We start from the raw sequence: 72089 nt of genomic DNA on the forward strand, positions 1-72089 counted from the left end.
AATACTGCCCCCTATGTTCAGGAATATAACTACTATAATACTGCCTCCTATGTACAAGAATATAACTACTATAATACTGCCCCCTATGTACAGGAATATAACTACTATAATACTGCCCCCTATGTACAGGAATATAACTACTATAATACTGCCCCCTATGTACAGGAATATAACTACTATAATACTGCCCCCCTATGTACAAGAATATAACTACTATAATACTGCCCCCTATGTACAGGAATATAACTACTATAATACTGCCCCCTATGTACAGGAATATAACTACTATAATACTGCCCCCTATGTACAGGAATATAACTACTATAATACTGCCCCCTATGTACAGGAATATAACTACTATAATACTGCCTCCTATGTACAGGAATATAACTACTATAATACTGCCCCCTATGTACAGGAATATAACTACTATAATACTGCCTCCTATGTACAAGAATATAACTACTATAATACTGCCCCCTATGTACAGGAATATAACTACTATAATACTGCCCCTATGTACAGGAATATAACTACTATAATACTGCCCCCTATGTACAGGGATATAACTACTATAATACTGCCCCTATGTACAGGAATATAACTACTATAATACTGCCCCTATGTACAAGAATATAACTACTATAATACTGCCCCCTATGTACAAGAATATAACTACTATAATACTGCCCCCTATGTACAAGTATATAACTACTATAATACTGCCCCCTATGTACAAGAATATAACTACTATAATACTGCCCCCTATGTACAGGAATATAACTACTATAATACTGCCCCCTATGTACAGGAATATAACTACTATAATACTGCCCCCTATGTACAGGAATATAACTACTATAATACTGCCCCCTATGTACAGGAATATAACTACTATAATACTGCCTCCTATGTACAGGAATATAACTACTATAATACTGCCCCCTATGTACAGGAATATAACTACTATAATACTGCTCCCTATGTACAGGAATATAACTACTATAATACTGCCCCCCTATGTACAGGAATATAACTACTATAATACTGCCCCTATGTACAGGAATATAACTACTATAATACTGCCTCCTATGTACAGGAATATAACTACTATAATACTGCCCCCTATGTACAGGAATATAACTACTATAATACTGCCCTCTATGTACAGGAATATAACTACTATAATACTGCCCCCTATGTACAGGAATATAACTACTATAATACTGCCCCATATGTACAGGAATATAACTACTATAATATTGCCCCCTATGTACAGGAATATAATTACTATAATACTGCCCCATATGTACAGGAATATAACTACTATAATACTGCCCCCTATGTACAGGAATATAACTACTATAATACAGCCTCCTATGTACAAGAATATAACTACTATAATACTGCCCCCTATGTACAAGAATATAACTACTATAATACTGCTCCCTATGTACAGGAATATAATTACTATAATACTGCCCCCTATGTACAAGAATATAACTACTATAATACTGCCCTCTATGTACAGGAATATAATTACTATAATACTGCCCCCTATGTACAGGAATATAACTACTATAATACTGCCCCCTATGTACAGGGATATAACTACTATAATACTGCCCCCTATGTACAGGGATATAACTACTATAATACTGTCCCCTATGTACAGGGATATAACTACTATAATACTGTCCCCTATGTACAGGGATATAACTACTATAATACTGTCCCCTATGTACAGGGATATAACTACTATAATACTGCCCCCTATGTACAAGAATATAACTACTATAATACTGCCCCCTATGTACAGAAATATAGCTACTATAATACTGCCCTCTATGTACAAGAATATAACTACTATAATACTGCCCCCTATGTACAGGAATATAACTACTATAATACTGCCCCCTATGTACAGGAATATAACTACTATAATACTGCCCCCTATGTACAAGAATATAACTACTATAATACTGCCCCCTATGTACAGAAATATAGCTACTATAATACTGCCCTCTATGTACAAGAATATAACTACTATAATACTGCCCCCTATGTACAGGAATATAACTACTATAATACTGCCCCCTATGTACAGGAATATAACTACTATAATACTGCCCCCTATGTACAGGAATATAACTACTATAATACTGTCCCCTATGTACAAGAATATAACTACTATAATACTGCCCCCTATGTACAGGAATATAACTACTATAATACTGCCCCCTATGTACAGGAATATAACTACTATAATACTGTCCCCTATGTACAGGTATATAACTACTATAATACTGCCCCCTATGTACAGGTATATATCTACTATAATACTGCCCCCTATGTACAGGAATATAACTACTATAATACTGCCCCCTATGTACAGGAATATAACTACTATAATACTGTCCCCTATGTACAGGGATATAACTACTATAATACTGCCCCCTATGTACAGGAATATAACTACTATAATACTGTCCCCTATATACAAGAATATAACTACTATAATACTGCACCCTATGTACAAGAATATAACTACTATAATACTGCACCCTATGTACAGGAATATAACTACTATAATACTGCCTCCTATGTACAGGAATATAACTACTATAATACTGCCCCCTATGTACAGGAATATAACTACTATAATACTGCCCCCTATGTACAGGGATATAACTACTATAATACTGCCCCTATATACAATACTGCCCTTATGAACAGGAATATAACTACTATAATACTGCCCCCTATGTACAGGAATATAACTACTATAATACTGCCCCCTATGTACAAGAATATAACTACTATAATACTGCCCCCTATGTACAAGAATATAACTACTATAATACTGCCCCCTATGTACAAGAATAACTACTATAATACTGCCCCCTATGTACAAGAATATAACTACTATAATACTGCCCCCTATGTACAGGAATATAACTACTATAATACTGCCCCCTATGTACAGGAATATAACTACTATAATACTGCCCCCCTATGTACAGGAATATAACTACTATAATACTGCCTCCTATGTACAGGAATATAACTACTATAATACTGCCCCCTATGTACAGTAATATAACTACTATAATACTGCCCCCTATGTACAGGAATATAACTACTATAATACTGCCCCCTATGTACAGGAATATAATTACTATAATACTGCCCCCTATGTACAAGAATATAACTACTATAATACTGCCCCCTATGTACAAGAATATAACTACTATAATACTGCCCCCTATGTACAGGAATATAACTACTATAATACTGCCCCCTATGTACAGGAATATACTACTATAATACTGCCCCCTATGTACAGGAATATACTACTATAATACTGCCCCCTATGTACAGGAATATAACTACTATAATACTGCCTCCTATGTACAGGAATATAACTACTATAATACTGCCCCCTATGTACAAGAATATAACTACTATAATACTGCCCCCTATGTACAGGAATATAACTACTATAATACTGCCCCCTATGTACAGGAATATAACTACTATAATACTGCCTCCTATGTACAGGAATATAACTACTATAAAACTACCCCCTATGTACAGGAATATAAATACTATAATACTGCCCCCTATGTACAGGAATATAACTACTATAATACTGCCCCCTATGTACAGGGATATAACTACTATAACACTGCCCCCTATGTACAGGAATATAACTACTATAATACTGCCCCCTATGTACAGGAATATAACTACTATAATACTGCCCCCTATGTACAGGAATATAACTACTATAATACTGCCTCCTATGTACAGGAATATGACTACTATACTACTGCCTCCTATGTACAGGAATATGACTACTATAATACTGCCCCCTATGTACAGGAATATAACTACTATAATACTGCTCCCTATGTACAGGAATATGACTACTATAATACTGCCTCCTATGTACAAGAATATAACTACTATAATACTGCCTCCTATGTACAAGAATATAACTACTATAATACTGCCCCCTATGTACAGGAATATAACTACTATAATACTGCCCCCTATGTACAGGAATATAACTACTATAATACTGCCTCCTATGTACAGGAATATGACTACTATACTACTGCCTCCTATGTACAGGAATATGACTACTATAATACTGCCCCCTATGTACAGGAATATAACTACTATAATACTGCCCCCTATGTACAGGAATATAACTACTATAATACTGCTCCCTATGTACAGGAATATGACTACTGGCTTCCTCTCAGACATCTCTGCTTCTTCCTTTCCCTCTTCCCTCTGTGTAGCAGTAGCTTTTCTTCTTCCTGATGTCACCTTTTGCCCTTTTGTTCCTGCTTTCAGTCATTATGCTGCAGTATGCGCTGCTCTGTGTCACATGCAGTGTTTGTTATTACAGCGCCGTGTTCTCATCTCTCCCTGATTCTGACACTTACCAGGATCTCCCCATGAAGATTAATAACATCCAGAAAATAGGAGACAGTACCTAGACCAAAGTGTTATGCAGCATAAGTAATGTCATGTATGTACAGTGACTGCCCCAGCAGCAGAATAGTGAGTGCAGCTCTGGAGTATAATACAGGATGTAACTCAGGATCAGTACAGGATAAGTAATGTCATGTATGTACACAGTGACTGCACCAGCAGCAGAATAGTGAGTGCAGCTCTAGGGTACAACACAGGATGTGACTCAGGATCAGTACAGGATAAGTAATGTCATGTATGTACACAGTGACTGCACCAGCAGCAGAATAGTGAGTGCAGCTCTGGAGCATAATACAGGATGTAACTCAGGATCAGTACAGGATAAGTAATGTCATGTATGTATACAGTGACTGCACCAGCAGCAGAATAGTGAGTGCAGCTCTGGGGTATAATACAGGATGTAACTCAGGATCAGTACAGGATAAGTAATGTCATGTATGTACACAGTGACTGCCCCAGCAGCAGAATAGTGAGTGCAGCTCTGGGGTATAATGCAGGATGTAACTCAGGATCAGTACAGGATAAGTAATGTCATGTATGTACACAGTGACTGCACCAGCAGCAGAATAGTGAGTGCAGCTCTGGTGTATAATACAGGAGGTAACTCAGGATCAGTACAGGATAAGTAATGTCATGTATGTACACAGTGACTGCACCAGCAGCAGAATAGTGAGTGCAGCTCTGGGGTATAATACAGGATGTAACTCAGGATCAGTACAGGATAAGTAATGTCATGTATGTACACAGTGACTGCACCAGCAGCAGAATAGTGAGTGCAGCTCTGGGGTATAATACAGGATGTAACTCAGGATCAGTACAGGATAAGTAATGTCATGTATGTACACAGTGACTGCACCAGCAGCAGAATAGTGAGTGCAGCTCTGGTGTATAATACAGGATGTAACTCAGGATCAGTACAGGATAAGTAATGTCATGTATGTACACAGTGACTGCACCAGCAGCAGAATAGTGAGTGCAGCTCTGGGGTATAATACAGGATGTAACTCAGGATCAGTACAGGATAAGTAATGTCATGTATGTACACAGTGACTGCACCAGCAGCAGAATAGTGAGTGCAGCTCTGGAGTATAATACAGGATGTAACTCAGGATCAGTACAGGATAAGTAATGTCATGTATGTACACAGTGACTGCACCAGCAGCAGAATAGTGAGTGCAGCTCTGGGGTATAATACAGGATGTAACTCAGGATCAGTACAGGATAAGTAATGTCATGTATGTACAGTGACTGCCCCAGCAGCAGAATAGTGAGTGCAGCTCTGGAGTATAATACAGGATGTAACTCAGGATCAGTACAGGATAAGTAATGTCATGTATGTACACAGTGACTGCACCAGCAGCAGAATAGTGAGTGCAGCTCTGGAGGCGGTTACCTCGTTAGAGGAGGGTGTGTCTGTGTGTGGAGCTGCTCTGTGCTTGTGCTCCTGAGCTCCTGGAGGATCCATCTACCTACCCAGGGCCTGCTCTCTCCTCTCCCAGGGAGGGAGTTAGGTTCCTGGGGATGAGCGAGGGAGCCGACTCCCAGGCTCCTGCTTCCCGGGCCAGGCCGGCGGGGGGCAGGAGAGGCCAGCTACCGGCCAGCGCTATGGAGGACTCAGGGGTGAGACGTTCCACCAGGAGTCGTAGTAATACTGCTCCTACTCCCCCTGAGTCCAATGTGAAGCAACACCGTAAGAAGCCGGACGTCCATGATGGTGCGGGTGAGAGCGGTCCTTCCGGGGCTGGAGCCATGAAGCGGAGTGCTCACAGAGGTAAGGCTGACCATGCGGGGGGAGGCTGGGCGGTGTGGGGGCCCCGGGAGTCTTTGTCCACCTATGCCTCCCGGGTCCAGAGCCACCTCTGTGAGTACGAAGAGGCGACTAAGACCATCAGGAGGCTCCGGGAGGAGCTGCGTTGTGCCCGCGCCAGGGCGAACACGGCGCCTAAGAAGAGAAAAACTGAGATATGTTGTGAAATTAACAAACTTAAAGCGGATATTGATAAACTGCTGAAAAGAAAGAACTTTATTTGTAATAACAGCGGTCCATTTAAAGAAAAACTTTTAAATGATGACCGATTTGCTCAGATGGCTGATAACAGAGAGCAAAGGCTGATGGGGTTGCAGCCTGCGAGCCAGGTGGAGGAGGAGGAGGATGATGATGATAACGAGCAGCAGTTCCCACCTGGCGGCCTGCAGGAAGATCAGCAGGCCTCGTGCAGTGGGCCCCCTGCAGGACAGCCAGCAGTAACACCTCGCTCGGGGGAGGACAGTGACACCGGCAGCCAGGGAGGGGCGCTCATGGCGGAGATCCGGCTGCTTGAGTCCCCAGTGCGCATGCAGAACTTTTCGTTTGGTGATGAACTCCCAGAGGAAGCCGCTGGGGGGAGCAGCCGGAGGAAGGCGAAGAAGACCAGGCCCAAGCAGCAAGAAGAGGTACGTTTCATCTTTACCCCCCTCCCTGTACACCCCCCCGGGCAAAGCGCAGGGTCAGCTCACTGTGCAAGCCCTGCTACCCAAACCCCCCCGAGTTCTGCAGTGGACCCGGTGCAAAGGTGCAGGGAGATTACAGGTGTGACATCTGATGTGGCGATGGGCTCCGTCTCTGTTTGTGGTAACAGTGGGGGAGCAGAGGAGGCATCGGCCGCAAGGCCGGACAGTCAGGGCGGCTTGGCAGTGGCGATAACATCAAAATCCAGTGCTGCGGTGCGTCCCCTGGTGGGAGGGGGGGATAGCCCAGCACTGGTGGCAGCTTCCGGTGCCTCGGTGCCTCTTCGTGCCTCGGCGCCTCTTCATGCTGTCGCTGCTGATCACTTGGTTATGGGGCGGCGTCAGTGTGGAGGGGTCGCTGAGGCTGAGAGCTCCGGACCTCCCAGACAGAAGGTACTGTTTTGTGTCGGTGTTGGGGATAATGACAATTCTGTGCAGACCGGAGATCAGCGGCGCCTCACACCGGCTAAAGAGCAGCGGCGATTGTTACCAAGTCCCAGGAAAAGCAAAATAACATCTGCTACCGATGATGCGGAGGGCACAAGTGCGACAAGAGTTGGGCTCCCCTTTGGGCGATGCTCTGCGAGGGGACCCCCGTCCCTTGTGCCCGAAGATGCGGAGGTGGTCATGTCCCCTGATGTTGTTGCTGGTCCAGCCAGTGTGAGTGGTGTCAGTAATGTTGTGGTGGCTAGTAAAAATGGTGTCAGTAATGTTGTGGTGGATAATGTGAGTGGAGTGAGTGATGCAGAACCGTTACCAGTTATGGGAGTGAGTGATGGAGGGACTGGTGGTGCGGGTGGCATGGAGGTGGGTAGTGTTAATGTGGTGGGTGCAGGGGTTGGTCCGGTTGCTCCCCCAGTGGCGGCCCCCGTTAAGAGCTATGCCAGTGTCGCTGCTGGGGGAAGTAGGGGTCCATCATCCTCGTCTCTGGGCTCTGGGGACGGCTTTTTGCAACGGCGCCTCCTGCAGGCCTTACAGAAGGGAGAAAGGACGATCAATGTAGCGGGGCAGGAGGTTGATTTGTCGTTTTGGATAGAGAGGCACGGCCTGTCTGCCTTCCGAGAGCAAAGAGGTAGGGAGACATCATGGTCGCTCCCGACAACCGGGCCGGGTGCTAACCGTAGGAATGTGGTCCGTCTTCGGTGGCGTGGCAGTGATGTGTGTCCCCCTCGGGCACGGGTAGTTGAGCTGCTGCTGAAGATGGACTTCAAGGCGGCTGACATCTTTGCCTTGATCCATCCCTATGGTACATCTGAGTTTGATATCAGCTTTGTTCGGCCGGAGGGGCTTGAGCTCTTCTGGTCCAACTATGAGCTGAGATACAACGAGCCCGAGTGGCGGGACTTTGCTGTGCAAGCAGTGTCCCGCCAGAGCGAAGTCAAGAAAGTGACCGTTCTTACCCGTAACGAATCACTATCTTGCTTTGACATCATGACCTGGATAAATCGTTATGGAGAGGTACTGGGATTACCAGAGAAAAATCGAGACGAGTTTGGTATCTGGTCAGGGGCCTGGACCTTCATGGTGAAGTTGAGGCGTTCAGGTAACTCAGTCGCCCACATCCCTTCATCAGCCTTCCTGGGGAGGGATCGGATCCTGATCTTCTACCGGGGGCAGCCTAAGCTGTGTCACAGGTGCGGTGACCCCACACATTTCAGCGCAAACTGCACCGTGCAGAAGTGTGCGTTGTGTGGGGGTGTCGGCCATCTCGCTGCATCCTGTACAGGGCAGATTAGGTGTAACCTGTGTGGTGATCTCGGTCACCCATACAGTCGTTGTCCTCTTTCCTTCGCTAATGCGGGCTCAGCCTCAGCGGATGAAAGCCATGAGGCTGAATCTGCTGGGGAGGGGACTAGCAGAGGCGGAGGAATGGAGGGGCCAAGGAAGAAAGACAGGAAAAAGACGCCTGCCCAGCTAAGGCGTCTAGAAAAGCGTCAACAGGAGAGAGAGCGGGGGGAGTCTCGGGCTGCTGGGACGACCTCTGGCGCTGTCCTGGAGACCACACCTGTCGCTGAGGCCCCAGGGGATGATGTACTGGATGAGGAGGTCAGGAGGATCGAGAGAGAGGAAGGTGCCACGTCCTCAGACTCCTCCCATTATGAGAGTATGGACGAGGATAATAGGGCGTGGCTAGAGGAAAAGCGTAAGCGTGGCGCCAAAAAGAAGAAAAAGGGTAAAAAGAAGGGAGGTGTAAGATCTCCTCCCACCCTGACTAAGGTACCCAAGGAAGGTGCAACCAACCCCCCGCTGGTCGAACTTTCAAATCGATTCCTGGCCCTGGATGGAGCCTCTCCTGCCGATGGAGGGGCTGAGGGTGAAGGGCCAGAGGTGGCGGAGCCTGCAGGAGATGCCGAGTCTCCCCCCGGGGAGTCAGGGTCCTCAGGAGGGGAGACTGGCCCAGAGTCTGGAGACGAGGATGAGGGGGCAGGTCCTGGATCTGCCCCTGAAGCATCAGAGGTGCGGGAGATGGACACCACAATATGTCTAAAAAGGGGGTGTTCATTTCCCGAGGGTGGTGGTAAGATGGGTAAAAAGAAAGCCGTCTAACTCAATCACTCATGATGGCGGCACCCACTCCGTTGACGCTGGCGTCCATTAATGTCGCCAGCATTAAGTCTGATGCGGCTAGATTTGCGGCCTTTGATTTTCTCGGCCGCGTTGAAGCCGACATTTTATTTTTGCAGGAGACCAGGCTGCCAGATTTGGCGGCCGTGTTTAAAGCTAAGAGGGAATGGAGACACGGGCCTTCCTATTGGTCTCTTGCGGCCGAGCCGTATAGCGGAGTGGCGGTCCTTTTTACCGCACCGGTAGAATGCCGACGAGTTATTGAGTTAGAAATGGGGAGGTGCCTGATCCTGGATGTCCTCATGAAGGGACAAGAACTTCGCCTAATTAATATCTATGGTCCCCAGTCCAAGTGGGACAGGAAGTGTCTCTTTATGAGGATCTACCTTTTTACTAGTCGGCAGGTGGTCTTTGGAGGAGACTTCAATGCTGTCACGAGGTCCCAGGATAGGGGAGGTTCCAGAGACAAGCTGACTTATGATAGCGTCGCTCTTAATAGCATAGCTAGTGAGGCTCGCCTGGTGGATGTCCACATCCGGCACACCCCAGGCCACACGGGGTTCACCTATTATAGGGGTAGCTGCAGGTCTAGAATAGACAGGTTTTATTTAAAGGAGGAAGCCATTTCTTCAGCAGTGTCCGTTGTTGAGGTGGAGTTCTCCGACCACTGTCTAATTTTGTTTTCTCTGAATGTTACAGAGACCCCCCGGATGGGAAGAGGCTACTGGAAGCTCAATTCGTCTCTCCTGGAAGAAGCGGAGATCAGACAATCCTTTGAGGACTTTCTTCAGAGCCAGGTACCATTGCTGGGCCTTTGTAGCAGTAAGTCAGAGTGGTGGGAGATGCTCAAGAAAAGGGTGGCGAGATTCTTCCGCCAGCTCTCGAGCCTCAGGAGCCTGGACAGGTACCGCCTGTATCAGGGCCTGAGGAGGAAACTCGAGCATCTCGTCTCGACTGGAGGTAGTCGTGAGGACATCTCCAGAGTGAAATCCTTGCTGAAGAGGTGTCAGTACGATAGACACGCATCTTTGGTTTTTGAGAGGGATTACGGGAAATACCGCTCGCCCGACCCTTACAGAAACTGCAAGATGTCAGTGAATGGTAAAGTTGTCACAGGACTGGTTGACAGTACGGGATCCCTGAAAAGGTCCAGATCAGGGATTCTGGAGGTCGTCAGATCCTTCTACTCGCACCTCTTGGGCAGGAAGGATCTAGATCGGGATGTGATGTCGGCTTTCCTGGCTGAAACTGTCCCTGAGCCAGGAGTAGACCCCTCTCTTGATGTTTTGACAGAGATGATCAGGGAAGAGGAAGTCAGCCGGGCGATTGAAGGGCTCGCCCTCAAGAAATCGCCGGGTCCGGATGGCTTAACATCTGAGTTTTATAAGACCTTTAAGGACGCCTTGGTTCCCCTCTTGACTGAGGTATTCAATGAGTGTCTTTCCTCGGGCGCTCTGCCGAAGTCAATGAGGAGGTCTGCCCTGATCATTCTGTCAAAGGGTAAGGACCGATCTCGTATTGAGAACTGGCGTCCCATAGCGCTTCTCAATACGGACAGAAAGGTTTTGGCAAAGGTGCTGTTTAATCGGCTGGTGCAGTTTGCGCCCCGGCTCCTTTCGGGGACCCAGCACTGCTCTGTTCCAGGCCGCAGTACATTTAGTGCTGTGCTTTGTGTCCGGGAGGCAGTGGAGCAGGGCAGGGCTGGTAACTGGAAGGGGTACTTGCTGTCCTTGGATCAGGCAAAAGCGTTTGATCGGGTTGACCACGAGTACCTCTGGTCTGTCCTTCTGAGGTATGGCCTGCCGGGGGAGTTTGTCAATTGGCTGAAAGTTTTGTACGCAGGGGCAGAGAGTTTCCCGCTTGTGAACGGTTGGATTGGCCGCTCTTTTGAGGTCGGGTCTGGTGTTCGCCAGGGTTGTCCTCTGAGCCCACTTTTATACGTGTTCGCGATTGACCCATTCCTTAGGAGGGTTGATCGTGGGCCGTTGGTGGGAGTCGGGATGGATCGGGCAGCACCGGAAGCCACTCTTAGAGTGGTAGCGTATGCCGATGATGTCACTGTTTTCGTGTCCTCGGGAGGGGAGGCGCAATGGGTGATGTCAGAGGTTGACCGCTACTCAGAGGCTTCTGGGTCCAAGATCAACCGGGATAAGTGTGAGAGTCTCTGGCTGGGAGAGGGAGGTCCAGGCTTTGATCTCCCGGACACTCTTCCAGGGCCCCAGGACTCTGCCAAAGTTCTCGGCATCGAATTTGGCCAGGGGGATTACCCCATGCAAAACTGGGACGGCAGGCTTAAGATCGCCGCTCAGAAGGTGGACCAGTGGAAGGGTTGGTCTTTGACCCTCAGAGAAAGGGTTAACCTGATTAAAACTTACCTGCTCCCGTTGCTGATTTACCTGGGCAGTGTGTGCATGTTGCCGGAACCCCTCTGGACTCGGGTCTACAGTCTGTTCTTCCAGCTGTTATGGGGGAATAGGCTGAACCTAATCAAGAGGGAGGTTACTTACCGCACAAGGAGACAAGGAGGGTTGTGTATGGTCAACCCTGTGGTGTTCCTAGTGAATACCTTTCTTAAGATCAATGTAGCAAACCTCTGGAAAGAGAGGGCTCCTCCGTGGGTATACTCCTGCAGGGGATGGTTTTGGCCTTTCTTCCAGGAATGGGAGACAGGAGGGCGAGTGAAGGATCTCCGTACACCGCATGGGCATCTTCCGGCTTACGCTACCCCGGTTCTGAAGGTGATTCGCCGGTGGGGTCTGGGAATGTGGGAGATCAGGACCATGTCGAGGAAACTCCTTGACAAGAGGGTTCTGTTGACCCATTTCCAGAAGCCTCTGGCCCTCAGGGATTGCCCAAGTCGGGATCTGGGGGTGGGTTTGAGTTTATTGAATTCCATCAGGATCCCCTTGAAGTTTTGGGACTTGACTTGGCGCTGCTTCCATGGAAAGCTGTGTGTGAGGGACAATCTGAAGTGTAGGAGCTCTGAGGAAAGGGGTTGTCCCCGGGAGGAGTGCGGTGGCCTGCTGGAGTGCATGGACCACTTCCTACTTCAGTGCCCCTTTAACACAGAGGTGTACAACCGGGTGGGCGCTTCCATCCATTGGCCCAGGTTGGCCGGTCTCTCCTATGCGGAGTGGGCCTATGGAGCATTCAGAGGCCTGGGTGGCCGGGACCGATGCACGTTATTCCTAGTTAGTCTAGTGGTCAGGTACCACACGTGGAACGCACGGTGCTTAGTATCGACGCAGCGTAAAGTCCTCCCGGTGGATGAGGTGGTTAGGAACATTCTGGGTGACCTGGTGAAGGTGCGCTCTCTGGAGGATGAGAGGCTGGGCACGGGGAGGGCCTCTCTCCTTTGGAGGGGGTTCTCCTTTAGTGTCCCTTAGTCTGTCATCTCCGCTCCTGGTGTTGGGCTGATGCTGCACAGTAGATTTTTGTTTTGTATCTGAGCAAGAAGTGATGTTGGGCTTGCAGGCGCCGAACCTGGGCTTTATGTGGTTTGGATTTATGTTGTTCAGGTTTTATTTGTATTCTGTTTTCTTTATGTTATGTTATATATATTGTATATATTGTATATAGTGGGGTTTGGGACATAGTGTTAGGTTGGGAGGGGGGTGATGGTGGTGGGACTTATGAACGACCCTGGGCACTGGTCTGGACTACTTAACGCAAACTTTGGACGTTAGACCAGTGTCTGGGGGGAAGGGGAGGGTGCGGGCGAGGGATCTAGTTTAGTGTAGTGATGTGTGTATTATGTATTATTTATAAAAAAAAAAAAAAAAAAAAAAAAAACGGGTGTGGGGTGTGATCTGTGTGGGGTGGTTTGTTATTAGAGGGTGTGGGGTGGGTTTATGTATATTTATAGTCATTTATGTTTATTTGTGGGTGTGGCTTGTCTTATTGTTTATTGTTTATTGGTTTGGTTGAGGATGTGACAATCGGTTGGGTGGGGGTTGTAGTATTTGGTGTTATTCATTTCGGTGTATTGTAAGTTATTGTTTTGCTAGGAGTGAATGTGGCTGGACCAGCAGGTAAGAGATTGTATATATTGTATATTATGTTTGGTTTGTATTGTTATGTTTTTTTTACTTTTATATAAAATAAAAGATCTACAGGATGTAACTCAGGATCAGTACAGCATAAGTAATGTCATGTATGTACAGTGACTGCACCAGCAGCAGAATAGTGAATGTTTTTGTGTATCTTAGAAACATGAGTTGTTGTACGGAGGTCATACACAATACTGAGCCCCGTCAGGAGAATGCCGAGGTGTTGTAGGGAGGTCATACAGGCATGTGGAGGCCACACACAATACTGAGCCTCATCAGGAGCATGCCGAGGTGTTGTAGGGAGGTCATACAGGCACGTGGAGACCACACACAATACTGACCTCATCAGGAGCATGCCGAGGTGTTGTAGGGAGGTCATACAGGCACGTGGAGACCACACACAATACTGAGCCTCATCAGGAGCATGCCGAGGTGTTGTAGGGAGGTCATACAGGAACGTGGAGACCACACACAATACTGACCTCAGCAGGAGCATGCCGAGGTGTTGTAGGGAGGTCATACAGGCACGTGGAGGCCACACACAACACTTCGTGCATCAAGAGCATGCTCAGGTGTTGTAGGGAGGTCATACAGGCACGTGGAGGCCACACGCAATACTGTCCTCATCAGGAGCATGCCGAGGTGTTGTAGGGAGGTCATACAGGAACGTGGAGACCACACACAATACTGACCTCAGCAGGAGCATGCCGAGGTGTTGTAGGGAGGTCATACAGGCACGTGGAGGCCACACACAATACTGAGCCTCAACAGGAGCATGCCGAGGTGTTGTAGGGAGGTCATACAGGCACGTGGAGGCCACACACAATACTGAGCCTCAACAGGAGCATGCCGAGGTGTTGTAGGGAGGTCATACAGGCACGTGGAGGCCACACACAATACTGAGCCTCAACAGGAGCATGCCGAGGTGTTGTAGGGAGGTCATACAGGCACGTGGAGGCCACACACAACACTTCGTGCATCAAGAGCATGCTCAGGTGTTGTAGGGAGGTCATACAGGCACGTGGAGGCCACACGCAATACTGTCCTCATCAGGAGCATGCCGAGGTGTTGTAGGGAGGTCATACAGGCACGTGGAGGCCACACACAACACTTTGCGCATCAAAAACATGCTCAGATTTTGTAGGGAGGTCATACAGGCACGTGGAGGCCACACGCAATACTGTCCTCATCAGGAGCATGCCGAGGTGTTGTAGGGAGGTCATACAGGCACGTGGAGGCCACACGCAATACTGTCCTCATCAGGAGCATGCTCAGGTGTTGTAGAGAGGTCATACAGGCATGTGAAGGCCACACACAATACTGAGTCTCATCAGGAGCATGCCGAGGAGTTGTAGGGAGGTCATACAGGCACGTGGAGGCCACACACAATACTGAGCCTCAACAAGAGCATGCCGAGGTGTTGTAGGGAGGTCATACAGGCACGTGGAGGCCACACACAACACTTCGCGCATCAAGAGCATGCTCAGGTGTTGTAGGGAGGTCATACAGGCACGTGGAGGCCACACGCAATACTGTCCTTATCAGGAGCATGCCGAGGTGTTGTAGGGAGGTCATACAGGCACGTGGAGGCCACACACAATACTGACCTCATCAGGAGCATGCTCAGGTGTTGTAGAGAGGTCATACAGGCATGTGAAGGCCACACACAATACTGAGTCTCATCAGGAGCATGCCGAGGAGTTTTAGGGAGGTCATACCGGCACGTGGAGGCCACACACAACACTGCGCTCATGAAGAGCATGCTGAGGTGTTGTAGGGAGGTCATACAGGCACATGGAGGTCACACACAATACTGAGCCTCATCAGGAGCATGCCGAGGTGTTGTAGGGAGGTCATACAGGCGCGTGGAGGCCACACACAATACTGAGCCTCATCAGGAGCATGCCCAGGTGTTGTAGGGAGGTCATACAGGCACGTGGAGGCCACACACACAATACTGATCCTCATCAGGAGCATGCCGAGGTGTTGTAGGGAGGTCATGCAGGCACGTGGAGGCCACACACAATACTGAGCCTCATCAGGAGCATGCCGAGGAGTTGTAGTGAGGTCATACAGGCACATGGAGGTCACACACAATACTGAGCCTCATCAGGAGAATGCCGAGGAGTTGTAGTGAGGTCATACAGGCACATGGAGGTCACACACAATACTGAGCCTCATCTGGCTTCCCTGGAGCCCTAGGAGGAAAACCCAAGGTATTCGCATTTTATTGCTTTGGACACACATTGCTCCCCAATCACTGTGGAGCGCCGATAACACGGATTTTTTTGTTTGATGCGTCCGTATTGTACCGGGAGAGGGAGGTACAGGGAACCAGCAGAAACTATTTCACATTTTTAGTAGAGACCAGCGCCAGAGACTGTTTGATATTATATACAAGGGTAATAAATTTATTTTCCATGGATTACTTCTTTGTGATTTTTGCTGTCATCACATTCAACTTTGTACAGAACAAAGTAATCGCTGAGAATATTTCGTTCAGTCAGGTCTAGGATGTGTCATGTGAGTGTTCCCTTTATCTTTGTGAGCAGTGTATGTTCATTCCTCATCTAGGAGGCACGGAGGACGCTTAATACCTGTCTTTTGTTTTTTTTTAAATTAGTTTTAATGTTCATTTCTTTTTAGTTTGTGCATATATATAATATAATGTGTGTTTTGTCTTGTAACAATAAAGTTTTAGGAAACATTAAAAAAAAAATCGCCGATTGCTTCTGTCTGCGTGGGGGCGTGGCCTGCGCCGTCCAGACCTGAGCAGCAGAGCGCCGCAGCGCAGCATTATTCAGCAGCTCGGGGAGGCCGGGAGACATCATGGTAAGAGCCGCCCGGCAGCGGAGCTCACCCGGGGCCCGTGTATGGGAGGGGAGACCGGGAGGAGGCGGCACAGGACTGCCCCGGCCGCCAGCCATTGCTGGATATACATCTATATAATATATATATATACACTGACTGCTCCTGTATACAGGGGTTGTGTGTATATATATATATATATATATATATATATATATATATATATATATATATGGGGGGGGGGGTTACTTGTTATGTTGTTTCCCGCACTTGACCTCATGGTGTGATCTGCACAGATACATTGTAACGAATCCTCATCTGTGACAAGCAGCAGGTCAGGGCTTTCTGGGCCGAGTGATTTGCTGATATTGATGTCAGATAAAGAGTAAGAGCAGACACAGTGGTGTTGTCTGCAGGACGCTCCTGGGGGGCAGCCGCCAGCTTTCTATCACTTTCACTTTGACTCCAGATTTCGCAAAAACGGCCTAAACTTCTCAAATTTATAGTGAAACAAGTCTGTAGTCAGAGCCCCCTCCCACATACACAGTGATACAATGTATCCAGAGCCCCCCCCCACATACACAGCGATACAATGTATCCAGAGCCCCCCCCACATACACAGCGATACAATGTATCCAGAGCCCCCCCCCACATACACAGCGATACAATGTATCCAGAGCCCTCCCCCCCACATACACAGCGATACAATGTATCCAGAGCCCCCCCCACATACACAGCGATACAATGTATCCAGAGCCCCCCCCCACATACACAGCGATACAATGTATCCAGAGCCCCCCCCCACATACACAGCGATACAATGTATCCAGAGCCCCCCCACCACATACACAGCGATACAATGTATCCAGAGCCCCCCCACCACATACACAGCGATACAATGTATCCAGAGCCCCCCCCCACATACACAGCGATACAATGTATCCAGAGCCCCCCCCCCCACATACACAGCGATACAATGTATCCAGAGCCCTCCCCCCACATACACAGCGATACAATGTATCCAGAGCCCCCCCCCCCCACATACACAGCGATACAATGTATCCAGAGCCCCCCCCCCACATACACAGCGATACAATGTATCCAGAGCCCCCCCCCCACATACACAGCGATACAATGTATCCAGAGCCCCCCCCCCCCCACATGCACAGCGATACAATGTATCCAGAGCCCCCCCATACACAGCGATACAATGTATCCAGAGCCCCCCCATACACAGCGATACAATGTATCCAGAGCCCCCCTACATACACAGTGATACAATGTATCCAGAGGCCCCCCCCCACATACACAGTGATACAATGTATCCAGAGGCCCCCCCCACATACACAGCGATACAATGTATCCAGAGCCCCCCCCACATACACAGCGATACAATGTATCCAGAGCCCCCCCCCCACATACACAGCGATACAATGTATCCAGAGCCCCCCCCCCACATACACAACGATACAATGTATCCAGAGCCCCCCCCCCACATACACAGCGATACAATGTATCCAGAGCCCCCCCCCACATACACAGCGATACAATGTATCCAGAGCCCCCCCCCACATACACAACGATACAATGTATCCAGAGCCCCCCCCCACCACATACACAGCGATACAATGTATCCAGAGCCCCCCCCACATACACAGCGATACAATGTATCCAGAGCCCCCCCCCACATACACAACGATACAATGTATCCAGAGCCCCCCCCCACATACACAGCGATACAATGTATCCAGAGCCCCCCCACATACACAACGATACAATGTATCCAGAGCCCCCCACCACATACACAACGATACAATGTATCCAGAGCCCCCCCACCACATACACAGCGATACAATGTATCCAGAGCCCCCCCCCCCCACATACACAGCGATACAATGTATCCAGAGCCCCCCCCACATACACAGCGATACAATGTATCCAGAGCCCCCCACCACATACACAACGATACAATGTATCCAGAGCCCCCCCCACCACATACACAGCGATACAATGTATCCAGAGCCCCCCCCCCACATACACAGCGATACAATGTATCCAGAGCCCCCCCCCACATACACAACGATACACTGTATCCAGAGCCCCCCCACCACATACACAGCGATACAATGTATCCAGAGCCCCCCACCACATACACAGCAATACAATGTATCCAGAGCCCCCCCACCACATACACAGCGATACAATGTATCCAGAGCCCCCCCACCACATACACAGCGATACAATGTATCCAGAGCCCCCCCACCACATACACAGCGATACAATGTATCCAGAGCCCCCCCACCACATACACAACGATACACTGTATCCAGAGCCCCCCCCCACATACACAGCGATACAATGTATCCAGAGGCCCCCCCCCCCACATACACAGCGATACAATGTATCCAGAGCCCCCCCCCACATACACAGCGATACAATGTATCCAGAGCCCCCCCCCACATACACAGCGATACAATGTATCCAGAGCGTTCCCTCCCCCCCCCCCACATACACAGCGATACAATGTATCCAGAGCCCCCCCACCACATACACAGCGATACAATGTATCCAGAGCCCCCCCACCACATACACAGCAATACAATGTATCCAGAGCCCCCCCCCCACATACACAGCGATACAATGTATCCAGAGCGCCCCCCCATACACAGCGATACAATGTATCCAGAGGCCCCCCACCACATACACAGCGATACAATGTATCCAGAGCCCCCCCCACATACACAGCGATACAATGTATCCAGAGCCCCCCCCCACATACACAGCGATACAATGTATCCAGAGCCCCCCCCCCACATACACAGCGATACACTGTATCCAGAGCCCCCCCCCCCACATACACAACGATACACTGTATCGAGAGCCCCCCCCACATACACAGCGATACAATGTATCCAGAGCCCCCCCCACATACACAGCGATACAATGTATCCAGAGCCCCCCCACCACATACACAGCGATACAATGTATCCAGAGCCCCCCCCCCCCACATACACAGCGATACAATGTATCCAGAGCCCCCCCACCACATACACAGCGATACAATGTATCCAGAGCCCCCCCACCACATACACAGCGATACAATGTATCCAGAGCCCCCCACCACATACACAGCGATACAATGTATCCAGAGCCCCCCCACCACATACACAGCGATACAATGTATCCAGAGCACCCCCCACATACACAGCGATACAATGTATCCAGAGCCCCCCCCCCACATACACAGCGATACAATGTATCCAGAGCCCCCCCCCCACATACACAGCGATACAATTTATCCAGAGCCCCCCCACCACATACACAGCGATACAATGTATCCAGAGCCCCCCCACCACATACACAGCGATACAATGTATCCAGAGCCCCCCCCCCCACATGCACAGCGATACAATGTATCCAGAGCCCCCCCCCCCACATACACAGCGATACAATGTATCCAGAGCCCCCCCACCACATACACAGCGATACAATGTATCCAGAGCCCCCCCCCCCCACATACACAGCGATACAATGTATCCAGAGCCCCCCAGATTTGGGGTGCATTGTTTGCGTCTGATACTTTGTTTTGTCCTTTAATCATCACATCTATTAATCATGAGACTTGTCTTGGTTCCCGCAGTTCCGTAACCAGTATGACAACGATGTGACCGTGTGGAGCCCCCAGGTAAGTGCAGCCCCCGATCCTCCCTCCCCAATATATAGAAATCCCCCCACTACAAAGACGAGACGTCTTATGATCCCTGCAATATGAAAAGCATTGACTATTGTTCAGACGCCTCCTGGGGTCACCACGTGGGGGTCCCGGGGGGGATGGAGAAATGCAGTGTGATGACCCCTTGTTTCCTAGGGCCGGATCCATCAGATTGAGTATGCCATGGAGGCAGTGAAGCAGGGCTCCGCCACCGTGGGCCTCAAGTCCACCACTCACGCTGTGCTCGTGGCCTTAAAGGTACAGTCATTGCACGGGCAGGGTGGGTGGGGGGTGTCACTGGGGCCGGCTGTGGTGTCCTCCACCATAGTCACAGTCCTCAGGTGGGCACAGAGGGGGCTCATGTACTGATGATTAACTGTCTATCTGCCGCACAGAGGGCTCAGTCTGAACTGGCCGCACATCAGAAGAAGATCCTGAACGTGGACAACCATGTCGGCATCTCCATTGCTGGTCTGACGGCAGACGCCCGCCTCTTGTGGTGAGTTATGTCACGTGGTGACGCTCTATACTAGAGACGTAACGGCTGCTGTTGCACAGCTGGCACCTCGTCGCTCTGTGTTCTGAAGTCTCTGTCTCTTGCAGTAACTTCATGCGTCAGGAGTGTTTGGATTCGCGCTTCGTCTTTGATCGCCCTCTGCCAGTGTCACGCCTCGTCTCTCTGATCGGGAGCAGTATCCTTACAGCACGTGGTAGCGTCTCACACCTTGTCCTCATGGGACAATTCCAATGCACATCATAGGAATAACGTGGCGATCACCAATCAGGAGACCAGGGGCCCCATTCACCCTATTGGCCGGAGCAGCAGGTGGAGCCGGCACCTTCCTCCTCCATTCATTACCTGTGAGATCCGGAGATGGTGATGGGGCCCTGTACTCTCTCCCCTACTGTTATTCCTTATACTCTACCCCAAAACGACCCCTTGAGGACTATTGCAGATCCCTCTCCCGTAATGTATCATCTGTTCAATCTGCATTTTCCTAAACAATGTCCAGAAACCCAAATTCCGACCCAGCGCTACGGGCGGAGGCCTTATGGGGTGGGGCTCCTCATCGCAGGATATGACGTAAGTGTCACCGGGTGCAATGGCTGCTGCATGATGGGTAGTGATGGATATATAATATAGATGAGCGGCCTGATATCTCCTCTTGTTTTCCCGGCAGGACATGGGGCCGCACATATTCCAGACCTGCCCCTCCGCAAACTACTTTGACTGCAAAGCGATGTCTATCGGAGCGCGGTCACAGTCTGCGCGCACTTACCTGGAGAGACGCATGTCCGAGTTCAGTGAATGTGAGTATGAGCCATCGTGCCTCAGTGCATGATGGGGATGTGACTACGATGAGGGTCTGGTGTCATCTAGTGTGATGGGGGGGGGGTACATACCATGTGATGGGATATAGGGGGCCCCTGACTGATGTGGACGCTTCTCCCCCCACAGGTAATCTGAACGAGCTGGTGAAACACGGGCTCCGAGCCCTGAGAGAGACTCTCCCTGCAGAACAAGACCTGACCACCAAGGTAATGGGGGCAGTGCAGGCTCCTCTGGCTGCACTCACCCGGAATCTGACTTATACGAAGACATCGGGAGGGGGGACACTGAAGTTTGGGGAAGTTACTGCTTTCCTCTGTCCTGGATGTGAGGGTCTCCCTCTGGTTTTGTCTTCCCACAGGGGGCAGCTGTAAACTCTGACTGTTCGGGATGCTACACCACTGGGGCAGAGCATCCCACCTTTAATTTACTGCTCTCGTCCCTCTCCATGGCCTCCCTGTAGTCTCCTTCGTATAGGACCCCCTGTACTGTAGGGGGTGGGAGTCTCCGTGTAGTAATCATCCGGACCTCTGTACTGTAAGGGGGGTTTTGGGGGTCTCTGTGTAGTTATACTTAGGATCTTTGTACTGTAGGGGGGCTGTGGGGGTCCCCTTGTAGTCATCCTCATGACCCCTGTACTTTGGGGGTCTCCATGTATTAATCTCAGGACTTCTGTACTGTTAGGGGGGGCTTTGGGGGTCTCTGTGAAGTTATACTTAGGATCTCTGTACTGTCGGGGGGGGGGGGGGGGCTGTGGGGGTCCCCTTGTAGTCATCCTCATGACCCCTGTACTGTGGGGGTCTCCGTGTAGTAATCTCAGGACCTCTGTATTGTTAGGGGGGGCTTTGGGGGTCTCTGTGAAGTTATACTTAGGATCTCTGTACTGTATGGGACGGGGCTGTGGTGGTCTTAGGACCTGTGTACTGTAGGGGGGCTTTGGGGGTCTTTGTGTAGTTATACTTAGGATCTCTGTACTGTAGGGGGCTGAGGCTGTGGGGGTCTCGCTGTAGTCCCCAGGACCCCTGTACTGTAGGAGGAGGGGCTCTGGGGGCATCATGTAAGACCCCTCCCTGTTGTATGTCTGCAGAACGTTTCCATCGGCATTGTGGGTAAAGACCTGGAGTTCACCATCTATGATGACGATGAGGTGGCCCCGTTCCTGGAAGGATTAGAGGAGCGGCCGCAGCGGAAGGTGGGTGGTCTCCCGTGTCCGGCACCCGCTGTCACCTGCAGTTACTCTTAATAAGAGGCTGATTTTCCTGTTTCTAGGTGGCGCCCCCTGCAGAGGACCCGGTGGAGAAGCCTGAGGAGCCCATGGAGCACTAGATTTGGATTATTTTTTGTACGTCCGGCATCTCTCAGCCCCGGGGTCTGGGGGGGGCGGGGGGGCGACTCTTATTCCACGTTGTCATTAATGAAAGTCAAACCAATAAAGGATTTTTTTTTCTTGAATTTATTGAGTGAAAATTCCTCTAGAGGTGAGTGCTTGGCTGTGTCCTGTATAATTACAGCCCCGCCCCATTGACTCCCTGGGTGTCATCGCTGCATAGAAGAGCCTCGTACCGATAGTTACACTTTGTATAAGATCTCTGCTTGCTGTGAGGCTGATCTGGTCCCTCATTGAAATTTATAGAAGTGAGAGGCGGACCAGACATAAACTCTGTGTGATGAGGGATCAGCCTCACAGCAAGCAGAGTCTTGTCTGTCTTTCGCTTCTGTAAGATCACTGCTTGCTGCATCCCTGTATGTAGTGGTCCTGCAGGACAGATGCTTGATGTCTTCTGATGAGCCTGTGACAGTGTAAAGGTACTGGATACAGGTGTGTGGGGTCACGGCCGTTCTTAAAGGGATAATCCAGAGAGTTGATGTTCTGTCCGATTCGCTACTACAGGTAATTACTGCAGTGATGAGCCTGACGTGTGGTGGTCCCGTGCCTCCGGGGGGAGGACCCTTGAGCATTGGAATGAGGTCTAGTACCTGCACCCTCAGCCAAGCTCATAGTTCTGAGACCTTGAGGTCCGGCAGCAGGTCACTTCTCCGGCTCCGTTGTTGTACCTGCTGCGTCTCCTCAGCTGCTGCAGACTGGGCTCAGGCCGTCTCCCACAATGCTCTGTGAGCTGCTCAATAGCAGATGGTGAATGACTTCCTGAGGGCGTACGTCCTAGAGGAGATACTTATACCCGGGGCGATGGCTCCGCCTCTGAGCGCCAGGATCGGGGGCCGTATTTTCCTCTCTAGGTCCATGAACATCTCCTTGGATTCGCCAGGTTTAGTCGGAGGTTATTACTTTCGCTCCATTCCACACATTTGTTCACAACTTCCTGTAAGTTTTCCTCCTCGCCCTCCCGGATGCAATGACGGAATCATCCGAGTGTTCCTGAAGGGGCAGGTGCTGGGAGTGTATGGACAGGAAGCTCCTCCCTTACTGACCACTGGGTTTAGGACATATTGATGTCTTGCAGGTAGGAAGTCGTGGATCCGGTTAGAGTCGATGTGCTGATGGATATAGATGTACCGCCCAGTAATGACGCTGCCCTTTGGCAGGACACGGGGCCACGCTGCCCTTTGGCAGGACACGGGGCCACGCTGCCCTTTGGCAGGACACGGGGCCACGCTGCCCTTTGGCAGGACACGGGGCCACGCTGCCCTTTGGCAGGACACGGGGCCACGCTGCCCTTTGGCAGGACACGGGGCCACGCTGCGTGCCTAAATATAAGCCAACATAACAAAGAAAAAAAACACATAATATACTGGGCATAAAATAAACGGGAGCTGAAGCTTTGGCTTCGTGCACTTGTGGTGCTGATGGATGTATCGTAGCGCTTTTTCCTTGTGGGGGTTGAGGTGTTTTTTTTTTTAACAAGATTCTCCAAAAAGTCTTAAACAGAATCAGGTGAGAACTTTGATGATTCTCTGCACAAAATGTGGGAAAAGCCAAGTACTAGATACACAAAGCCTGCGACTAAGAGGAAGGGGCAGCGGCCGTCATGGCGCCCTCCTGTGGTAGTCACCAGATAAAGGGGCGTGTCTGACCCCGCCCACAGCACACGTCTCCTCCGACTACTTGCAGCTGCGCGTATGAACAGTCACTTCCGGCGCCTGCCTGGATCTTTACAGTCACTTCCGATTTGCGTTCCACGAGCGGATGATCTTCTGGTGCGCTGCGTTCCACTGTGGAAAGCACTTCCTGTTCTTCGCTCTGCGCTGGGCGGAGTCTTTTGACACTCCCGGCTTCCGTACTCTTGATGTGGCCTCAGCTCTTCCACGTCACCGGGAGATTGTGATCTGCAGAGACTCCGGCAGCAGGTAACGTCCTCCCGGGCCCCCGTGGTGTGTAGTGTCCCTGTCCCCGGGCCCCGAACTGCAGAGTGCGACCTGTCCCCGGGCCCCCGTGGTGTGTAGTGTCCCTGTCCCCGGGCCCCCGTGGTGTGTAGTGTCCCTGTCCCCGGGCCCCCGTGGTGTGTAGTGTCCCTGTCCCCGGGCCCCGAACTGCAGAGTGCGACCTGTCCCCGGGCCCCCGTGGCGTGTGGTGTCCCTGTCCCCGGGCCCCCGTGGCGTGTGGTGTCCCTGTCCCCGGGCCCCCCGTGGCGTGTGGTGTCCCTGTCCCCGGGCCCCCCGTGGCGTGTAGTGTCCCTGTCCCCGGGCCCCCCGTGGCGTGTAGTGTCCCTGTCCCCGGGCCCCCCGTGGCGTGTAGTGTCCCTGTCCCCGGGCCCCCCGTGGCGTGTAGTGTCCCTGTCCCCGGGCCCCCCGTGGCGTGTAGTGTCCCTGTCCCCGGGCCCCCCGTGGCGTGTAGTGTCCCTGTCCCCGGGCCCCCCGTGGCGTGTAGTGTCCCTGTCCCCGGGCCCCCCGTGGCGTGTAGTGTCCCTGTCCCCGGGCCCCCCGTGGCGTGTAGTGTCCCTGTCCCCGGGCCCCCCGTGGCGTGTAGTGTCCCTGTCCCCGGGCCCCCCGTGGCGTGTAGTGTCCCTGTCCCCGGGCCCCCCGTGGTGTCCCTGTCCCCGGGCCCCCCGTGGTGTCCCTGTCCCCGGGCCCCCCGTGGTGTCCCTGTCCCCGGGCCCCCCGTGGTGTCCCTGTCCCCGGGCCCCCCGTGGTGTCCCTGTCCCCGGGCCCCCCGTGGTGTCCCTGTCCCCGGGCCCCCCGTGGTGTCCCTGTCCCCGGGCCCCCCGTGGTGTCCCTGTCCCCGGGCCCCCCGTGGTGTCCCTGTCCCCGGGCCCCCCGTGGTGTCCCTGTCCCCGGGCCCCCCGTGGTGTCCCTGTCCCCGGGCCCCCCGTGGTGTCCCTGTCCCCGGGCCCCCCGTGGTGTCCCTGTCCCCGGGCCCCCCGTGGTGTCCCTGTCCCCGGGCCCCCCGTGGTGTCCCTGTCCCCGGGCCCCCCGTGGTGTCCCTGTCCCCGGGCCCTCCGTGGTGTGTAGTGTCCCTGTCCCCGGGCCCTCCGTGGTGTGTAGTGTCCCTGTCCCCGGGCCCTCCGTGGTGTGTAGTGTCCCTGTCCCCGGGCCCCCCGTGGTGTGTAGTGCCCCCGTGGCGTATGGTGTCCCTGTCCCCGGGCCCCCCGTGGTGTCCCTGTCCCCGGGCCCCCCGTGGCGCGTGGTGTCCCTGTCCCCGGGCCCCCCGTGGCGCGTGGTGTCCCTGTCCCCGGGCCCCCCGTGGCGCGTGGTGTCCCTGTCCCCGGGCCCCCCGTGGCGCGTGGTGTCCCTGTCCCCGGGCCCCCCGTGGCGCGTGGTGTCCCTGTCCCCGGGCCCCCCGTGGCGTGTGGTGTCCCTGTCCCATCCTCTTGTCTTCTCCTCTTCCTTAGGGCCAGCGCCTGCCTGAAGTGTCACCGCACATTTGACCACGTGACCGCAGCCATGACGGCCGCAGAGAATGTCTGCTACACCCTCATCAATGTCCCCATGGACTCCGAGCCGCCATCTGAGATCTCCCTCAAGACCGACCTGGGTAAGAATAGTCCTGCCATGTATCAGGACACCAGAGATCAGTGTATATAGATATATACCGGCAGGTAGGGTATCGGTGTATATAGATATATAACGGCTGGTGGGGGCTCGGTGTATATAGATATATAACGGCTGGTGGGGGCTCGGTGTATATAGATATATACCGGCTGGTGGGGGCTCGGTGTATATAGATATATACCGGCTGGTGGGGGCTCGGTGTATATAGATATATACCAGCTGGTGGGGGCTCGGTGTATATAGATATATACCAGCTGGTGGGGGCTCGGTGTATATAGATATATACCAGCTGGTGGGGGCTCGGTGTATATAGATATATACCGGCTGGTGGGGGCTCGGTGTATATAGATATATACCGGCAGGTAGGGTATCGGTGTATATAGATATATACCGGCTGGTGGGGGCTCGGTGTATATAGATATATACCGGCTGGTGGGGGCTCGGTGTATATAGATATATACCGGCTGGTGGGGGCTCGGTGTATATAGATATATACCGGCTGGTGGGGGCTCGGTGTATATAGATATATACCGGCTGGTGGGGGCTCGGTGTATATAGATATATACCGGCTGGTGGGGGCTCGGTGTATATAGATATATACCGGCTGGTGGGGGCTCGGTGTATATAGATATATACCGGCTGGTGGGGGCTCGGTGTATATAGATATATACCGGCTGGTGGGGGCTCGGTGTATATAGATATATACCGGCTGGTGGGGGCTCGGTGTATATAGATATATACCGGCTGGTGGGGGCTCGGTGTATATAGATATATACCGGCTGGTGGGGTCCCAGTGATGTGTCTTGTAAGCTCCCACGTCCTGCGGCTCCTGTTATGTGATGCACAACTTATCATCCTGGGATGAGCCGCCGGTCATGAAGTGGTTAAACAGCGCAGGATCGGCTGTGATGGATGATCGGGGTGCACGATCAGACAGCACCCAGCGCACCGATCGTAACCCCTCAGATGCTGTGGACATTGATTCCAGTAAGATTACTCTCCCTCCGTCTCCCTGCTCTGGGGTCAGGACCACAGACTCCCATGTTCTGGGGGAGGCGGTCTTTGGGCTTCTTTGCTCTGCCCCCTTGTCTGTTGCCGCCATGTAACATGTGACCTCTCGTCCGCAGAGAAGGGAGATGTGAAATCCAAGACTGAAGCGCTGAAGAAAGTGATCATCATGATCCTGAACGGCGAGAAGCTGCCGGGCCTCCTGATGACCATCATCCGCTTCGTGCTGCCGCTGCAGGATCACACCATCAAGAAGCTGCTCCTCGTCTTCTGGGAGATCGTCCCCAAGACCACCCCGGACGGCAAGCTGCTGCAGGAGATGATCCTGGTGTGCGACGCCTACAGGAAGGTCAGAGCCTTGTCTGCTCCGGGGAAAGCTGGGTGACTGCTGCAGGCCTCTCTGCAGGTGCTGGGAGAGCTGGGTGACAGCTGCAGGCCTCTCTGCAGGTGCTGGGAGAGCTGGGTGACAGCTGCAGGCCTCTCTGCAGGTGCTGGGAGAGCTGGGTGACAGCTGAAGGCCTCTCTGCAGGTGCTGGGAGAGCTGGGTGACAGCTGCAGGCCTCTCTGCAGGTGCTGGGAGAGCTGGGTGACAGCTGCAGGCCTCTCTGCAGGTGCTGGGAGAGCTGGGTGACAGCTGCAGGCCTCTCTGCAGGTGCTGGGAGAGCTGGGTGACAGCTGCAGGCCTCTCTGCAGGTGCTGGGAGAGCTGGGTGACAGCTGCAGGCCTCTCTGCAGGTGCTGGGAGAGCTGGGTGACTGCTGCAGGCCTCTCTGCAGGTGCTGGGAGAGCTGGGTGACTGCTGCAGGCATCTCCGCAGGTGCTGAGAAAGCTGGGTGACTGCTGCAGGCATCTCCGCAGGTGCTGAGAAAGCTGGGTGACAGCTGCAGGCCTCTCCGCCGGTGCTGGGAGAGCTGGGTGACTGCTGCAGGCATCTCCGCAGGTGCTTGGAAAGCTGGGTGACTGCTGCAGGCATCCCCGGAGCCTTGTCTGCTCCAGGGAAAGCTGGGTGACTGATGCAGGCATCTCCACAGGTGCTGGGAAAGCTGGGTGACCACTGCAGGCATCTCCACAGGTGCTAGGAAAGCTGGGTGGCAGCTGCAGGCATCTCCACAGGGGCTAGGAAAGCTGGGTGGCAGCTGCAGGCATCTCCATAGGGGCTAGGAAAGCTGGGTGGCAGCTGCAGGCATCTCCACGGGCTAGGAAAGCTGGGTGGCAGCTGCAGGCATCTCCGCAGGTGCTGGGGAAGCTGGGTGGCCGCTGCAGGCATCTCCACAGGTGCTGGGAAAGCTGGGTGGCCACTGCAGGCATCTCCACAGGTGCTAGGAAAGCTGGGTGATGGTTCTAGTGCTGGTTGCAGTGGTGAATAAGCGTCACCCAGCTTTTCTAGATTCTTACTGCACTTTAGGGAAATTGCACATGAATTTGTGCTTTCTTATTATTTCTCAGGATCTCCAACATCCGAACGAGTTCATCCGCGGCTCCACGCTGCGCTTCCTGTGTAAGCTGAAGGAGGCGGAGCTCCTGGAGCCCCTGATGCCCGCCATCCGCGCCTGCCTGGAGCACCGCCACAGCTACGTGAGGAGGAACGCCGTGCTGGCCATATACACCATCTACAGGTAAGCCCAGGATCTGCTGACACAGCTGGGGGGTTGTCACAGTGTATCAGTGCAGCACACAGCTCTCCTGCAATGGTAACAAACCATCAGCTGAGAGTAAGTTGGGCGGTTGTGAAGGGTAATGGTTGTTCCTGTGGGATAGATGGACCCTGCGCTGATTACTGGAGGGGAGTAGGACGCGCAGTGGCGCCAGTATCGCGGCTTCACGCTCTACTCGTCCTCATTCAACTTTGTAGGAACTTTGAACATCTGATTCCCGACGCTCCGGAGCTGATCCACGACTTCCTGGTGAACGAGAAGGACGCCAGCTGCAAGAGGAACGCCTTCATGATGCTGATACACGCAGACCAGGTACACGGAGGGGTCCGGTGCCACACTGGCGGGTGGAAAGGGTGGGGGGATCTAGTGTGACCCTGGGGGATGGGAAAGGGTGGGGGGATCTAGTGTGACCCTGGGGGATGGGAAAGGGTGGGGGGATCTAGTGTGACCCTGGGGGATGGGAAAGGGTGGGGGGATCTAGTGTGACCCTGGGGGATGGGAAAGGGTGGGGGGATCTAGTGTGACCCTGGGGGATGGGAAAGGGTGGGGGGATCTAGTGTGACCCTGGGGGATGGGAAAGGGTGGGGGGGATCTAGTGTGACCCTGGGGGATGGGAAAGGGTGGGGGGATCTAGTGTGACCCTGGGGGATGGGAAAGGGTGGGGGGATCTAGTGTGACCCTGGGGGATGGGAAAGGGTGGGGGGATCTAGTGTGACCCTGGGGGATGGGAAAGGGTGGGGGGATCTAGTGTGACCCTGGGGGATGGGAAAGGGTGGGGAGACCTAGTGTGACCCTGGCGGATGAGAAAGGGTGGGGGGATCTAGTGTGACCCTGGGGGTGTGAAAGGGTGGGGGGATCTAGGGTGACCCTGGCGGATGGGTAGGGTGGGTGGCTCCGATGTGTCCCTGGCGGATGGCTCGGGTGGGTGGGTGGGGGCTCCTGTGTGACCCTGGCGGATGGGTAAGGGTGGGGGGCACCTGTGTGACCCTGGCGGATGGGTAAGGGTGGGGGGCACCTGTGTGACCCTGGCGGATGGGAAAGGGGTGGGGGGCACCTGTGTGACCCTGGAGGATTGGGAAAGGGTGGGGGGCACCTGTGTGACCCTGGCGGATGGGAAAGGGGTGGGGGGGCTCCGGTGTGACCCTGGCGGATGGGTAAGGGTGGGGGGCACCTGTGTGACCCTGGCGGATGGGTAAGGGTGGGGGGCACCTGTGTGACCCTGGCGGATGGGTAAGGGTGGGGGGCACCTGTGTGACCCTGGCGGATGGGTAAGGGTGGGGGGCACCTGTGTGACCCTGGCGGATGGGTAAGGGTGGGGGGCACCTGTGTGACCCTGGCGGATGGGTAAGGGTGGGGGGCACCTGTGTGACCCTGGCGGATGGGTAGGGTGGGGGGGCTCCGGTGTGACCCTGGCGGATGGGTAGGGTGGGCGGCTCCGCTGTGACCCTGGCGGATGGGTCAGGGTGGGGGGGCTCCTGTGTAACCCTGGGGGAGGGGTAAGGGTGGGGGGGGCTCCTGTGTGACCCTGGGGGATGGGTAGGGTGGGGGGGCTCCGGTGTGACCCTGGCGGAGGGGTCGGGTGCTCTGCTGCCTCCTGTGTGACCCTGGGGGATGGGTAGGGTGGGCGGCTCCGCTGTGACCCTGGCGGATGGGTCAGGGTGGGGGGGCTCCTGTGTAACCCTGGGGGAGGGGTAAGGGTGGGGGGGGCTCCTGTGTGACCCTGGGGGATGGGTAGGGTGGGCGGCTCCGATGTGTCCCTGGCGGATGGCTCAGGTGGGGGGGGGGGGGCTCCGGTGTGACCCTGGCGGATGGCTCGGGTGGGGGGCTCCTGTGTGACCCTGGCGGATGGCTCGGGTGGGGGGCTCCTGTGTGACCCTGGCGGATGGCTCGGGTGGGGGGCTCCTGTGTGACCCTGGCGGATGGCTCGGGTGGGGGGCTCCTGTGTGACCCTGGCGGATGGGTCGGGTGGGCGGCTCCGCTGTGACCCTGGCGGATGGCTCGGGTGGGGTGGGGGTGGGGTCTCCTATGTGACCCTGGTGGAGGGGTCGGTGCTCTGCTGCCTCCTGTGTGACCCTGGTGGATGGCTCGGGTGGAGGGGGGGCTCCTGTGTAACCCTGGTGGAGGGGTCGGTGCTCTGCTGCCTCCTGTGTGACCCTGGGGGATGGGTCGGGTGGGGGGGGGGGTCTCCTGTGTGACCCTGGCGGATGGCTCGGGTGGGGGTGGGGGGGTCCTGTGTGACCCTGGGGGATGGCTCGGGTGGGGGGGGGGTCTCCTGTGTGACCCTGGCGGATGGCTCGGGTGGGGGGGGTCCTGTGTGACCCTGGGGGATGGGTCGGGTGGGCGGCTCCGATGTGACCCTGGCGGATGGCTCGGGTGGGGGGGCTCCTGTGTGACCCTGGTGGATGGCTCGGGTGGGGTGGGGTCCTGTGTGACCCTGGTGGAGGGGTCGGGTGGGGGTGGGGGGTCTCCTGTGTGACCCTGGTGGAGGGGTCGGTGCTCTGCTGCCTCCTGTGTGACCCTGGTGGAGGGGTCGGGTGGGGGGGGGGCTCCTGTGTGACCCTGGCGGATGGCTCGGGTGGGGGGGGGGGGGTCCTGTGTGACCCTGGTGGAGGGGTCGGTGCTCTGCTGCCTCCTGTGACCCGGTGTCTCCCTCCTCAGGACCGCGCTCTGGATTACCTCAGCACGTGTATTGACCAGGTCCACACGTTTGGTGACATCCTGCAGCTGGTGATCGTGGAGCTCATCTATAAGGTAGGTAGCCCCCCGGCCTGGAGCTTGTGCCCCGCTCGGTGGTCCTGTCCTATACATTGCTAATGCCTGTGCCCCCAGGTGTGCCACGCCAACCCCTCAGAGCGGGCGCGCTTCATCCGATGCATCTACAACCTCCTGCAGTCCTCCAGCCCAGCCGTGAAGTACGAAGCCGCTGGGACCCTGGTCACGCTCTCCAGCGCCCCCACTGCCATCAAGGTGAGTCTGAGGAGGTGAGGGGCCCACCCTCCCCCAGCCTTCACCTCTTACCGGATCTTCTCGCTCTGCCCCCTACAGGCCGCGGCTCAGTGCTACATCGACCTGATCATTAAGGAGAGCGACAACAACGTGAAGCTGATCGTCCTGGACCGTCTGATAGAGCTGAAGGACCACCCGTCCCACGAGCGCGTCCTGCAGGTGGGTGCATTCCCCGGACAGCCCCCGGAATCCCCGGATACTGGACGCTTCATAGTGGATGCGTTACTTACTCTCCATCATGAAGGTGTCTGCTTGCTGTCAGAGAATGGAGACCTTCTGGTCACTGCAGACATTTTGTTACTGTGTGTATTTGAGGAATAGGATTGAGGGGATTTGACCTCACCCCCTGACCTCATGCTGTACCCCAATATCCTCAGGATCTGGTCATGGACATCCTGAGAGTCCTGGGAACCCCAGACCTTGAAGTGCGCAAGAAAACCCTGCAGCTGGCCCTGGACCTGGTGTCCTCTAGAAATGTGGAGGAGGTAAGTGTCGGGGGCTGTATGGGAGGGGTCAGTATTGGGGGTCAGTAAGTAACGCCCCATCTTCTCCCCTCAGCTCGTGGTCGTCCTGAAGAAGGAAGTCATAAAGACCAACAACGTGACGGAGCACGAGGACACGGACAAGTACCGGCAGCTCCTGGTGCGGACGCTCCACTCCTGCAGCGTGCGCTTCCCAGACATGGCCGCCAACGTCATCCCAGTGGTAGGTAGCGTGCACGCCGCATTGTTGGGGTGACTCAGTCTTGGGGGACCCGGTGTCGGGCTTGGTACTGATGCAGCGGTTCCCCCTCAGCTGATGGAGTTCCTGAGCGACAGTAACGAGGCGGCGGCCGCTGACGTCCTGGAGTTTGTGCGTGAAGCCGTGCAGAGGTTCGATAACCTGAGGCCGCTGATCGTGGAGAAGATGCTGGAGGTCTTCCACGCCGTGAAGTCTGTGAAGTGAGTAACGACACACGTGTAACATGCAACTTACATACATGTCCCATGTGCAGCGACGCAGACAGGACGGCCGCACGCTCTCTCGCCTCTCTGTGCGCTCTACAGGACGGCCGCACGCTCTCTCGCCTCTCTGTGCGCTCTACAGGACGGCCGCACTTGCTCTCTCTCGCCTCTCTCTGTGCGCTCTACAGGACGGCCGCACTTGCTCTCTCTCGCCTCTCTCTGTGCGCTCTACAGGACGGCCGCACTCGCTCTCTCGCCTCTCTCTGTGCGCTCTACAGGACGGCCGCACTCGCTCTCTCGCCTCTCTCTGTGCGCTCTACAGGACGGCCGCACTCGCTCTCTCTCGCCTCTCTCTGTGCGCTCTACAGGACGGCCGCACTCGCTCTCTCTCGCCTCTCTCTGTGCGCTCTACAGGACGGCCGCACTCGCTCTCTCGCCTCTCTCTGTGCGCTCTACAGGACGGCCGCACTCGCTCTCTCGCCTCTCTCTGTGCGCTCTGCAGGACAGCCGCGCGCTCTCTCGCCTCTGTGCGCTCTACAGGACGGCCGCACTCGCTCTCTCTCGCCTCTCTCTGTGCGCTCTACAGGACGGCCGCACTCGCTCTCTCTCGCCTCTCTCTGTGCGCTCTACAGGACGGCCGCACTCGCTCTCTCTCGCCTCTCTGCGCTCTACAGGGCGGCCGCACTCGCTCTCTCTCGCCTCTCTGCGCTCTACAGGGCGGCCTCACTTGCTCCCCTCTCTACATGATGATGCAAGGATCCTAAATCTTGTGTTGCAGGATTTATCGGGGAGCGCTGTGGATTTTAGGAGAATATTGCAGCACAAAAGACGACATCCAGAGTGTGATGACAGAAGTGCGGCGCTCCCTGGGAGAGGTGGGTGATGGTGGTGATGATGATGATGATGTAATGATGATGCATGGATCCTCACTCCTCCTCTTCCATCTCCTCCAGGTCCCGATTGTAGAGACAGAGATTAAGAAGGAATCGGGGGAAGTGAAGCCGGAGGAGGAGGTGACAGTCGGCCCCTCACAGAAGCTGGTGACAGAGATGGGCACATACGCCACCCAGAGCGCCCTGAGCAGCTCCCGACCCAGCAAGAAGGAGGAGGAGAGGTATATACTGTATACTGCTACATAGAGATGTAATGTCTACCCCAGTGATTCCATCCCCTTCACTATATTATACCCCAGAGCTGCACTCACTGCTCTGCTTGCTGTCTCTACAGGCCGCCTCTGCGGGGATTTCTGCTGGACGGAGATTTCTTTGTCGCCGCTGCTCTCGCCACCACCCTGACCAAGATCGCTCTGCGCTACGTGGCCCTGGTGCAGGACAAGAAGAAGCAAAATGTAAGTGACAGGAGCCAGAGGGGATCCCTGTGCGCTCTGCAGCCTGGTCCTGGTGGGGAGGGGATCCCTGTGCGCTCTGCAGCCTGGTCCTGGTGGGGAGGGGATCCCTGTGCGCTCTGCAGCCTGGTCCTGGTGGGGAGGGGGGATCCCTGTGCGCTCTGCAGCCTGGTCCTGGTGGGGAGGGGATCCCTGTGCGCTCTGCAGCCTGGTCCTGGTGGGGAGGGGATCCCTGTGCGCTCTGCAGCCTGGTCCTGGTGGGGAGGGGATCCCTGTGCGCTCTGCAGCCTGGTCCTGGTGGGGAGGGGATCCCTGTGCGCTCTGCAGCCTGGTCCTGGTGGGGAGGGGATCCCTGTGCGCTCTGCAGCCTGGTCCTGGTGGGGAGGGGATCCCTGTGCGCTCTGCAGCCTGGTCCTGCCCCTGGTGGGGAGGGGGATCCCTGTGCGCTCTGCAGCCTGATCCTGCCCTGGTGGGGAGGGGATCCCTGTGCACTCTGCAGCCTGGTCCTGACCCGGGGAGAGGATCCCTGTGCGCTCTGCAGCCTGATCCTGGTGGGGAGGGGATCCCTGTGCGCTCTGCAGCCTGATCCTGGTGGGGAGGGGATCCCTGTGCGCTCTGCAGCCTAGTCCTGGTGGGGAGGGGATCCCTGTGCGCTCTGCAGCCTGATCCTGGTGGGGAGGGGATCCCTGTGCGCTCTGCAGCCTGATCCTGCCCCTGGTGGGGAGGGGATCCCTGTGCGCTCTGCAGCCTGGTCCTGGTGGGGAGGGGATCCCTGTGCGCTGTGCAGCCTGGTCCTGGTCCTGGTGGGGAGGGGATCCCTGTGCGCTCTGCAGCCTGGTCCTGGTGGGGAGGGGATCCCTGTGCGCTCTGCAGCCTGGTCCTGGTGGGGAGGGGATCCCTGTGCGCTCTGCAGCCTGGTCCTAGTGGGGAGGGGATCCCTGTTCACTCTGCAGCCTGGTCCTGGTGGGGAGGGGATCCCTGTGCGCTCTGCAGCCTGGTCCTGGTCCTGGTGGGGAGGGGATCCCTGTGCGCTCTGCAGCCTGGTCCTGGTGGGGAGGGGATCCCTGTGCGCTCTGCAGCCTGGTCCTGGTGGGGAGGGGATCCTTGTGCGCTCTGCAGCCTGGTCCTGCCCCGGGGAGGGGGATCCCTGTGCGCTCTGCAGCCTGGTCCTGCCCCGGGGAGGGGGATCCCTGTGCGCTCTGCAGCCTGGTCCTGGTGGGGAGGGGATCCCTGTGCGCTCTGCAGCCTGGTCCTGGTGGGGAGGGGAGCCCTGTGCGCTCTGCAGCCTGGTCCTGGTGGGGAGGGGATCCCTGTGTGCTCTGCAGCCTGGTCCTGGTGGCGAGGGGATCCCTGTGCGCTCTGCAGCCTGGTCCTGCCCCGGGGAGGGGGATCCCTGTGCGCTCTGCAGCCTGGTCCTGCCCCGGGGAGGGGGATCCCTGTGCGCTCTGCAGCCTGGTCCTGGTGGGGAGGGGGATCCCTGTGCGCTCTGCAGCCTGGTCCTGGTGGGGAGGGGGATCCCTGTGCGCTCTGCAGCCTGGTCCTGGTGGCGAGGGAGATCCCTGTGCGCTCTGCAGCCTGGTCCTGGTGGGGAGGGGATCCCTGTGCGCTCTGCAGCCTGGTCCTGGTGAGGAGGGGATCCCTGTGCGCTCTGCAGCCTGGTCCTGGTCCTGGTGGGGAGGGGATCCCTGTGCGCTTTGCAGCCTGGTACTGGTGGGGAGGGGATCCCTGTGCGCTTTGCAGCCTGGTACTGGTGGGGAGGGGATCCCTGTGCTCTCTGCAGCCTGGTCCTGGTGGGGAGGGGATCCCTGTGCGCTCTGCAGCCTGGTCCTGGTGAGGAGGGGATCCCTGTGCGCTCTGCAGCCTGGTCCTGGTCCTGGTGGGGAGGGGAGCCCTGTGCGCTCTGCAGCCTGGTCCTGGTGGGGAGGGGAGCCCTGTGCTCTCTGCAGCCTGGTCCTGGTGGGGAGGGGAGCCCTGTGCGCTCTGCAGCCTGGTCCTGGTGGGGAGGGGATTCCTGTGCGCTCTGCAGCCTGGTCCTGGTCCTGGTGGGGAGGGGAGCCCTGTGCGCTCTGCAGCCTGGTCCTGGTGCACCGCCCGGTGCAGTTCTATGAGTAACATGAGTTGGTGCAGGATGATGGGGGTTATGCTCCTGCCTGGCTCATGGTGCGTGTCCTCTCTAGTCCTTTGTAGCGGAGTCCATGCTCCTGATGGCCACCATCCTGCACCTGGGCAAGTCCTCCCTCCCCAAGAAGCCGATCACTGATGATGATGTGGACCGGATCTCGCTGTGCCTGAAGGTCCTGTCCGAGTGCTCCCCCCTGATGAACGAGATCTTCAACCAGGAGTGTCGCCAGTCCCTGTCCCACATGCTGTCCGCCAAGCTGGAGGAGGAGAAGCTGTCCCAGAAGGTGCGCAGCACCCGGCCCCCACCCCGGACACCCGCTGCCTGCCCGGCCCCCACCCCGGGCCCCCACCCCGGACGCCCGCTGCCTGCCCGGCCCCCACCCTGGCACCCGGCCCCCGCACTCACATCTCCCCTTATCTGTGCAGAAAGAATCCGAGAAACGCAACGTGACGGTCCAGGCCGACGACCACATCTCCTTCCTGCAGCTCACCGCCAAGAGCGAGATGGCGTCCAAGGAGGATCAGTTCCAGCTCAGTCTCCTGGCGGCCATGGGCACCACCCAGAGGAAGGAGGCGGCCGACCCCCTGGCATCCAAGCTCAACAAGGTGATGTCACCGGGGGCGGGGCTGTGACTACCTCACAGGATATACAGGCAGGGGGCGGGGCATCACACGGGATATACAGGCAGGGGGCGGGGCATCACACGGGATATACAGGCAGGGGGCGGGGCATCACACGGGATATACAGGCAGGGGGCGGGGCATCACACGGGATATACAGGCAGGGGGCGGGGCATCACACGGGATAAACAGGCAGGGGCGGGGCAGTGACTCCCCCTCACTCTCTCCTCCCCTGCAGGTGACGCAGCTGACGGGCTTCTCGGATCCGGTGTACGCGGAGGCCTATGTACACGTGAATCAGTACGACATTGTCCTGGATGTGCTGGTGGTGAATCAGACCAGCGATACTCTGCAGAACTGCACGCTGGAGCTGGCCACGCTGGGTGAGTCCTGTGCCTGGAGACTACCTCTGCTTGCTGTCAGTCTGCCTGGAGCGATGTGGAATGATCCTGTGTGATCAGCTCTGGGTCAGGAGTCACTGGCAGCAAGCAGAGATATTTTCTAAGCATTAACCCCGTGCATCCTGTATCGGTCCAGCCTCCAGTATATGATGATGATGATGAGCGGCGCCTGTGCTGTGCGATGCCGCTTCTCCTCCGTGACTCGTCTGCTCTCTTCCCTCCAGGAGATCTCAAGCTGGTGGAGAAGCCGTCGCCCCTCACCCTCGCCCCCCACGACTTCGCCAACATTAAAGCAAATGTGAAGGTCGCCTCCACCGAAAACGGGATCATATTCGGAAACATAGGTGAGTCCCAGGTGTAATCCCTGCACTGACCACAGGGGGCGCCTGCGTGTAGTGACCGCAGCTTTGTACCTGTGCAGTGTATGACGTGTCCGGAGCCGCCAGCGATCGCAACTGCGTGGTCCTCAGCGACATCCACATCGACATCATGGACTACATCCAGCCGGCCGCCTGCACCGACACCGAGTTCAGGCAGATGTGGGCCGAGTTCGAGTGGGAAAACAAGGTGAGCGCAGGGCTGTCCCCAGCCGACCCTGACCTCATACAGAGGCCGCGACCCCTCACTGACCCCTCCGCTGCCCCCACCCAACCCAGACCTCGTACAGAGGCCGCGATCCCTCACTGACCCCTCCGCTGCCCCCACCCGACCCTGACCTCATACAGAGGCCGCGACCCCTCACTGACCCCTCCGCTGCCCCCACCCGACCCTGACCTCATACAGAGGCCGCGACCCCTCACTGACCCCTCCGCTACCCCCACCCAACCCTGACCTCATACAGAGGCCGCGATCCCTCACTGACCCCTCCGCTGCCCCCACCCGACCCTGACCTCATACAGAGGCCGCGACCCCTCACTGACCCCTCCGCTGCCCCCACCCGACCCTGACCTCATACAGAGGCCGCGACCCCTCACTGACCCCTCCGCTACCCCCACCCAACCCTGACCTCATACAGAGGCCGCGATCCCTCGCTGACCCCTCCGCTGTCCCCACCCGACCCTGACCTCATACAGAGGCCGCGATCCCTCGCTGACCCCTCCGCTGCCCCCACCCGACCCTGACCTCATACAGAGGCCGCGATCCCTCGCTGACCCCTCCGCTGCCCCCACCCGACCCTGACCTCATACAGAGGCCGCGCCCCCTCACTGACCCCTCCGCTGTCTCCATACAGGTCACGGTCAACACCAACATCATAGACCTGAACGAGTATCTGCAGCACATCCTCAAATCCACCAACATGAAGTGTCTGACACCAGAGAAGGTGAGTACTGACCCAGAATCCCCTGCAGCACCAGGAACCCACATAACCAGCACATGACCTGACTCCAGAGCTGCACTCACTATTCTGCTGCTGGTGCAGTCACTGTGTACATACATGACATTACTTATCCTGTACTGATCCTGAGTTACATCCTGTATTATACCCCAGAGCTGCACTCACTATTCTGCTGCTGGTGCAGTCACTGTGTACATACATGACATTACTTATCCTGTACTGATCCTGAGTTACATCCAGTATTATACTCCAGAGCTGCACTCACTATTCTGCTGCTGGTGCAGTCACTGTGTACATACATGACATTACTTATCCTGTACTGATCCTGAGTTACATCCTGTATTATACACCAGAGCTGCACTCACTATTCTGCTGCTGGTGCAGTCACTGTACATACATGACATTACTTATCCTGTACTGATCCTGAGTTACATCCTGTATTATACTCCAGAGCTGCACTCACTATTCTGCTGCTGGTGCAGTCACTGTACATACATGACATTACTTATCCTGTACTGATCCTGAGTTACATCCTGTATTATACCCCAGAGCTGCACTCACTATTCTGCTGCTGGTACAGTCACTGTGTACATACATGACATTACTTATCCTGTACTGATCCTGAGTTACATCCTGTATTATACTCCAGAGCTGCACTCACTATTCTGCTGCTGGTGCAGTCACTGTACATACATGACATTACTTATCCTGTACTGATCCTGAGTTACATCCTGTATTATACCCCAGAGCTGCACTCACTATTCTGCTGCTGGTACAGTCACTGTGTACATACATGACATTACTTATCCTGTACTGATCCTGAGTTACATCCTGTATTATACTCCAGAGCTGCACTCACTATTCTGCTGCTGGTGCAGTCACTGTGTACATACATGACATTACTTATCCTGTACTGATCCTGAGTTACATCCTGTATTATACCCCAGGGCTGCACTCACTATTCTGCTGCTGGTGCAGTCACTGTGTACATACATGACATTACTTATCCTGTACTGATCCTGAGTTACATCCTGTATTATACCCCAGAGCTGCACTCACTATTCTGCTGCTGGTGCAGTCACTGTACATACATGACATTACTTATCCTGTACTGATCCTGAGTTACATCCTGTATTATACCCCAGAGCTGCACTCACTATTCTGCTGCTGGTGCAGTCACTGTGTACATACATGACATTACTTATCCTGTACTGATCCTGAGTTACATCCTGTATTATACTCCAGAGCTGCACTCACTATTCTGCTGCTGGTGCAGTCACTGTACATACATGACATTACTTATCCTGTACTGATCCTGATATACATCCTGTATTATACTCCAGAGCTGCACTCACTATTCTGCTGCTGGTACAGTCACTGTGTACATACATGACATTACTTATCCTGTACTGATCCTGAGTTACATCCTGTGTTATACCCCAGAGCTGCACTCACTATTCTGCTGCTGGTGTAGTCACTGTGTACATACATGACATTACTTATCCTGTACTGATCCTGAGTTACATCCTGTATTATACTCCAGAGCTGCACTCACTATTCTGCTGCTGGTGCAGTCACTGTGTACATACATGACATTACTTATCCTGTACTGATCCTGAGTTACATCCTGTATTATACTCCAGAGCTGCACTCACTATCTGCTGCTGGTGCAGTCACTGTGTACATACATGACATTACTTATCCTGTACTGATCCTGAGTTACATTCTGTATTATACCCCAGAGCTGCACTCACTATTCTGCTGCTGGTGCTGTCACTGTGTACATACATGACATTACTTATCCTGTACTGATCCTGAGTTACATCCTGTATTATACCCCAGAGCTGCACTCACTATTCTGCTGCTGGTGCAGTCACTGTGTACATACATGACATTACTTATCCTGTACTGATCCTGAGTTACATCCTGTATTATACCCCAGAGCTGCACTCACTATTCTGCTGCTGGTGCAGTCACTGTGTACATACATGACATTACTTATCCTGTACTGATCCTGAGTTACATCCTGTATTATACTCCAGAGCTGCACTCACTATTCTGCTGCTGGTGCAGTCACTGTGTACATACATGACATTACTTATCCTGTACTGATCCTGAGTTACATCCTGTATTATACTCCAGAGCTGCACTCACTATTCTGCTGCTGGTGCAGTCACTGTGTACATACATGACATTACTTATCCTGTACTGATCCTGAGTTACATCCTGTATTATACCCCAGAGCTGCACTCACTATTCTGCTGCTGGTGCAGTCACTGTGTACATACATGACATTACTTATCCTGTACTGATCCTGAGTTACATCCTGTATTATACCCCAGAGCTGCGCTCACTATTCTGCTGCTGGTGCAGTCACTGTGTACATACATGACATTACTTATCCTGTACTGATCCTGAGTTACATCCTGTATTATACCCCAGAGCTGCACTCACTATTCTGCTGCTGGTGCAGTCACTGTGTACATACATGACATTACTTATCCTGTACTGACCCCGAGTTACATCCTGTATTATACCCCAGAGCTGCACTCACTATTCTGCTGCTGGTGCAGTCACTGTGTACATACATGACATTACTTATCCTGTACTGACCCCGAGTTACATCCTGTATTATACCCAGAGCTGCACTCACTATTCTGCTGCTGGTGCAGTCACTGTGTACATACATGACATTACTTATCCTGTACTGATCCTGAGTTACATCCTGTATTATACCCCAGAGCTGCACTCACTATTCTGCTGCTGGTGCAGTCACTGTGTACATACATGACATTACTTATCCTGTACTGACCCCGAGTTACATCCTGTATTATACCCAGAGCTGCACTCACTATTCTGCTGCTGGTGCAGTCACTGTACATACATGACATTACTTATCCTGTACTGATCCTGAGTTACATCCTGTATTATACCCCAGAGCTGCACTCACTATTCTGCTGCTGGTGCAGTCACTGTGTACATACATGACATTACTTATCCTGTACTGATCCTGAGTTACATCCTGTATTATACCCCAGAGCTGCACTCACTATTCTGCTGGTTGGTAATTGATCTGGTTTCCTCCAGGCACTGTCCGGTTATTGCGGTTTTATGGCGGCTAACCTCTACGCTCGCTCTATATTCGGTGAGGACGCTCTCGCTAATGTCAGCATTGAGAAGCCGATCCACTTAGGACCTGACGCTCCGGTGACTGGACACATACGGATCAGAGCCAAGAGCCAGGTGAGTGCTCCCCGGTGGCCGCGTTGTGTAGGTGCAGGGAGCGTCTAGTAATGTCTGTCTTCTCTCCTGCAGGGGATGGCGCTGAGCTTGGGAGACAAAATTAACCTATCCCAGAAGAAGTCCACTGTATAGAGAAACCCCTCCCCCTTCCTCTGGCCCCTCCCTGTCTGTGCTGTGTAGCGCTTAGGATCTGCTGACCTCTGACCCTGCGATCCGCTCCATTGATAATGTTTCTTGGTCATTTCTTATTGGTTCTGTCCATATTCTGTGTCATGTGATTGGATGTCCGCTCCATCGGCAATAAACGTCTCTTTTTGATTATTTTGTGGCAGCGACTTTCTAGGCGGAGCTCAGCGGGGCCCCTCCCCCGAGTAACCATCAGTGTTTGGGAAATCAGGGGGGGGGGTGAGGACAATCCGTAAGGCAGAGGCCATGGAAAGCCGGCGGTCACGGCAGTTACTCAGAGCTGACGTGGCTCCTCGTCCCGTGGCCTCGCTGAAGAACCTGCTGCAGTGTGTCAGATGCATTGTGACAGATCCTCAGCTGTGAGCAGGTGTAGGGTGGTCCTAGAAAGGTGGAGACGTCATCAGACCCGCCAGAGCTTCATCCATCACTGGATCCGTCCAAAGGAGGCGCCGTCCCTCTAACCTCAGGACATTTCATTGGGCGGCCCCTGCATCAGGACCACAGAGGGTTCACATACTTCTACACAGGAGGCGATGGAGGGGGAAGAGAACCAATCAATATGAGGTGCAGGACTCCAGCGCCCTCCACAGGCAGATCTGATGTGACAGATGTACAATGTACTCACTGTTACTATAGATTATATACTACATGGAGCAGGTCCTGGAGATGTACAATGTACTCACTGTTACTATAGATTATATACTACATGGAGCAGGTCCTGGAGATGTACAATGTACTCGCTGTTACTATAGATTATATACTACAGGGAGCAGGTCCTGGAGATGTACAATGCACTCGCTGTTACTATAGATTATTTACTACATGGAGCAGGTCCTGGAGATGTACAATGTACTCGCTGTTACTATAGATTATATACTACAGGGAGCAGGTCCTGGAGATGTACAATGCACTCGCTGTTACTATAGATTATATACTACATGGAGCAGGTCCTGGAGATGTACAATGTACTCACTGTTACTATAGATTATATACTACATGGAGCAGGTCCTGGAGATGTACAATGTACTCGCTGTTACTATAGATTATATACTACAGGGAGCAGGTCCTGGAGATGTACAATGCACTCGCTGTTACTATAGATTATTTACTACATGGAGCAGGTCCTGGAGATGTACAATGTACTCGCTGTTACTATAGATTATATACTACAGGGAGCAGGTCCTGGAGATGTACAATGTACTCGCTGTTACTATAGATTATATACTACATGGAGCAGCTCCTGGAGATGTACAATGTACTCGCTGTTACTATAGATTATATACTACATGGAGCAGCTCCCGGAGATGTACAATGTACTCACTGTTACTATAGATTATATACTACATGGAGCAGCTCCTGGAGATGTACAATGTACTCGCTGTTACTATAGATTATATACTACATGGAGCAGCTCCTGGAGATGTACAATGTACTCGCTGTAACTATAGATTATATACTACATGGAGCAGCTCCTGGAGATGTACAATGTACTCGCTGTTACTATAGATTATATACTACATGGAGCAGCTCCTGGAGATGTACAATGTACTCGCTGTTACTATAGATTATATACTACATGGAGCAGCTCCTGGAGATGTACAATGCACTCGCTGTTACTATAGATTATATACTACATGGAGCAGGTCCTGGAGATGTACAATGCACTCGCTGTTACTATAGATTATATACTACAGGGAGCAGCTCCCGGAGATGTACAATGTACTCGCTGTAACTATAGATTATATACTACATGGAGCAGCTCCTGGAGATGTACAATGTACTCGCTGTTACTATAGATTATATACTACATGGAGCAGCTCCTGGAGATGTACAATGTACTCGCTGTTACTATAGATTATATACTACAGGGAGCAGGTCCTGGAGATGTACAATGTACTCGCTGTTACTATAGATTATATACTACATGGAGCAGCTCCTGGAGATGTACAATGCACTCACTGTTACTATAGATTATATACTACATGGAGCAGGTCCTGGAGATGTACAATGTACTCGCTGTTACTATAGATTATATACTACATGGAGCAGGTCCTGGAGATGTACAATGCACTCGCTGTTACTATAGATTATATACTACATGGAGCAGCTCCTGGAGATGTACAATGCACTCGCTGTTACTGTAGATTATATACTACATGGAGCAGCTCCTGGAGATGTACAATGCACTCGCTGTTACTATAGATTATATACTACATGGAGCAGCTCCTGGAGATGTACAATGTACTCGCTGTTACTATAGATTATATACTACAGGGAGCAGCTCCTGGAGATGTACAATGTACTCACTGTTACTATAGATTATATACTACATGGAGCAGCTCCTGGAGATGTACAATGTACTCCCTGTTACTATAGATTATATACTACATGGAGCAGCTCCTGGAGATGTACAATGCACTCGCTGTTACTATAGATTATATACTACATGGAGCAGCTCCTGGAGATGTACAATGCACTCGCTGTTACTATAGATTATATACTACATGGAGCAGCTCCTGGAGATGTACAATGCACTCGCTGTTACTATAGATTATATCCTACATGCAGCAGCTCCTGGAGATGTACAATGTACTCGCTGGTACTATAGATTATATACTACATGGAGCAGCTCCTGGAGATGTACAATGTACTCACTGTTACTATAGATTATATACTACATGGAGCAGCTCCTGGAGATGTACAATGTACTCACTGTTACTATAGATTATATACTACATGGAGCAGGTCCTGGAGATGTACAATGTACTCGCTGTTACTATAGATTATATACTACATGGAGCTGCTCCCGGAGATGTACAATGTACTCGCTGTTACTATAGATTATACACTACATGGAGCAGCTCCTGGAGATGTACAATGTACTCGCTGTTACTATAGAATATACACTACATGGAGCAGCTCCTGGAGATGTACAATGCACTTGCTGTTACTATAGATTATATACTACATGGAGCAGCTCCTGGAGATGTACAATGCACTTGCTGTTACTATAGATTATATACTACATGGAGCAGCTCCTGGAGATGTACAATGCACTTGCTGTTACTATAGATTATATACTACATGGAGCAGCTCCCGGAGATGTACAATGTACTCGCTGTTACTATAGATTATATACTACATGGAGCAGCTCCTGGAGATGTACAATGCACTCGCTGTTACTATAGATTATATACTACATGGAGCAGGTCCTAGAGATGTACAATGTACTCGCTGTTACTATAGATTATATACTACATGGAGCAGGTCCTGGAGATGTACAATGTACTCGCTGTTACTATAGATTATATACTACATGGAGCAGCTCCTGGAGATGTACAATGTACTAGCTGTTACTATAGATTATATACTACATGGAGCAGCTCCTGGAGATGTACAATGTACTCGCTGTTACTATAGATTATATACTACATGGAGCAGGTCCTGGAGATGTACAATACTCGCTGTTACTATAGATTATATACTACATGGAGCAGCTCCTGGAGATGTACATTGTACTCGCTGTTACTATAGATTATATACTACATGGAGCAGCTCCTGGAGATGTATAATGTACTCGCTGTTACTATAGATTATATACTACATGGAGCAGGTCCTGGAGATGTACAATACTCGCTGTTACTATAGATTATATACTACATGGAGCAGCTCCTGGAGATGTACAATGTACTCGCTGTTACTATAGATTATATACTACATGGAGCAGCTCCTGGAGATGTACAATGCACTCGCTGTTACTATAGATTATATACTACATGAAGCAGCTCCTGGAGATGTACAATGTACTCGCTGTTACTATAGATTATATACTACATGGAGCAGCTCCTGGAGATGTACAATGCACTCGCTGTTACTATAGATTATATACTACATGGAGCAGGTCCTGGAGATGTACAATGCACTCGCTGTTACTATAGATTATATACTACAGGGAGCAGGTCCTGGAGATGTACAATGCACTCGCTGTTACTATAGATTATATACTACATGGAGCAGCTCCTGGAGATGTACAATGTACTCGCTGTTACTATAGATTATATACTACATGGAGCAGGTCCTGGAGATGTACAATGCACTCGCTGTTACTATAGATTATATACTACATGGAGCAGGTCCTGGAGATGTACAATGCACTCGCTGTTACTATAGATTATATACTACATGGAGCAGCTCCTGGAGATGTACAATGCACTCGCTGTTACTGTAGATTATATACTACATGGAGCAGCTCCTGGAGATGTACAATGCACTCGCTGTTACTATAGATTATATACTACATGGAGCAGCTCCTGGAGATGTACAATGCACTCGCTGTTACTATAGATTATATACTACAGGGAGCAGCTCCTGGAGATGTACAATGTACTCACTGTTACTATAGATTATATACTACATGGAGCAGCTCCTGGAGATGTACAATGTACTCCCTGTTACTATAGATTATATACTACATGGAGCAGCTCCTGGAGATGTACAATGCACTCGCTGTTACTATAGATTATATACTACATGGAGCAGCTCCTGGAGATGTACAATGCACTCGCTGTTACTATAGATTATATACTACATGGAGCAGCTCCTGGAGATGTACAATGCACTCGCTGTTACTATAGATTATATCCTACATGGAGCAGCTCCTGGAGATGTACAATGTACTCGCTGGTACTATAGATTATATACTACATGGAGCAGCTCCTGGAGATGTACAATGTACTCACTGTTACTATAGATTATATACTACATGGAGCAGCTCCTGGAGATGTACAATGTACTCACTGTTACTATAGATTATATACTACATGGAGCAGGTCCTGGAGATGTACAATGTACTCGCTGTTACTATAGATTATATACTACATGGAGCTGCTCCCGGAGATGTACAATGTACTCGCTGTTACTATAGATTATATACTACATGGAGCAGCTCCTGGAGATGTACAATGTACTCGCTGTTACTATAGAATATACACTACATGGAGCAGCTCCTGGAGATGTACAATGCACTTGCTGTTACTATAGATTATATACTACATGGAGCAGCTCCTGGAGATGTACAATGCACTTGCTGTTACTATAGATTATATACTACATGGAGCAGCTCCTGGAGATGTACAATGCACTTGCTGTTACTATAGATTATATACTACATGGAGAAGCTCCTGGAGATGTACAATGCACTTGCTGTTACTATAGATTATATACTACATGGAGCAGCTCCCGGAGATGTACAATGTACTCGCTGTTACTATAGATTATATACTACATGGAGCAGCTCCTGGAGATGTACAATGCACTCGCTGTTACTATAGATTATATACTACATGGAGCAGGTCCTAGAGATGTACAATGTACTCGCTGTTACTATAGATTATATACTACATGGAGCAGGTCCTGGAGATGTACAATGTACTCGCTGTTACTATAGATTATATACTACATGGAGCAGCTCCTGGAGATGTACAATGTACTAGCTGTTACTATAGATTATATACTACATGGAGCAGCTCCTGGAGATGTACAATGTACTCGCTGTTACTATAGATTATATACTACATGGAGCAGGTCCTGGAGATGTACAATACTCGCTGTTACTATAGATTATATACTACATGGAGCAGCTCCTGGAGATGTACAATGTACTCGCTGTTACTATAGATTATATACTACATGGAGCAGCTCCTGGAGATGTATAATGTACTCGCTGTTACTATAGATTATATACTACATGGAGCAGGTCCTGGAGATGTACAATACTCGCTGTTACTATAGATTATATACTACATGGAGCAGCTCCTGGAGATGTACAATGTACTCGCTGTTACTATAGATTATATACTACATGGAGCAGCTCCTGGAGATGTACAATGCACTCGCTGTTACTATAGATTATATACTACATGAAGCAGCTCCTGGAGATGTACAATGTACTCGCTGTTACTATAGATTATATACTACATGGAGCAGCTCCTGGAGATGTACAATGCACTCGCTGTTACTATAGATTATATACTACATGGAGCAGGTCCTGGAGATGTACAATGCACTCGCTGTTACTATAGATTATATACTACAGGGAGCAGGTCCTGGAGATGTACAATGCACTCGCTGTTACTATAGATTATATACTACATGGAGCAGCTCCTGGAGATGTACAATGTACTCGCTGTTACTATAGATTATATACTACATGGAGCAGGTCCTGGAGATGTACAATGCACTCGCTGTTACTATAGATTATATACTACATGGAGCAGGTCCTGGAGATGTACAATGCACTCGCTGTTACTATAGATTATATACTACAGGGAGCAGGTCCTGGAGATGTACAATGCACTCGCTGTTACTATAGATTATATACTACATGAAGCAGCTCCTGGAGATGTACAATGTACTCGCTGTTACTATAGATTATATACTACATGGAGCAGCTCCTGGAGATGTACAATGCACTCGCTGTTACTATAGATTATATACTACAGGGAGCAGGTCCTGGAGATGTACAATGCACTCGCTGTTACTATAGATTATATACTACATGGAGCAGCTCCTGGAGATGTACAATGTACTTGCTGTTACTATAGATTATATACTACATGGAGCAGCTCCTGGAGATGTACAATGTACTCGCTGTTACTATAGATTATATACTACATGGAGCAGGCCCTGGAGATGTACAATGGACTCGCTGTTACTATAGATTATATACTACAGGGAGCAGCTCCTGGAGAAGTACAATGTACTCGCTGTTACTATAGATTATATACTACATGGAGCAGGTCCTGGAGATGTACAATGTACTCGCTGTTACTATAGATTATATACTACATGGAGCAGGTCCTGGAGATGTATAATGTACTCGCTGTTACTATAGATTATATACTACATGGAGCAGGTCCTGGAGATGTACAATGCACTCGCTGTTACTATAGATTATATACTACATGGAGCAGCTCCTGGAGATGTACAATGCACTCGCTGTTACTATAGATTATATACTACATGGAGCAGGTCCTGGAGATGTACAATGTACTCGCTGTTACTATAGATTATATACTACATGGAGCAGCTCCTGGAGATGTACAATGGACTCGCTGTTACTATAGATTATATACTACATGGAGCAGGTCCTGGAGATGTACAATGTACTCGCTGTTACTATAGATTATATACTACATGGAGCAACTCCTGGAGATGTACAATGTACTCGCTGTTACTATAGATTATATACTACAGGGAGCAGGTCCTGGAGATGTACAATGTACTCGCTGTTACTATAGATTATATACTACAGGGAGCAGCTCCCGGAGATGTACAATGTACTCACTGTTACTATAGATTATATACTACATGGAGCAGCTCCTGGAGATGTACAATGCACTCGCTGTTACTATAGATTATATACTACAGGGAGCAGGTCCTGGAGATGTACAATGTACTCGCTGTTACTATAGATTATATACTACATGGAGCAGCTCCTGGAGATGTACAATGCACTCGCTGTTACTATAGATTATATACTACATGGAGCAGGTCCTGGAGATGTACAATGTACTCGCTGTTACTATAGATTATATACTACATGGAGCAGCTCCTGGAGATGTACAATGTACTCGCTGTTACTATAGATTATATACTACAGGGAGCAGGTCCTGGAGATGTACAATGTACTCGCTGTTACTATAGATTATATACTACATGGAGCAGCTCCTGGAGATGTACAATGCACTCACTGTTACTATAGATTATATACTACATGGAGCAGCTCCTGGAGATGTACAATGTACTCGCTGTTACTATAGATTATATACTACATGGAGCAGCTCCTGGAGATGTACAATGCACTCACTGTTACTATAGATTATATACTACAGGGAGCAGGTCCTGGAGATGTACAATGTACTTGCTGTTACTATAGATTATATACTACATGGAGCAGCTCCTGGAGATGTACAATGCACTCGCTGTTACTATAGATTATATACTACATGGAGCAGGTCCTGGAGATGTACAATGTACTCGCTGTTACTATAGATTATATACTACATGGAGCAGCTCCTGGAGATGTACAATGTACTCGCTGTTACTATAGATTATATACTACAGGGAGCAACTCCTGGAGATGTACAATGTACTCGCTGTTACTATAGATTATATACTACATGGAGCAGCTCCTGGAGATGTACAATGTACTCGCTGTTACTATAGATTATATACTACATGGAGCAGCTCCTGGAGATGTACAATGTACTCGCTGTTACTATAGATTATATACTACATGGAGCAGCTCCTGGAGATGTACAATGTACTCGCTCTTACTATAGATTATATACTACAGGGAGCAGCTCCTGGAGATGTACAATGTACTCGCTGTTACTATAGATTATATACTACATGGAGCAGGTCCTGGAGATGTACAATGTACTCGCTGTTACTATAGATTATATACTACATGGAGCAGCTCCTGGAGATGTACAATGCACTCACTGTTACTATAGATTATATACTACAGGGAGCAGGTCCTGGAGATGTACAATGTACTTGCTGTTACTATAGATTATATACTACAGGGAGCAGGTCCTGGAGATGTACAATGTACTCGCTGTTACTATAGATTATATACTACATGGAGCAGGTCCTGGAGATGTACAATGTACTCGCTGTTACTATAGATTATATACTACATGGAGCTGCTCCCGGAGATGTACAATGTACTCGCTGTTACTATAGATTATATACTACATGGAGCAGGTCCTGGAGATGTACAATGTACTCGCTGTTACTATAGATTATATACTACATGGAGCTGCTCCCGGAGATGTACAATGTACTCGCTGTTACTATAGATTATATACTACAGGGAGCAGCTCCCGGAGATGTACAATGTACTCGCTGTTACTATAGATTATATACTACAGGTCCTGGAGATGTACAATGTACTCGCTGTTACTATAGATTATATACTACAGGTCCTGGAGATGTACAATGTACTCACTGTTACTATAGATTATATACTACATGGAGCAGGTCCTGGAGATGTACAATGTACTCGCTGTTACTATAGATCAGTGATGGCGAACCTTTTGGGGAGTGAGTGCCAAAACTACAAGCAAAAGCCACATACTTTTCACAAAGTGCCAAATGCCAATTTAAAGTAACTAAAGTAACTCACAGGTTTCAAACGTATTGGCATCCTGAGGACACCAATACAGTAGAAAGGAGAAATTCTGATTATTAATGTAGTTTACCTCTAAAGTCCTTTAACAGGACGAATCACAGGTCCGGAGAAGAGTCTATAATGATAATCCAGCTCTGTCAGCACCTCCTTGCTCCTCTTGCACTTCTAGTCACTTTAAAATAGTGCCAAACGAGGCACATACTGGGCTGCCTGTGCAGGAGAAGGTATGGTGACCTGGGTCATGGCCTGGGTGCCCACAGAGAGGGCTCCGAGTGCCACCTCCGGCACCCGTGCCATAGGTTCGCCACCACTGCTATAGATTATATACTACATGGAGCAGGTCCTGGAGATGTACAATGTACTCGCTGTTACTATAGATTATATACTACATGGAGCAGGTCCTGGAGATGTACAATGCACTCGCTGTTATTATAGATTATATACTACATGGAGCAGCTCCTGGAGATGTACAATGTACTCGCTGTTACTATAGATTATATACTACAGGGAGCAGGTCCTGGAGATGTACAATGCACTCGCTGTTACTATAGATTATATACTACATGGAGCAGCTCCTGGAGATGTACAATGCACTCGCTGTTACTATAGATTATATACTACATGGAGCAGCTCCTGGAGATGTACAATGCACTCGCTGTTACTATAGATTATATACTACATGGAGCAGCTCCTGGAGATGTACAATGCACTCGCTGTTACTATAGATTATATACTACAGGGAGCAGCTCCCGGAGATGTACAATGTACTCGCTGTTACTATAGATTATATACTACATGGAGCAGGTCCTAGAGATGTACAATGTACTCGCTGTTACTATAGATTATATACTACAGGGAGCAGCTCCTGGAGATGTACAATGTACTCGCTGTTACTATAGATTATATACTACATGGAGCAGCTCCTGGAGATGTACAATGGACTCGCTGTTACTATAGATTATATACTACAGGGAGCAACTCCTGGAGATGTACAATGCACTCGCTGTTACTATAGATTATATACTACATGGAGCAGCTCCTGGAGATGTACAATGCACTCACTGTTACTATAGATTATATACTACATGGAGCAGCTCCTGGAGATGTACAATGTACTCACTGTTACTATAGATTATATACTACATGGAGCAGCTCCTGGAGATGTACAATGCACTCACTGTTACTATAGATTATATACTACATGGAGTAGCTCCTGGAGATGTACAATGTACTCACTGTTACTATAGATTATATACTACATGGAGCAGCTCCTGGAGATGTACAATGCACTCGCTGTTACTATAGATTATATACTACGTGGAGCAGGTACCCCAGAGCTGCACTCACTATTCTGCTGCTGGTGCAGTCACTGTGTACATACATGACATTACTTATCCTGTACTGATCCTGAGTTACATCCTGTATTATACCCCAGAGCTGCACTCACTATTCTGCTGCTGGTGCAGTCACTGTGTACATACATGACATTACTTATCCTGTACTGATCCTGAGTTACATCCTGTATTATACCCCAGAGCTGCACTCACTATTCTGCTGCTGGTGCAGTCACTGTGTACATACATGACATTACTTATCCTGTACTGATCCTGAGTTACATCCTGTATTATACCCCAGAGCTGCACTCACTATTCTGCTGCTGGTGCAGTCACTGTGTACATACATGACATTACTTATCCTGTACTGATCCTGAGTTACATCCTGTATTATACCCCAGAGCTGCACTCACTATTCTGCTGCTGGTGCAGTCACTGTGTACATACATGACATTACTTATCCTGTACTGATCCTGAGTTACATCCTGTATTATACTCCAGAGCTGCACTCACTATTCTCCTGCTGGTGCAGTCACTGTGTACATACATGACATTACTTATTCCTGTACTGATCCTGAGTTACATCCTGTATTATACCCCAGAGCTGCACTCACTATTCTGCTGCTGGTGCAGTCACTGTGTACATACCTGACAAGGGGCGGGGTTACCTGTAGGACAGGTGTGTTCTGCTCTGAGGTGACCTTAAGGTGACCGGGACGATGCTGTGAATCATAGAGCAGCGCGGAGCTCCTCCCCTTCATTACTGACCAGATAATTAGCATATCCGGCCGCTCCTTCTGCCGGTGACGCACAGAGGCTCCTCCCCAAGTAATAAATATTCCAAGCGATTATCAGTGCGTCCTTGGCCCCGCCTTTCTCATGTAATATGCAGATAATCTTTTCCGCATGGCTCCGCCCGTCTTCTGCTTACTCCGCCTTTTATTCTCCATACCTCCGCCGCTGCTGGCGCGCTCCGCCCCTGTCTTGGCATGCCCCGCCCCTGTCTTAGTATGCTCCGCCCCTGTTATAGCATGCCCCGCCCCGGGGCTTGGAGATGTGCGGCCCCCGGTTCGACCATTAGTCTTCGGGCTGCGGACCCCCCGCCCCGGCCATGGCGGGCAGGAAGGAGAGCGCGGGGCAGGACAAGCACCGGCTGGTGGTGGTGGGCGGCGGCGGGGTGGGCAAGTCCGCGCTCACCATACAGTTCATCCAGGTAGGTACCTGCGGGAGCCGGAATGTCACAGAATATGCGGCCTCCTGGGGTGCTGTGCCTTAATGTGGGGGCCCACGAGGTGCTGTCACAGAATATGGGGCCCCCCGGGGTCCTGTGCTGGAATGTGGGGGCCCCCGAGGTGCTGTCACAGAATATGGGGCCCCCGAGGTGCTGTCACAGAATATGGGGCCCCCGAGGTGCTGTCACAGAATATGGGCCCCCCGGGGTCCTGTGCTGGAATGTGGGGGCCCCCGAGGTGCTGTGCTGGAATGTGGGGGCCCCCGAGGTGCTGTCACAGAGTATGGGGCCCTCTGGGTCCTGTGCCGGAATGTGGGGGCCCCCGGGGTGCTGTGCCGGAATGTGGGGGCCCCCTGGGGTGCTGTGCTGGAATGTGGGGGCCCCCCGGGGTCCTGTGCTGGAATGTGGGGGCCCCCCGGGGTCCTGTGCTGGAATGTGGGGGCCCCCGGGGTCCTGTGCCGGAATGTGGGGGCCCCCGGGGTCCTGTGCTGGAATGTGGGGCCTCCGGGGTGCTGTGCCGGAATGTGGGGGCCCCCTGGGGTGCTGTGCCGGAATGTGGGGGCCCCCTGGGGTGCTGTGCCGGAATGTTGGGGCCCCCCGGGGTGCTGTGCTGGAATGTTGGGGCCCCCCGGGGTGCTGTGCTGGAATGTGGGGGCCCCCCGGGGTGCTGTGCTGGAATGTTGGGGCCCCCCGGGGTGCTGTGCTGGAATGTTGGGGCCCCCCGGGGTGCTGTGCTGGAATGTGGGGGCCCCCTGGGGTGCTGTGCTGGAATGTTGGGGCCCCCCGGGGTGCTGTGCTGGAATGTTGGGGCCCCCCGGGGTGCTGTGCTGGAATGTTTGGGGCCCCCCGGGGTGCTGTGCTGGAATGTGGGGGCCCCCTGGGGTGCTGCGCTGGAATGTGGGGGCCCCCTGGGGTGCTGTGCTGGAATGTGGGGGCCCCCTGGGGTGCTGTGCTGGAATGTGGGGGCCCCCCGGGGTGCTGTGCTGGAATGTGGGGGCCCCCCGGGGTGCTGTGCTGGAATGTGGGGGCCCCCCGGGGTCCTGTGCTGGAATGTGGGGGCCCCCCGGGGTCCTGTGCTGGAATGTGGGGGCCCCCCGGGGTCCTGTGCTGGAATGTGGGGGCCCCCCGGGGTGCTGTGCTGGAATGTGGGGGCCCCCCGGGGTCCTGTGCTGGAATGTGGGGGCCCCCCGGGGTGCTGTGCTGGAATGTGGGGGCCCCCCGGGGTCCTGTGCTGGAATGTGGGGGCCCCCCGGGGTGCTGTGCTGGAATGTGGGGGCCCCCCGGGGTGCTGTGCTGGAATGTGGGGGCCCCCCGGGGTCCTGTGCTGGAATGTGGGGGCCCCCCGGGGTCCTGTGCTGGAATGTGGGGGCCCCCCGGGGTCCTGTGCTGGAATGTGGGGGCCCCCCGGGGTCCTGTGCTGGAATGTGGGGGCCCCCCGGGGTGCTGTGCTGGAATGTGGGGGCCCCCCGGGGTGCTGTGCTGGAACGTGGGGGCCCCCTGGGTGCTGTGTCGGAATGTGGGGGCCCCCTGGCTGCTGTGTCGGAATGTGGGGGCCACCTGGATATTGTGCCGGAATGTGGGGGCCCCCTCGGGGTGTTGTGTTGGAATGTGGGGGCCAAAGGTTCTCCACTTGTAATAGTGGTGTTGGGCGTTGCCATGGTAACAGTGTGGTCGCGGGGGCGTGGTCTGTCCGGGGGTCGCGCACATCTCGGGGTCCCTGCGTCCTGCGCCATTACTCTTCTCGTTGGATCATTTGTCGCCTTCCATTCCCTTTACTTCAGGTCTGTTCGCTCCTGGGAAAGCTGGGTGACCAATATGGCCGCCGCCCCTCCCCCGCAGGACCCTGTTATTATCTGGGAGATCCCGCTTGGTCAGTGTTGACTCCTCCCATCTTGGGGCACGCAGGGTGAGCTCTGTGGCCCCCCGCATGTAGGAGAGTGACCCCTGATCCCCCTGTATCCGGACACATCTCTGCTTGCTGTCAGAAGCCACCGGTGACGGCTGATGGTTTGTTACATTGTATCAGGCGGCTGTTATCTCAGGATTGGATACAAGTGTAGCAGAACCTGCGCTGTGGTGGTGGAAGGGTTACTGGGCGGAACCATGGGGCTGGTTGCTTGGATGCAGCTGTCACTCGCTGCCACCTGTCACCCCCCCCCTCCGCCCCCTCCGCCATCTTGTCCTGTCATTTTTAGGATATGGTCATGTGATATGGGTGTCAATGTGCTGCACTCTACTCCACTCACACCCAGAGCTGCATCTACCGGCCCGGCATGTCTTCTACTCCACTCACACCCAGAGCTGCATCTACCGGCCCGGCATGTCTTCTACTCCACTCACACCCAGAGCTGCATCTACCGGCCCGGCATGTCTTCTACTCCACTCACACCCAGAGCTGCATATACAGGAGCGGCATGTCTTCTACTCCACTCACACCCAGAGCTGCATCTACAGGACCGGCATGTCTTCTACTCCACTCACACCCAGAGCTGCATCTACCGGCCCGGCATGTCTTCTACTCCACTCACACCCAGAGCTGCATCTACCGGCCCGGCATGTCTTCTACTCCACTCACACCCAGAGCTGCATATACAGGAGCGGCATGTCTTGTACTCCACTCACACCCAGAGCTGCATCTACAGGACCGGCATGTCTTGTACTCCACTCACACCCAGAGCTGCATCTACCGGCCCGGCATGTCTTGTACTCCACTCACACCCGGAGCTGCATCTACCGGCCCGGCATGTCTTCTACTCCACTCACACCCAGAGCTGCATCTACCGGCCCGGCATGTCTTCTACTCCACTCACACCCAGAGCTGCATCTACCGGCCCGGCATGTCTTCTACTCCACTCACACCCAGAGCTGCATCTACCGGCCCGGCATGTCTTCTACTCCACTCACACCCAGAGCTGCATCTACCGGCCCGGCATGTCTTCTACTCCACTCACACCCAGAGCTGCATCTACCGGCCCGGCATGTCTTCTACTCCACTCACACCCAGAGCTGCATCTACCGGTCCGGCATGTCTTCTACTCCACTCGCACCCAGAGCTGCATCTACAGGACCGGCATGTCCTGTACTCCACTCACACCCAGAGCTGCATCTACCGGCCCGGCATGTCTTCTGCTCCACTCACACCCAGAGCTGCATCCTCTCTTTTCCAGGCTTGTGAATGCCCCTTTTCCCCCATGCTCGTACAGATGCCACTCAGATTTCCCAGGATCCTGATGGACAGGTCTTCCTGGCTATCCGCATGTGTGGTGCGGGGAGCGGTCCTGTCCTCTTAGAGATGTCACTCAGCTTTCCCAGGATCCTCTGTGCTGCTCTGAGGTCTCGGAGAGCTGGGTGCGGGGAACAGTCCTGTCCTCATAGAGACGTCACTCAGCTTTCCCAGGATCCTCTGTGCTGTTCTGGGGTTTCGGAGAGCTGGGTGTGGGGAGCGGTCCTGTCCTCATAGAGACGTCATTCGGCTTTCCCAGGATCCTCTGTGCTGCTCTGGGGTCTCGGAGAGCTGGGTGTGGGGAGCGGTCCTGTCCTCATAGAGACGTCACTCAGCTTTCCCAGGATCCTCTGTGCTGTTCTGGGGTCTCGGAGAGCGGGGTGTGGGGAGCGGTCCTGTCCTCATAGAGACGTCATTCGGCTTTCCCAGGATCCTCTGTGCTGCTCTGGGGTCTCGGAGAGCTGGGTGCTGGTAACGGTTATGTCCCCATAGAGACATTACTCAGCTTTCCCAGGATCCTCTGTGCTGCTCTGGGGTCTCGGAGAGCTGGGTGGGGGGAGCGGTCCTGTCCTCATAGAGACGTCACTCAGCTTTCCCAGGATCCTCTGTGCTGCTCTGGGGTCTCGGAGAGCTGGGTGCCGGTAACGGTCCTGTCCTCATAGAGACGTCACTCAGCTTTCCCAGGATCCTCTGTGCTGCTCTGGGGTCTCGGAGAGCTGGGTGCCGGTAACGGTCCTGTCCTCATAGAGACGTCACTCAGCTTTCCCAGGATCCTCTGTGCTGCTCTGGGTTCTCGGAGAGCTGGGTGCCGGTAACGGTCCTGTCCTCATAGAGACGTCACTCAGCTTTCCCAGGATCCTCTGTGCTGCTCTGGGGTCTCGGAGAGCTGGGTGCCGGTAACGGTCCTGTCCTCATAGAGACGTCACTCAGCTTTCCCAGGATCCTCTGTGCTGCTCTGGGGTCTCGGAGAGCTGGGTGTGGGGAGCGGTCCTGTCCTCATAGAGACGTCACTCAGCTTTTCCAGGATCCTCTGTGCTGCTCTGGGGTCTCGGAGAGCTGGGTGCCGGTAACGGTCCTGTCCTCATAGAGACGTCACTCAGCTTTCCCAGGATCCTCTGTGCTGCTCTGGGGTCTCGGAGAGCTGGGTGCCGGTAACGGTCCTGTCCCCATAGAGACATCACTCAGCTTTCCCGGGATCCTCTGGGGTCTCGGAGAGCTGGGTGCCGGTAACGGTCCTATCTGCTGCGTCTCCTTAATCTTTGATCCTTTCCTGAGAAAATATTAACCAGACGCTGGGAGTGTCCGCAGCTGTACGAGGACTGCTCATCCTGCGCCTCCTGGTTCACCAAGCAAATTACATAACAGATTGTCAGATCCACAGCTCCTCTCCTGGCTGCAGTGTGATGTCAGCTCTGGAGATGTGGTCACCCCCCCGGGCTCCTCTCCTGGCTGCAGTGTGATGTCAGCTCTGGAGATGTGGTCACCCCCCCATGGCTCCTCTCCTGGCTGCAGTGTGATGTCAGCTCTGGAGATGTGGTCACCCCCGGGCTCCTCTCCTGGCTGCAGTGTGATGTCAGCTCTGGAGATGTGGTCACCCCCCGGGCTCCTCTCCTGGCTGCAGTGTGATGTCAGCTCTGGAGATGTGGTCACCCCCCCATGGCTCCTCTCCTGGCTGCAGTGTGATGTCAGCTCTGGAGATGTGGTCACCCCCGGGCTCCTCTCCTGGCTGCAGTGTGATGTCAGCTCTGGAGATGTGGTCACCCCCCCGGGCTCCTCTCCTGGCTGCAGTGTGATGTCAGCTCTGGAGATGTGGTCCCCCCCCCCCCCCCGGCTCCTCTCCTGGCTGCAGTGTGATGTCAGCTCTGGAGATGTGGTCACCCCCCGGGCTCCTCTCCTGGCTGCAGTGTGATGTCAGCTCTGGAGATGTGGTCACCCCCCGGGCTCCTCTCCTGGCTGCAGTGTGATGTCAGCTCTGGAGATGTGGTCCCCCCCCCCCCCCGGCTCCTCTCCTGGCTGCAGTGTGATGTCAGCTCTGGAGATGTGGTCACCCCCCGGGCTCCTCTCCTGGCTGCAGTGTGATGTCAGCTCTGGAGATGTGGTCACCCCCCGGGCTCCTCTCCTGGCAGCAGTGTGATGTCAGCTCTGGAGATGTGGTCCCCCCCCAGCTCCTCTCCTGGCTGCAGTGTGATGTCAGCTCTGGAGATGTGGTCACCCCCCCGGGCTCCTCTCCTGGCTGCAGTGTGATGTCAGCTCTGGAGATGTGGTCACCCCCCGGGCTCCTCTCCTGGCTGCAGTGTGATGTCAGCTCTGGAGATGTGGTCACCCCCCCGGGCTCCTCTCCTGGCTGCAGTGTGATGTCAGCTCTGGAGATGTGGTCACCCCCAGGGCTCCTCTCCTGGCTGCAGTGTGATGTCAGCTCTGGAGATGTGGTCACCCCCCCGGCTCCTCTCCTGGCTGCAGTGTGATGTCAGCTCTGGAGATGTGGTCAACCCCCGGGCTCCTCTCCTGGCTGCAGTGTGATGTCAGCTCTGGAGATGTGGACACCCCCCCCGGGCTCCTCTCCTGGCTGCAGTGTGATGTCAGCTCTGGAGATGTGGTCACCCCCAGGGCTCCTCTCCTGGCTGCAGTGTGATGTCAGCTCTGGAGATGTGGTCACCCCCCGGGCTCCTCTCCTGGCTGCAGTGTGATGTCAGCTCTGGAGATGTGGTCACCCCCGGGCTCCTCTCCTGGCTGCAGTGTGATGTCAGCTCTGGAGATGTGGTCACCCCCCGGGCTCCTCTCCTGGCTGCAGTGTGATGTCAGCTCTGGAGATGTGGTCACCCCCCGGCCTCCTCTCCTGGCTGCAGTGTGATGTCAGCTCTGGAGATGTGGTCACCCCCAGGGCTCCTCTCCTGGCTGCAGTGTGATGTCAGCTCTGGAGATGTGGTCACCCCCCGGGCTCCTCTCCTGGCTGCAGTGTGATGTCAGCTCTGGAGATGTGGACACCCCCCCCCGGGCTCCTCTCCTGGCTGCAGTGTGATGTCAGCTCTGGAGATGTGGTCACCCCCCCATGGCTCCTCTCCTGGCTGCAGTGTGATGTCAGCTCTGGAGATGTGGTCACCCCCCCGGCCTCCTCTCCTGGCAGCAGTGTGATGTCAGCTCTGGAGATGTGGTCACCCCCCGGCCTCCTCTCCTGGCTGCAGTGTGATGTCAGCTCTGGAGATGTGGTCACCCCTCGAACTCCTCTCCTGGCTGCAGTGTGATGTCAGCTCTGGAGATGTGGTCACCCCCCGGCCTCCTCTCCTGGCTGCAGTGTGATGTCAGCTCTGGAGATGTGGACACCCCCCCCCGGGCTCCTCTCCTGGCTGCAGTGTGATGTCAGCTCTGGAGATGTGGTCACCCCCCCATGGCTCCTCTCCTGGCTGCAGTGTGATGTCAGCTCTGGAGATGTGGTCACCCCCCCATGGCTCCTCTCCTGGCTGCAGTGTGATGTCAGCTCTGGAGATGTGGTCACCCCCCCGGGCTCCTCTCCTGTCTGCAGTGTGATGTCAGCTCTGGAGATGTGGTCCCCCCCCCCCCCCCCCCGGCTCCTCTCCTGGCTGCAGTGTGATGTCAGCTCTGGAGATGTGGTCCCCCCCCCCCCCCCCCCCGGCTCCTCTCCTGGCTGCAGTGTGATGTCAGCTCTGGAGATGTGGTCCCCCCCCCCCCCCCCGGCTCCTCTCCTGGCTGCAGTGTGATGTCAGCTCTGGAGATGTGGTCACCCCCCCCCCCCCCCGGCTCCTCTCCTGGCTGCAGTGTGATGTCAGCTCTGGAGATGTGGTCACCCCCCGGGCTCCTCTCCTGGCTGCAGTGTGATGTCAGCTCTGGAGATGTGGTCACCCCCCGGGCTCCTCTCCTGGCTGCAGTGTGATGTCAGCTCTGGAGATGTGGTCCCCCCCCGGCTCCTCTCCTGGCTGCAGTGTGATGTCAGCTCTGGAGATGTGGTCACCCCCCCGGGCTCCTCTCCTGGCTGCAGTGTGATGTCAGCTCTGGAGATGTGGTCACCCCCCGGGCTCCTCTCCTGGCTGCAGTGTGATGTCAGCTCTGGAGATGTGGTCACCCCCCCGGGCTCCTCTCCTGGCTGCAGTGTGATGTCAGCTCTGGAGATGTGGTCACCCCCAGGGCTCCTCTCCTGGCTGCAGTGTGATGTCAGCTCTGGAGATGTGGTCACCCCCCCGGCTCCTCTCCTGGCTGCAGTGTGATGTCAGCTCTGGAGATGTGGTCACCCCCCGGGCTCCTCTCCTGGCTGCAGTGTGATGTCAGCTCTGGAGATGTGGTCACCCCCCGGGCTCCTCTCCTGGCTGCAGTGTGATGTCAGCTCTGGAGATGTGGTCACCCCCAGGGCTCCTCTCCTGGCTGCAGTGTGATGTCAGCTCTGGAGATGTGGTCACCCCCCGGGCTCCTCTCCTGGCTGCAGTGTGATGTCAGCTCTGGAGATGTGGTCACCCCCCGGGCTCCTCTCCTGGCTGCAGTGTGATGTCAGCTCTGGAGATGTGGTCACCCCCCCATGGCTCCTCTCCTGGCTGCAGTGTGATGTCAGCTCTGGAGATGTGGTCACCCCCCCGGCCTCCTCTCCTGGCAGCAGTGTGATGTCAGCTCTGGAGATGTGGTCACCCCCCGGCCTCCTCTCCTGGCTGCAGTGTGATGTCAGCTCTGGAGATGTGGTCACCCCTCGAACTCCTCTCCTGGCTGCAGTGTGATGTCAGCTCTGGAGATGTGGTCACCCCCCGGCCTCCTCTCCTGGCTGCAGTGTGATGTCAGCTCTGGAGATGTGGACACCCCCCCCCGGGCTCCTCTCCTGGCTGCAGTGTGATGTCAGCTCTGGAGATGTGGTCACCCCCCCATGGCTCCTCTCCTGGCTGCAGTGTGATGTCAGCTCTGGAGATGTGGTCACCCCCCCGGCCTCCTCTCCTGGCTGCAGTGTGATGTCAGCTCTGGAGATGTGGTCACCCCCCGGGCTCCTCTCCTGGCTGCAGTGTGATGTCAGCTCTGGAGATGTGGTCACCCCCCCGGGCTCCTCTCCTGGCTGCAGTGTGATGTCAGCTCTGGAGATGTGGTCACCCCCCGGCCTCCTCTCCTGGCTGCAGTGTGATGTCAGCTCTGGAGATGTGGTCACCCCCCGGCTCCTCTCCTGGCTGCAGTGTGATGTCAGCTCTGGAGATGTGGTCACCCCCCCGGGCTCCTCTCCTGGCTGCAGTGTGATGTCAGCTCTGGAGATGTGGTCCATCCCCCCGGGCTCCTCTCCTGGCTGCAGTGTGATGTCAGCTCTGGAGATGTGGTCACCCCCCGGGCTCCTCTCCTGGCTGCAGTGTGATGTCAGCTCTGGAGATGTGGTCACCCCCCGGCCTCCTCTCCTGGCTGCAGTGTGATGTCAGCTCTGGAGATGTGGTCACCCCCCCGGGCTCCTCTCCTGGCTGCAGTGTGATGTCAGCTCTGGAGATGTGGTCACCCCCCCGGGCTCCTCTCCTGGCTGCAGTGTGATGTCAGCTCTGGAGATGTGGTCACCCCCCCGGGCTCCTCTCCTGGCTGCAGTGTGATGTCAGCTCTGGAGATGTGGTCACCCCCCGGGCTCCTCTCCTGGCTGCAGTGTGATGTCATCAGGTTTAACCCTTTGTCAGCTGCTAAATTCTTTAGAGGGAGGACATTTCCTCTGCTTGCTGTAAGTGAATGATAAAATCTTTTAATAAATGACCTGGAAACAGGTGAAGGTGGATACATTCTATCAATTGTAGACAAACTGCGTGATACAGCAAGGAATCAACTGTATCCCCCCCTCATAATATACCCCATATCTACCCCCCATTATATACCCCATATCTACCCCCCATTATATACCCCATATCTACCCCCTCATAATATACCCCATATCTACCCCCTCATAATATACCCCATATCTACCCCCTCATTATATACCCCATATCTACCCCCTCATTATATACCCCATATCTACCCCCTCATTATATACCCCATATCTACCCCCACCCATTATATACCCCTTATCTACCCCCCCCATTATATACCCCATATCTACCCCCTCATTATATACCCCATATCTACCCCAACCATTATATACCCCATATCTACCCCCACCCATTATATACCCCATATCTACCCTCCTCATTATATACCCCATATCTACCCCCCCTCATTATATACCCCATATCTACCCCCCCTCATTATATACCCCATATCTACCCCCTCATAATATACCCCATATCTACCCCCTCATAATATACCCCATATCTACCCCCCCATTATATACCCCATATCTACCCCCTCATTATATACCCCATATCTACCCCCACCCATTATATACCCCATATCTACCCCCTCATTATATACCCCATATCTACCCCCACCCATTATATACCCCATATCTACCCCCCATTATATACCCCATATCTACCCCCCATTATATACCCCATATCTACCCCCTCATAATATACCCCATATCTACCCACCCATTATATACCCCATATCTACCCCCTCATTATATACCCCATATCTACCCTCCTCATTATATACCCCATATCTACCCTCCTCATTATATACCCCATATCTACCCCCCCTCATTATATACCCCATATCTACTCCCCCATTATATACCCCATATCTACCCCCCCTCATTATATACCCCATATCTACTCCCCCATTATATACCCCATATCTACTCCCCCATTATATACCCCATATCTACCCCCCCTCATTATATACCCCATATCTACCCCCCCTCATTATATACCCCATATCTACCCCCCCTCATTATATACCCCATATCTACCCCCCCATTATATACCCCATATCTGCCCCCCATTATATACCCCATATCTACCCCCCCCCATTATATACCCCATATCTACCCCCTCATTATATACCCCATATCTACCCCCACCCATTATATACCCCATATCTACCCCCACCCATTATATACCCCATATCTACCCCCCATTATATACCCCATATCTACCCCCCATTATATACCCCATATCTACCCCCTCATAATATACCCCATATCTACCCACCCATTATATACCCCATATCTACCCCCTCATTATATACCCCATATCTACCCCCCCTCATTATATACCCCATATCTACTCCCCCATTATATACCCCATATCTACCCCCCCTCATTATATACCCCATATCTACTCCCCCATTATATACCCCATATCTACTCCCCCATTATATACCCCATATCTACTCCCCCATTATATACCCCATATCTGCCCCCCCATTATATACCCCATATCTACCCCCCTCATTATATACCCCATATCTACCCCCTCATTATATACCCCATATCTACCCCCCCATTATATACCCCATATCTGCCCCCCATTATATACCCCATATCTACCCCCCCCCCCGTTATATACTCCATATCTACCCCCTAGAGTATATTACCCCTCTTCTTCATTCTTTATACCACCCACTGCACAATGTCTCCCCTTTTCTATTCATCCCCCTACCTGTGGTATATTTCCCACCACTATCCCCCCCCCCCCCCCCCCCCCAGCATCCACATTCCCGGATCACCAGGAGCACCCGCAGCTGCCACATTTTGAGGGACCCCCACTATGAGATCACACGGGAGGGTCTACTGAGATGCTGGAATGTTAATCTCACACCCGAAATAATCTAGAAATGTCTCCAAGAGAAATAACGTCCCACAGACGCATCTTATTATTCACCAGGACCGAACCATCCGTGTAACACCCCAGGGGGAGGAGAGAGGCAGTATTATAGTAGTTATATTCTTGTACATAGGAGGCAGTATTATAGTAGTTATATTCCTGTACATAGGGGGCAGTATTATAGTAGTTATATTCTTGTACATAGGAGGCAGTATTATAGTAGTTATATTCCTGTACATAGGGGGCAGTATTATAGTAGTTATATTCTTGTACATAGGAGGCAGTATTATAGTAGTTATATTCCTGTACATAGGGGGCAGTATTATAGTAGTTATATCCCTGTACATAGGGGGCAGTATTATAGTAGTTATATTCCTGTACATAGGGGACAGTATTATAGTAGTTATATTCCTGTACATAGGGGGCAGTATTATAGTAGTTATATTCCTGTACATAGGGGGCAGTATTATAGTAGTTATATTCCTGTACATAGGGGGCAGTATTATAGTAGTTATATTCCTGTACATAGGGGACAGTATTATAGTAGTTATATTCTTGTACATAGGGGGCGGTATTATAGTAGTTATATTCCTGTACATAGGGGCAGTATTATAGTAGTTATATTCTTGTACATAGGGGGCAGTATTATAGTAGTTGTATTCCTGTACATAGGGGGCAGTATTATAGTAGTTATATTCCTGTACATAGGGGGCAGTATTATAGTAGTTATATTCTTGTACATAGGGAGCAGTATTATAGTAGTTATATTCCTGTACATAGGGGGCAGTATTATAGTAGTTATATTCCTGTACATAGGGGGCAGTATTATAGTAGTTATATTCCTGTACATAGGGGGCAGTATTATAGTAGTAATATTCCTGTACATAGGGGGCAGTATTATAGTAGTTATATTCCTGTACATAGGGGGCAGTATTATAGTAGTTATATTCTTGTACATAGGGGGCAGTATTATAGTAGTTATATTCCTGTACATAGGGGGCAGTATTATAGTAGTTATATTCCTGTACATAGGGGGCAGTATTATAGTAGTTATATTCCTGTACATAGGGGGCAGTATTATAGTAGTTATATTCCTGTACATAGAGGGCAGTATTATAGTAGTTATATTCCTGTACATAGGGGCAGTATTATAGTAGTTATATTCCTGTACATAGGGGGCAGTATTATAGTAGTTGTATTCCTGTACATAGGGGGCAGTATTATAGTAGTTATATTCCTGTACATAGGGAGCAGTATTATAGTAGTTGTATTCCTGTACATAGGGGGCAGTATTATAGTAGTTATATTCCTGTATATAGGGGGCAGTATTATAGTAGTTATATTCCTGTACATAGGAGGCAGTATTATAGTAGTTATATTCTTGTACATAGGGGGCAGTATTATAGTAGTTATATTCCTGTACATAGGGGGCAGTATTATAGTAGTTATATCCTGTACATAGGGGGCAGTATTATAGTAGTTATATTCCTGTACATAGGGGGCAGTATTATAGTAGTTATATTCCTGTACATAGGGGGCAGTATTATAGTAGTTATATTCCTGTACATAGGGGGCAGTATTATAGTAGTTATATTCCTGTACATAAGGGACAGTATTATAGTAGTTATATTCCTGTACATAGGGGGCAGTATTATAGTAGTTATATTCCTGTACATAAGGGACAGTATTATAGTAGTTATATTCCTGTACATAGGGGGCAGTATTATAGTAGTTATATTCCTGTACATAGGGGGCAGTATTATAGTAGTTATATTCCTGTACATAGGGGGCAGTATTATAGTAGTTATATTCCTGTACATAAGGGACAGTATTATAGTAGTTATATTCCTGTACATAAGGGACAGTATTATAGTAGTTATATTCCTGTACATAGGGGGCAGTATTATAGTAGTTATATTCCTGTACATAGGGGGCAGTATTATAGTAGTTATATTCTTGTACATAGGGGGCAGTATTATAGTAGTTATATTCCTGTACATAGGGGGCAGTATTATAGTAGTTATATTCCTGTACATAGTGGGCAGTATTATAGTAGTTATATTCCTGTACATAGGGGGCAGTATTATAGTAGTTATATTCTTGTACATAGGGGGCAGTATTATAGTAGTTATATTCTTGTACATAGGGGGCAGTATTATAGTAGTTATATTCCTGTACATAGGGGGCAGTATTATAGTAGTTATATTCCTGTACATAGGAGGCAGTATTATAGTAGTTATATTCCTGTACATAGGGGGCAGTATTATAGTAGTTATATTCCTGTACATAGGGGGCAGTATTATAGTAGTTATATTCCTGTACATAGGGGGCAGTATTATAGTAGTTATATTCCTGTACATAGGGGGCAGTATTATAGTAGTTATATTCCTGTACATAGGGGGCAGTATTATAGTAGTTATATTCCTGTACATAGGAGGCAGTATTATAGTAGTTATATTCCTGTACATAGGGAGCGGTATTATAGTAGTTATATTCCTGTACATAGGGAGCGGTATTATAGTAGTTATATTCCTGTACATAGGGGGCAGTATTATAGTAGTTATATTCCTGTACATAGGGGGCAGTATTATAGTAGTTATATTCCTGTACATAGGGGGTAGTATTATAGTAGTTATATTCCTGTACATAGGGGGCAGTATTATAGTAGTTATATTCCTGTACATAGGGGGCAGTATTATAGTAGTTATATTCCTGTACATAGGGGGCAGTATTATAGTAGTTATATTCTTGTACATAGGGGGCAGTATTATAGTAGTTATATTCTTGTACATAGGGGGCAGTATTATAGTAGTTATATTCCTGTACATAAGGGGCAGTATTATAGTAGTTATATTCTTGTACATAGGGGGCAGTATTATAGTAGTTATATTCCTGTACATAGGGGGCAGTATTATAGTAGTTATATTCCTGTACATAGGGGGCGGTATTATAGTAGTTATATTCTTGTACATAGGGGGCGGTATTATAGTAGTTATATTCTTGTATACAGGGGGCAGTATTATAGTAGTTATATTCTTGTACATAGGGGGCAGTATTATAGTAGTTATATTCCTGTACATAGGAGGCAGTATTATAGTAGTTATATTCCTGTACATAGGGGGCAGTATTATAGTAGTTATATTCCTGTACATAGGGGGCAGTATTATAGTAGTTATATTCCTGTACATAGGGGGCGGTATTATAGTAGATATATTCTTGTACATAGGGGGCAGTATTATGCTGCAGGTTTGTTACAGTGTGCTGCCCTGCGCCCCGCTGCAGGTTTGTTACAGTGTGCTGCCCTGCGCCCCGCTGCAGGTTTGTTACAGTGTGCTTCTCCTGTGCCCCGCTGCAGGTTTGTTACAGTGTGCTGCTCCTGTGCCCCGCTGCAGGTTTGTTACAGTGTGCTGCTCTTCTCCCCCGCAGTCGTACTTTGTGACGGACTATGACCCGACCATTGAGGACTCGTACACCAAGCAATGTGTCATCGATGATCGCGCCGCCCGGCTGGACAGTGAGTACCGAGCGCCACGGCCTATGTCAGCGCTACAGCCTGTGTATAACACTGTGTCACCCCTTATCCCGCTCTGTCTCCCAGTCCTGGACACCGCCGGGCAGGAGGAGTTCGGAGCAATGAGGGAGCAATATATGAGAACCGGAGAGGGATTCCTGCTAGTGTTCTCCGTGACCGACAGAGGAAGGTGAGTGACAGGAGGGGGGGCGGGGCATCACGGGATGGACAGGATGGGGGGCGGGGCATCACGGGATGGACAGGATGGGGGCGGGGCATCACGGGATGGACAGGATGGGGGGCGGGGCGTCACACAGGATAGACAGGCGGGGGCTGGGCGTCACATGGGATAGACAGGCGGGGGCGGGGCGTCACACAGGATATATAGGCGGGGGCGGGGCGTCACACAGGATATATAGGCGGGGGCGGGGCGTCACACAGGATATAGAGGTGGGGGCGAGGCATCACACGGGATATAGAGGTGGGGGCGGGGCGTCACACGGGATATATAGGCGGGGGGCGAGGCGTCACACAGGATATAGAGAGGCGGGGGCGGGGCGTCACACGGGATATATAGGCGGGGGCGGGGCGTCACACGGGATATATAGGCGGGGGCGGGGCGTCACACAGGATATATAGGCGGGGGCGGGGCGTCACACAGGATAAACAGGCGGGGGCGGGGCATCACACAGGATAAATAGGCGGGGCATCACACAGGATATACAGGCGGGGGGCGGGCCGTCACACAGGATATACAGGCAGGGGGCGGGGCATCACACAGGATATAGAGGTGGGGGCGGGGCATCACAAGGAAATAGAGGTGGGGGCGGGGCATCACACGGGATATAGAGGTGGGGGTGGGGCATCACACAGGAAATAGTGGTGGGGGCGGGGCATCACACAGGAAATAGAGGTGGGGGCGAGGCATCACACAGGATATAGAGAGGCGGGGGGCGGGGCGTCGCACTGGATATAGAGAGGCGGGGGGTCACACTGGATATAGAGAGGCGGGGGGCGGGGCGTCACACTGGATATAGAGAGGCGGGGGGCGGGGCGTCACACTGGATATAGAGAGGCGGGGGGCGGGGCGTCACACTGGATATAGAGAGGCGGGGGGCGGGGCGTCACACTGGATATAGAGAGGCGGGGGGTCACACTGGATATAGAGAGGCGGGGGGCGGGGCGTCACACTGGATATAGAGAGGCGGGGGGTCACACTGGATATAGAGAGGCGGGGGGCGGGGCGTCACACTGGATATAGAGAGGCGGGGGGTCACACTGGATATAGAGAGGCGGGGGGCGGGGCGTCACACTGGATATAGAGAGGCGGGGGGCGGGGCCGTGACTGCCTCTCACACGGGATATACAGGCGGGGGGCGGGGCTGTGACTGCCTCTCACACGGGATATACAGGCGGGGGGCGGGGCTGTGAACATTTTTTTTTTTTTTTTTGTTATTTTTTTTCTAGCTTTGAGGAAATCTATAAATTCCAGCGGCAGATCCTCAGAGTGAAGGATCGGGATGAGTTTCCGATGGTTCTGGTGGGGAATAAGGCAGATCTGGAGCATCAGAGACAGGTGAGACCTCATCCCTGGGACCCCTGAGGCAGTGGTGTGTTCATCCTGAGCCTCCTGGTTCAGCTCCTCATACTGTCATATATACAATGTAATAGATGAGATGATGCCCCCTGCTGGCAGGAGGAGGGATTCCCCCATGTAGTGTCCTCCTCTTACCAGCAGGTGGCAGACTCCTGTGTAATACTGGGGGTGCACTGATGTGGGACCCCTCCACCTGCCGCTGGCTCGGGGTCACCCTCTCCTTGGTCTTGCAGGTAACGCAGGAGGAGGGGCACCTCTTGGCGCGGCAGCTGAAGGTGACATACATGGAGGCGTCCGCCAAAATCCGCATGAACGTGGATCAAGCGTTTCATGAACTGGTGCGAGTAGTGAGGTGAGTGCAGCATCACCGGTCCTCACACAGCTGAGGGTCTGTTACAGGACCTGGTGAGGGGAATGGGTCATACACAGCGCTCAGTGACCCCCCGAGCACAGGGGATGTCCCCTCTAGTGGCCAAGAGAGGAGAATATATATAATATATACACACACTGGTACAGTATAAATCCCCAACAGTGTCACCGGATAATGCGGAGAGCAGAGAGGACGGGATAATGATGAGAGCAGAGAGGACGGGATAATGATGAGAGATGAGAGCAGAGAGGACGGGATAATGCAGAGAGAGGAGAGCAGAGAGGACGGGATAATGCGGAGAGATGAGAGCAGAGAGGACGGGATAATGCGGAGAGAGGAGAGCAGAGAGGACGGGATAATGCGGAGAGAGGAGAGCAGAGAGGACGGGATAATGCAGAGAGAGGAGAGCAGAGAGGACGCGATAATGATGAGAGCAGAGAGGACGGGATAATGATGAGAGCAGAGAGGACGGGATAATGCGGAGAGAGGAGAGCAGAGAGGACGGGATAATGCAGAGAGAGGAGAGCAGAGAGGACGGGATAATGATGAGAGCAGAGAGGACGGGATAATGATGAGAGCAGAGAGGACGGGATAATGCAGAGAGAGGAGAGCAGAGAGGACGGGATAATGCAGAGAGACGAGAGCAGAGAGGACGGGATAATGCCGAGAGCAGAGAGGACGGGATAATGCGGAGAGATGAGAGCAGAGAGGACGGGATAATGCGGAGAGATGAGAGCAGAGAGGACGGGATAATGCAGAGAGACGAGAGCAGAGAGGACGGGATAATGCAGAGAGAGGAGAGCAGAGAGGACGGGATAATGCGGAGAGAGGAGAGCAGAGAGGACGGGATAATGCGGAGAGATGAGAGCAGAGAGGACGGGATAATGCGGAGAGAGGAGAGCAGAGAGGACGGGATAATGCGGAGAGAGGAGAGCAGAGAGGACGGGATAATGCGGAGAGAGGAGAGCAGAGAGGACGGGATAATGCGGAGAGATGAGAGCAGAGAGGACGGGATAATGCGGAGAGACGAGAGCAGAGAGGACGGGATAATGCAGAGAGCAGAGAGGACGGGATAATGCGGAGAGATGAGAGCAGAGAGGACGGGATAATGCGGAGAGATGAGAGCAGAGAGGACGGGATAATGCCGAGAGCAGAGAGGATGGGATAATGCCGAGAGAGGAGAGCAGAGAGGACGGGATAATGCGGAGAGAGGAGAGCAGAGAGGACGGGATAATGCGGAGAGATGAGAGCAGAGAGGACGGGATAATGCGGAGAGAGGAGAGCAGAGAGGACGGGATAATGCGGAGAGAGGAGAGCAGAGAGGACGGGATAATGCGGAGAGAGGAGAGCAGAGAGGACGGGATAATGCGGAGAGATGAGAGCAGAGAGGACGGGATAATGCGGAGAGACGAGAGCAGAGAGGACGGGATAATGCAGAGAGCAGAGAGGACGGGATAATGCGGAGAGAGGAGAGCAGAGAGGACGGGATAATGCGGAGAGATGAGAGCAGAGAGGACGGGATAATGCGGAGAGACGAGAGCAGAGAGGACGGGATAATGCAGAGAGCAGAGAGGACGGGATAATGCGGAGAGATGAGAGCAGAGAGGACGGGATAATGCGGAGAGATGAGAGCAGAGAGGACGGGATAATGCCGAGAGCAGAGAGGACGGGATAATGCAGAGAGAGGAGAGCAGAGAGGACGG

At 52.6% G+C, this 72089-nt stretch overlaps 3 protein-coding genes across 3 annotated transcripts in view; all 3 read left to right on the forward strand.

Annotated features, from left to right (window-relative positions):
* The first annotated feature begins 16302 nt into the window (after window positions 1-16302).
* PSMA1 (proteasome 20S subunit alpha 1) lies at window positions 16303-22909 on the forward strand. The gene is made up of 10 exons (XM_072119186.1): window positions 16303-16439; window positions 20056-20100; window positions 20284-20385; window positions 20523-20626; window positions 20731-20819; window positions 21141-21211; window positions 21309-21438; window positions 21587-21666; window positions 22545-22649; window positions 22727-22909. Exons 1-10 carry the CDS (start codon window positions 16437-16439, stop codon window positions 22781-22783), a joined length of 786 nt encoding a protein of 261 aa, XP_071975287.1. The 5' UTR covers window positions 16303-16436; the 3' UTR covers window positions 22784-22909.
* Window positions 22910-24573: 1664 nt separating this feature from the next.
* On the forward strand, window positions 24574-42404 carry COPB1 (COPI coat complex subunit beta 1). Its single transcript, XM_072119185.1, has 22 exons — window positions 24574-24763; window positions 26245-26387; window positions 27532-27761; window positions 28858-29027; window positions 29264-29378; window positions 31725-31817; window positions 31896-32033; window positions 32112-32231; window positions 32450-32557; window positions 32631-32777; window positions 32868-33013; window positions 33795-33891; window positions 33970-34130; window positions 34244-34364; window positions 36539-36766; window positions 36909-37088; window positions 37342-37486; window positions 37729-37848; window positions 37926-38071; window positions 38736-38825; window positions 41928-42083; window positions 42156-42404. Exons 1-22 carry the CDS (start codon window positions 24603-24605, stop codon window positions 42213-42215), a joined length of 3075 nt encoding a protein of 1024 aa, XP_071975286.1. The 5' UTR covers window positions 24574-24602; the 3' UTR covers window positions 42216-42404.
* An 11423-nt stretch (window positions 42405-53827) lies between these two features.
* The window catches only part of RRAS2 (RAS related 2), a 21961-nt gene continuing 3699 nt past the window's right edge, over window positions 53828-72089 (forward strand). The window contains exons 1-5 of the mRNA XM_072119187.1: window positions 53828-54012; window positions 68335-68422; window positions 68507-68609; window positions 69887-69995; window positions 70250-70368. Coding sequence (XP_071975288.1) covers window positions 53911-54012; window positions 68335-68422; window positions 68507-68609; window positions 69887-69995; window positions 70250-70368 — 521 coding nt within the window. The 5' untranslated portion in view covers window positions 53828-53910. The remainder of the gene's footprint in view (window positions 54013-68334; window positions 68423-68506; window positions 68610-69886; window positions 69996-70249; window positions 70369-72089) is intronic.

Source organism: Engystomops pustulosus, chromosome 7, assembly GCF_040894005.1.
Source record: "Engystomops pustulosus chromosome 7, aEngPut4.maternal, whole genome shotgun sequence".
Lineage (NCBI taxonomy): Eukaryota > Metazoa > Chordata > Amphibia > Anura > Leptodactylidae > Engystomops > Engystomops pustulosus.

Bases quoted from the DNA above. Each gene is read 5' to 3' on its own strand.
- COPB1 (XM_072119185.1), top strand. From the start codon at position 24,603: ATGATCTTCTGGTGCGCTGCGTTCCACTGTGGAAAGCACTTCCTGTTC. The intron at 33,892-33,969 runs GTGGGTGATGGT...CATCTCCTCCAG, and splicing joins TGCGGCGCTCCCTGGGAGAG to GTCCCGATTGTAGAGACAGA. The intron at 38,072-38,735 runs GTGAGCGCAGGG...GTCTCCATACAG, and splicing joins AGTTCGAGTGGGAAAACAAG to GTCACGGTCAACACCAACAT.
- PSMA1 (XM_072119186.1), top strand. The intron at 20,386-20,522 runs GTACAGTCATTG...TCTGCCGCACAG, and splicing joins CTGTGCTCGTGGCCTTAAAG to AGGGCTCAGTCTGAACTGGC. The intron at 22,650-22,726 runs GTGGGTGGTCTC...TCCTGTTTCTAG, and splicing joins AGGAGCGGCCGCAGCGGAAG to GTGGCGCCCCCTGCAGAGGA.